This window comes from Nuphar pumila, chromosome 2, assembly GCF_984573655.1.
Source record: "Nuphar pumila chromosome 2, dmNupPumi1.hap1.1, whole genome shotgun sequence".
NCBI classification, from domain to species: domain Eukaryota; kingdom Viridiplantae; phylum Streptophyta; class Magnoliopsida; order Nymphaeales; family Nymphaeaceae; genus Nuphar; species Nuphar pumila.
Window position 1 is genome coordinate 85348793 of NC_143250.1, and position 60948 is coordinate 85409740.

Below are 60948 nucleotides of genomic sequence, written 5' to 3' on the forward strand. Positions count from 1 at the left end.
TAAGTTCGCATAAAATATTTGTAAAACTTACATTCCTGATTATCGCAAATATTTTATGCATACTCTCGCATCATCACAAATATTTTATGCAAAATTTTGCATAAACTTGACATTCCTCATTGTCAAAAATATTTGTCGATTGCCGCATAAAATATTTGCGATAATGCGGCATGCCGCATAAAATATTTACGATAATGAGGAATGTAAGTTTCATAAATATTTTATGAAGACTTATTCATTCCACATAAAATATTTGTGATGATGCAACATGCCACATAAAATATTTGTGAAAGTCAAAATTTCCAAATTATGTGGGCTTCCTTATTGCACTAATTATTTGCATAAATTTAATAGCATTCATTTATTGAAAACAAACTTGCTCGTACATGCTCATTCATTCATGTTCATACATATATTCATTTATACATGTGTGTAGGTGCATGTGCAAAACATAAAAAACTAAATCTAAACAATATAAACAACAAGAGTGTCCACAATTCATATGTGTGTGTGCATTTACATCCATAGTGTTTGAGATTTACAATACAAATTTACAATGAACCCATAATTGTCTATAGCTCAACTATCAGGACAGAGTCATCCGGCACCTCACTGACTAATGTTTCCTCAACCTTCGCATTTTCATTGACCTTTGTATCCTTGAAAGCCCTATTCTTCATGTGATTATAGAAGTTGTTCATATGATTCTTTATATCTGTGGCATGTTGCTGAAAGAAAGGTTATTAATAAACAACTAACTACAATGAACATCACAAAAAACTAAACAACTGACATATAAACACATACATGTGTGAAGTTCAATCCCTAGTTTATGCCCTAGTACTGCATATACACTATGACAAATATACTACAATCATACCTATAACAATCATATATCATGTCAAAAACATATACATGTACAAATTAAATTAACAAATAAATGCAAAGTAATTGCTCATTCTCTTGTTGAGGAATACACTCCATGGTTTGTGTTGTCCAATCTTTATAACAATTGAACCCAAATTGTACTAAAAAAATGAACCTGCAACACATATGCAAGAAAACAAGATGACAAACATACACAATAAAACAAGTATATTATTGAATATGTTATGTTATTATACTATTTGTTTGAGATTTTTATGTGCTAAATATGTATTTTACGTGAAATTGTATAGCCTGAAGTCTCTTTTCTTCATATCCATTTCCCAAAGAACCCAATGCTCATTGCTCCAGTTGAAAGAAATTAAGAGCAGTCAGGTTTCCTTTCTTTTTCTTCCTCATTAACCTGTTCTTAACAATAAAATAAATTATATGCAATTCACATAATATATAATATGACAAATATACACACATGACTCAATATATTGATTATACCTTATGCACCATGATTTGTTTCTTGCTCTTCGAAACTCAGGGCAGTCTGGTTTCCTTTCTGCCACGGCAACCTCTACGACTATACATAATGATCTACCTAAGATATACGTAGAAGACATTAGACATTTGAGTAATTCATTAAAAAATATTACATATACACACAAAGAAGCAATTCATTAAACAACAATAAACAAATCCTATATTTTACAAAGCATATGTACTATAACATACTGTTATTCGTGCTTCTGCCTGTTGTGATCAATCTCACTATAAACATTGTACTTGTATGTCACAACATCCTTGTATTTTATTTTTTATCTGTTAACCTTAGGTCACCCTGCTTTACGAATCTCTTTTAGTGGATAGACAACTATAAGAGTAGATAGAGTGATGTGTGAAATATTATCCACCACAAGAAAGAATGAATATTGATTATATGAAGCTCAAGACGATTCAATTGTGAAGAACTTATTAGAGTAATCCTTTGTTAGATTTTCATCATATAAAATGCATGTGATCGCATGTTCGCAAAAAATCCTTCTAACTTGACACTCTTCACAAGAGCATAAGTGTTTCTGAAGATCAACAATATAATCGTGAGATCAGTCACGAGCTTGGTACTGATGTCAGAGTTAGTACACTACTTGCACACATATTTATTGTACCTTTTTCTTTAATTTCTCTAGCTTTTCTTTTATCTTTGTCACCACAACACCTATCATATGATGCCCGACATTCTTTTATTTCTAAAAATATCTTATCATCATGAGATGAAGCTTTTCAATAATAAGAATTAGGAGCTTATCACGTATGGCGAGAATTTATGAATTAAAGCTTTCGGCAATATTAGATGTTAAGCACCCATATATTTTTGTTGAAAAGTAATCGCTAGCCAAATATTTTGGTTCCACGTCAGTGACAACATAATTGTATGCGTCTTTGTTTTGTTTGTCAATTTTTTCAAAAAAATAAGTGCATTGTTCTCTCCTGATCGCTTGAGCTATATTTCACCAAAGTGCACTAAGTGGTAAACCAAATTTCTTGAAAAAGTTTTCTATCAAATGCTTCATGCAAAATTCAACATGACATATAGGCTATGTGTTGCATGAGGATATCATATTTTAAACCTTTATGCCTATATGAGATAACTAGGGATGACAGTGGACCGAGGGAAAATGAAGCCTGACCCCGCCTTTCCTCATTTGGACCAGAGATGAAGGGCATGAAACAGGGATGGAGGTTAAAATCCATCCTCGTGTGGGGATGGAGGGGGGGATGGACTTACGTTTTCCCCCGCCTTGCCCCGCCCCATCTCCAATTCTTTTAAGGGATAACAATAGACCAAGAGGAAACGGGGCCTCGCCTCGCCTCCGTTTGGACCAGGGATAGAGGACATGAAATGAGAATAAAGGTGGGGGTGAAGGCTAAAATTCATTCCCGTGAGGGGATGGAGGTTCAGATTTTGAGATGGGGAGGGGGTGGAGACCTTGTTCCCCGCCCCCACCCCAGTCCACTGCCATCCATAGAGATAATTGTCAATACTCGTCTCTCTCTCTCAAAACACATCGAAGTATATCAATTTATGCTTTAAACGCTCTAAAAACCATACCCATGACTCATTAGACTCTTATCAACAATTTCAAATGCTACCAAAAACATCTCACTATAAGGATTAATATTATGGGCCAATAATAATATACTCGCATATTTTTCTTTTAGGAACATGCCATCTACCATAAGAACTAGAGGAAATCCTTTAAAAAACTCATCAATGTTTGGACAAAAGAATAAAAATAGGTATTGAAATCCATCTTTGTGATCGGTCTGAATGTACCATTAGCCTTTATAAGATGATTTAAATAGGCATGAAGCATCTTGAAGGACTCTTCAAATGAACCATATAGTGCCTCCTTAGTCTATTCTTGTCGACACCATGCTTATTTGTAAGTAACCTCCACACCTTCCTCGTGATTGATGCCATTCATGATTTCTCTTAGAGTCATATTTGTGTTATCGTGCACGCATTTGTGAATAACATATAAAATCCACTTGGAAGATACTTTCTCTACTACAAGGTTGCTCAGTGATCTACCATATATATGCTTGCTTTGATACTTTACTTGAAAAAACCTTGTTCTACGTACCTTTGTGTAATGGATCTTTCAGGGATAATCAACCATCATTTGCGAGTTCTTCCTTGTGTATACGACAATAACTCTATTATTGCAGCTCTTTAAGAATTCTGTTTTATAGTTATTCTTGATCACATGATCTTTCAAAAACTCATGATAGTGATGAAAATTATTAAACCTTTTGCTGAAAGCAATTTCTTGATCATTTGAGTATGTTGTTAGCTACTAGAATTGTTCACAATCATTGAGCTTTTCGTTATACAATTGGTCATACAAATGAGCTGTCTTCGCTTCAATGATTTTCAATTTCTCCTCATTGTATGAGAATCCATTAAACGAGAACCTATTTAACCACATCTCATTATTATAAAAATATAAACAAGTTATATTGCCCAACAAATGTTTATATAATTATACAACATACTAAGGGTTCGACTTCTTAAATATCATTGGTGCATCACTTCCACCCGCCATTATTTGTCTCATGTCATCATTGTCCTCTCCTATCAACATTGTATACTCATCATCATCTATATCATTTTGTTCTTCACTATCAATATGATCGTTGCTACCGCTAATTGACTATTTGTTGCATAAACTAAATCAAAATTCATCATATTCATCGCTTCATTTGCTTCCATACATGCAACATTCATGCATTTCTAATATTCAAGATTAACCATCAAAATATCACATTCATGATCACACCTACATCACAACCATAAATTACATCAAAATTATAACTTGTACTTAGCTTTGTTGTATGCCTGAGAAGACTACATGTTATTTAAATTACTATGATGAAGATCACCAACACTGATTTATCCACGTGGTTTCACATAATTTGTAGTGATCTTTTGATTATGTACAATATCAATAACATTCACTGTTTGGGACAATTGGATGATCGATAAAGGACTCAACTCGATAGATGGTGCTTGAGATTGATACACATTCTCCACTTCTTCTTTATCTTTGAGTGCAACTAAGTAAACATCATCACAAAATAACATCGATTTCATATCATCATTGTTCAATACAACCATCCATATATGTTGAATATCTAGGTTCAGAGAAAAACTGTATCAGAGGATCATTGACTCTTTCACATATCTAATTTTACGAGACATCAAAGCCATAAATTTTATATAGCTATTATTTTTTGAGACGATTATAGATCATCAAGTAGAGTAATAAGTGTTACGGTGATGTACTGTAACCATTTCAGAGTCTATCATTAACTACTTATACTAACCACACAACATATCATTCATCTAATGAAATTAGCATGTGAGATCTAATGAAATGCATTCTTAAAATCAATGTAGATGTGAAAAGAATATACTTATGAGATTTCTCAAAGTTCATATGAAGTGATGAAAGACAATTAAGGAAAAAGAAAAATTTTAAAATTTGTACAATCATGATCAAACCATGGAAAAATGTCTAAGTAATTTGGGCGATTTGAAATTAGATTTTTGAAATTGGATTCATTCAAGAACTAAGGAAATTCAGATGATTTTTCAATAGCAATTAGATTTTTGACATTCAGATTTAGTCTAAGATTTAAACTAATTCGAATGATTTTGATTCAATGAAATTAGAATCATTCAAGATCTAAGGAAATTTGGATGATTTTTCAATAGGAATTAGTTTTTTGAAATTTGGATTCACTCTAAGTTTTGAAGTAATTTGAATGATTTTGATTCAATGAAATTAGATTTTTGAAATTGAATTCATTCAAGATCTAAGAAAATTCTAATGATTTTTCAATAGCAATTAGATTTTTGGAATTTGAATTCACTCTAAGATTTAAAGTAATTCAGATGATTTTGATTCAATGAAATTAGATTTTTGAAATATGGATTCATTTAAGATTTAAAGCAATTCGGATGATTTTTTATTCAATGACAATTTTATTTTTAAAATTCGAATTCACACAAAGATTTTATACAATTTGTATGATTTTGATTCAACAACCATTAGAATTTTTGAAACTCGGATTCACTTAAGATTTGAAGAAGTTAGGATGACTGCAATCCTATAAAAAAACAAATTTTGTTTTATTCAATAGATTTGAAAAACTCGAATGAATTATATATCTCTCAAGGAAGAATAAAACTTGGAAATTTGTTTTCTTAAAAAATAACTACTCAAATTCCAAACTTCTTCACTAAACGGAAACCAATAATTGAATCTTGAGAAAACATCAAAAATATTCTACCAAAGGAATTCTTTTCAAAGCTTGAGTCCTATGTAACTTTTTTGAAATAGTCCAATGCAAAACCCATACACTTTAAGATTAAGATGTTCAAAGGGGCGATACTATAAAGAGGTTCACACCTGATACCCAATTCGAAATGGTTTCAATCATTATGTGATTCATGAATGTTGTTGCCTTAGAAAAGGCTAGATATGTCTATACTTAGACCTTAGTCAAACATGACATGAAAGGAGTTCACAAAGATATGTGCATGCAAAAAGCAATCAAAACTCTACGAAGCTCATAACAAGGGTTAGGCGACAATACGACAAAATTACATATGAAAATCATATACATGTGCTTGTAAAGATGTCAAATATGCATTGACTTAGACTAACAAACTTATGCTTAATACATATTTGTCTATGCGTAGGCCAAATGTCATATTGATGTATACAACACTCATGTGATAGTGTGTTATATTGCCTACAAAGTGAAAGGTTAGACAAAGAAAGTTTGCAGTGTGTTTTTTGGAAAACGCTTTTTAAAATAATATTTTTAAATAAAATCAAGTGAAAGCCAGACACCAAAATTAATAAAAACCAGCTTGCACAAGTGGTGAAGTCTCGGTCGATCTCAGGGAATGTGAAATACTTTGTATTCAAGCACATAATTAAACTACGCTTTATTGCCAAAAAGAAAAATCAATTAATTAAGTAAATAAGGAGAGAGTGCAGCCATCTGCGGAGGACTTTAAACAATAAAATAATGGCCTTATTACAAATCCAAATTAATTGAATAAAATAAACCTTAATCTAAAAATAAAGAAAAGTCTTCAGTGCTTCGAGTCCTTTGTCCCTTCTTTGCTTCTTTATTCACTTTTGTATGCGTTTGATTAAGGGCTCTCTGAGGGGACCTTTTCAGGACCTCGGAGGGCTCTTCTAGGGTATGAAACATGCTCTTCGCACGTTTGATCGTTCTCCTACAAAAAGCAAAAACTAAAACAAAGCAGAAACAAATTGAACTAAACAAAATCTAACAGTTAATGAACTAAAAATCAGCAAGAAAAGAAGATCTAAACTATATTAGAGGATAAAATAGCCTAGCTAACTTAACAAACAAGTAACAAATTTTGAAACTGACTAAGCAAAGAATAACTAATTAACACAAATATTGAACTACTAACTCTAGCACAATAAAAACGTGTAAGAGGATCAATCTATTGAATCTAATCAAATAGCCTAATGAAAACAAATGCTCTAGCTACACAATCTAAAAACAAACTATTTAATTGAAAACAAGAAAAAATTACTAATCGGTAAAACGTAACATGAATCTAAATAATGAAGGACGGCCTAACGAATGAAGTAATCGACTAAGACATGTAAGAACTAACTACATCAAATGATAGCTAATGAAGTAAGTCATGTCTAATAAAATAAATAAAACAAGTAATAGCTAATGAAATCATAACTAATGCTGAACAAATAATAACTACTGTTGAATAACTAAACCACATAATGGCTAATGAAATTAACATCTAACAAATAATGATTAATGCAACTAACGTCTGATGCTGGAATCAATGAAAACAATTAGCTAATACAGAAGATAACGAATGAACTCAATGCAGCTAATGACTAATGTAGTAAATAACTAGAGAAATAACATCTAACTAATATACCCCTTGAGCATCCAGCATCATTCCCACTGTGACTAAAAAAAATGTTGAAGCTAAAAAAATGCTTAATAGATCACTAAAACAAATAACGTCGATTCAATCAATAACTAAACACTAAACGTTTAATGCAATAAACTAAAACAAATAATTAAGTATTGAATCATGGCTAACTAAAACAAATAACTAAAACATATAATTAATGAAATAACTAAACGTCTAATGCTAATGAAATAAGTAAAACAACTAACTAACGTCTAATACATTTAACCCATTGAATTCACGCAAGACCTAAAACACTTATTGTATTAATATGCTAATGAAACACTAAGGGAATAAAGTAGATGTTGTAGATTCTGATAAAAAAAGTAAAACTAATAACACTTGCCGTGAATTAACACTAAGAACGAACTAAAAAAATATTAATCTAATGATCTACATGCAAATCAAGAAAATCGGCTAAAATAGATTAAGCTATATAATTTTTTTCTTTTCTTTTTTCAGATGCTAAATTTAAACTAATCTAGGCTAAATATGCAGGATGTACAATGATCAAATAAAACTACATGCAATGCTATCATTTTTGAGATGTGAAAACTAAAAACTATGATGAAACGGGGGAGAAGAAGCAAACTGTAGGATTCACCTCCGATGAAAGGGTTAAGAAGAAGTGATTTTTCTCTCTGAGCTACATGTATTTCTGTTGGCCAAGGCAAGAAGAACTGGTGATAAAAAAAATGTTAAAAGCAAGATGAATCAAAGAGAGAAAGGAAGAGTTCGAGGGAAAACCAGTTGGGAATGAAGAGGAGGAGCAAGAGAAGAGAAGAGGGAGAAGAGGCCTGCATTTTCTCAGAAGGGAAAAAATATGTTCCATGGCTGGAACAAAGCTATTTATAAACAAAAATTAGGTTAAAACACATTTTCTATGGAAGTCTAAAATATTTTCAAAATTTCCAAAATAGGTCTTCCTCAAAAACATAGTTTTCAAAAGAGGTTTTTCTAAACTAATTAAAATTAGTAAATATACTCCTAACCTAATTAGTCTATGAATTAGAAAAATTCTAAACTAGCTAAAACATTGAAAAATGCAGGGTCGAACTAGAAAGTGTGATTTTTCCTGAGAATTCAATTTAAAGCAATTCCTCAAAGGCAACAATAAAAAATAGGTTTTTAATGCAATTTTATCATGGATCATGCATAAATAGATATGAATAAAATGCAAATATTATGCATGATCGGATTGTATGACAAATACATACATAAGTGGCACATGTTGCATATAGGCCAGTGATATTGATGTTCATACTTTGATACATGATGCCTTTGTATAATAGAATATTGTTGCACTTAATTATTGATGCATTAATGCATGATGAACATTTTATATGTGTGTGGAATGAGCTAACAACAAAAAAGGCATTAAGTGCTCTATTGAGAGTTGGGTAGTCGCACCCCATGAGAAGAAGTCTTATTACTTGTACTAACTCCCACACATTTAAATCTGATATTTACATCGTCACTAGAAAGGTGTCTTTCGAAGGGGCACATGATTTAGGTTGTACATAGACTTTGTCATGACATACTGCCCTATGTGGAGTATGGGACTATTGAGCCTTAATACCTCATCTCACATGAGAGCATGACTACTAACATACCCATAATGAAGATGGAGCCGCCCATGTCATCCATTTATAAACTAGTTCACCAAGAAAGGATGGATTGTAAGTTTTTATAACTATATGTCATAACAACTTGAAAAATGAGGAGCAAGGCATCCTGAGACCTCCGTCTCTCAGAGTCAGGGAGGTCCAGGTCATCAGACATAAGGTAGACCTTAGTTGCTCCAATGATAAGAATTGCAATTTAGATTTACCCATGCACTAATCATCTCCCGGTCCTTTAGAGGCCGTGACTTGTATTGGAGATTTGGGCAGCAGAGACCACAACAAATATACCCATTGCATAATAAACACTGTAGTATCTCTCATTGTTGTGATGACCACCTCTGCGCACCCAGAGGAGTAAGACTATCGAAACTTAATACTAACCTTCATAACACAATGATATAGTTAGTTGCAATTTATTTGAGATTATATTGTTATTTTTGAGATTATGTTATTCTTATTGACATCTCATTATTGTGATCATGCTATTAATGATGTTATCAAGCTTATGAACATATCATTTCATAATTCTAGCATGTTAGTCACATTGATATTTGCATATAGGAAAATATGGTAGAGATTTTGATTTCTTATCATAATGCATAATGCTTAAGTTTGTTTACCTGCTTGAAAGAGTTTGACTCCATTGTTATGGGGTGCAAGTAATGATGAATGATGTAATGCATGAGTTCAATGCGTGGTGGTACCCTGATCCAAACATCCCTAACTATGTTCCGATCTTGGAACCAACTATTACTTGTCTCATTCTAGTGAGATACTTTATTAAGCTTTTGATGATGTATAAACTTTGATAACTTGGTTTATTTATAATGCATGAAATGGTTTTCCTTTCTTATGGTTGAAACTCTATATATTTTTCATCTCTATAACTCGTTGAAATCGTTAGACTCTTTCAAAATCCAAACTATTTTTGCTATATTATTTCAAAAAAAAGGGTTAAAATTCTAAGTTTTTAAGTTGAAAATTTCAGAGTGTGACAACATTTGTATCAATATAAAGTTAGGAAAATTGGTTTAAGGTTCGCCGACATCAGCAATTGCACTATAAGTATCCCTAGCTAGATTCTAAGTCTTAGTGATTATTGCATTATATGTTAAATGAAACTTGTAGAAAACTCAATATCATGATATGTTTAGATGTCGTGAGAAGACAATGTCAAATTATGATAGGGTCTATGCATGACCTGGCACAAAAAGTCGATCAACTGAATCAAGCCATCACCACTGTGACTTATAGCACACAATTGATGTTACAAGAAACCCAAATTTGTAAACGATACAACATGTCATACATGACAGATATGTCATCGTGAATTATATGACTGCATCTATTATGGAATGAGAGGGCATTTCATAGATGAATGTCAACTGAAGCAAGAACATTAGAAGTGGCAGGAAAATGTTGAGTTGTAAGTGAACGTACTATCACAAAGTGACCCTATGCCATTTCCACTGATTGTAGAAGACCCAAACCCAATGTTATAGAAACCAGAGCCAGATCCACTGATCTATACACCGACATTCCCTGAGTATACCCCTAGGGTAATCAACACATCCCCTGAGTCTTTATAGTACACACTGGCATCACCTCCTCAAGCACACGTGCCCAAGAAAAGGCACACTAGAAGCTGGGTGAAATGTTGCAAGCACTATGCAAGCCATCCCTAGATGTGGTAGCATCTGACAGGTTAGGAATTAGCAACTTTTAAATTTTTATAGGCATTATGTGGCCAAGCAGTGACAAATACCTCAATATTTTCTTTTTCCTTGTATTGTTCCAGCTATCGGCTAAAAGTCAATATATATGACTACTTCTATGTATCATTGGTGTGAATAACTAACACTGATAAGTGCAACTTTACCCCAATAATACGATACCAAGATGAAAAGACCAAACCTTACTTAACATAGAACTTTCTTGCATAGATGGCATGACAAGTAAGGTGTAACACGATTATGGACATACAAACCAACCTCGTCAGGGTTGTAGAAAAACAAGTGGAAGCGATGATAACTATGGGCGATAATTTTTAACAAGTTACACACAATCATTCTGTAATTGTACCTTTTCTATAAACAAAACTTTGTATAAGAGGTTAATGGATATGAATCCTCCTTCTTTTACTAGAAAATCTGACCCAGAAGCGACAGAAAACTAGGTACAAGAGATTGAATGAATCTTTAAAGTCCTATGATTCCCTGAGGATAGTAAGGTAGACTTTAGAACCTACCAATTAAGAGAGAATATGGAAAGATGGTAGGCTACCATCTTGAAAGTTAAGTTCCACAATGGACTGGTGCTATGGGAATAATTTATCGAAGTATTCTATTCAGCATATTCCCCAAAGCATAAGAAGAGAAGAAAAATACAAGAATTTCTAGATCTTCAACAAGAAGGATCTACCCTCACAGAGTACACCACCAGATTCTGAGGATTAGAGAGATATTGTTCAAACGTCTATAATACCGAAGAAGTGTATGCCATAAAGTTTGTATGAGGGCTCAAACAAATCTTAAGGACGAAGGTTTATACATGTAGATCTAAAACTTTGGATGAAACCATAGAACTTGCTACTCTCTTGAAGCAAGATTGGAATGATTTTCAGAGAACCCAAAATAATTGAGGGGTTCTACAATCATCAGGTCAGAAGAGCTGGCCTAAAAAATGATTCTTCAATAAACAACCAAATGGTAGAAAATTCATACCACCAAAGAAGAGATCGAGATAGTAAGGGGGCATGAGGCCTCAATAGAAACATCAACAACGACAACAAGGGCAAATACAACCTTGTCTTCATTATAAGAATTACCATCCAGAGTGACTCTACTATGTGAAGGAATGTCGTGCAAAGATAATTGATGAATGGAGAAGCAGAACAGGAATATTGCAAAAACTAGCACAATAACCACCACAGCAACAACAATATTAACAACAATAAAAGTCAGTTGGTCAGAAAGTAGTGGCAGAATGAGTCTATGCCACCATTGTGGAACAACTAACCAAGGGCAAGTTGGTGCAAGGTATGATACTAATCGTTGGGCGAGCAATCCTTATTTTATTTGATTATGGTGCCACTCACTCTTTTATCTCAGAGAAATTCGTGAAACAATTAGATATACCTGTCAAAACCCTAAGCTACCCATTGGAGGTACATACTCTAACTAGTGAACATTCCTTGTACATCATCTATATACCGAATGTAGAGGTACTGATAACAGAAAAGAACTTGCTTGCTGCTGATGTAATCTACTTGATATGACTGACTTTGATGTTATATTGAGAATGAACTAGTTGTTCGACTACCATGCACAAGTTAAATGTCCGAAAGAAAAGGTCATTTTGACAAGACTAGATTGTTCGACTGTAGAATTTAAACTATCTAGGCCCACACTGGTGGGCAAAGTTATATCATCCTTGAAAGATTAAAGATATATTCAAAAGGGATGTATTGCTTTTCTTATTAGTATCAATCTAGTTGAGCCTAGAATTGCATCGATAGAAGAGTTAAACGTAGTAAGAGAAGTATTCCTAGAGGAATTACTTGGACTTCCACCATAGTGATAAGTAGAATTCAACATTGAGTTACTGCTTGGAACAACATCAATTTCCAAAACACCATACCGAATGATGCCAGCAGAATTTGAGGAGTTAAAGAAACAATTAAAGGAGCTTATAGATCGAGGATTCATTTGATCAAGTGCATCATCTTAGAGTGCACAAATATTATTTGTGAAGAAAAAGGATGGAATGATGAGATTGTGCATCGACTATATGATGCTCAATCAAGTTACCATCAAGATTAAGTATTCATTATCCCGTATTTAGGATATGATCGATCCATTACAAATGGCAAAAATATTTTCTAAAATTGACCTTAGAATTGGGTATCACCAATTAAAGATTAAGGACAAAGATATCCCAAAGACGGCCTTTTGGACAAGGTATAGACATTATGAGTTCGTAGTGATGTCATTCAGACTCACTAATATGCCAACAACCTTTATGAATCTCATGAACGGAGCATTCTGACCTTATGTGGATATATTCATGATTGTATTCATAGATGACATTTTAATCTACCCAGAAAGTATGAAGCAATATTGAGAACACTTAAAGATCATATTAGGAGTCCTTAGAGAACATCAATTGTTTGCTAAATTTTTTAAATGTGAATTTTGGCTAAAATAAGTGATATTTTTGGGTCACGTGATATTTGAGAATGGAATATCCGTGGATCCTACCTAGGTAGAGGCTATACTGGATTGTAAACAGCCGAAAAATATCAATGATATTAAGAGTTTCCTTGGATTAGCAGGTTAGTATCGACGATTCATTCAAGACTTTTTTAGAATTGCCTTGTCTATGACCAAACTCCTACGTAAAAGAATCAAATTCGAATGGACAGAAAATGCGAAGAAAGTTTTTAAATTTTGAAGACAAAGCTCACGATGGCTTGTGTCTTAGCTTTGCTTCTGGTTGAGGAGGATTTTTGGTACACACAAATGCCTCTGAAACTAGCTTGAGTTGTGTGCAGATGCATAATGATAAAGTCATAGCCTATGCATCAAGACAATTAAAGATTCATGAACAAAACTATCAAACCCACAATTTAAAACTTACAATAATGGTGTTTACACTAAAGCTTTGACAACACTACTTATATAGAGACAAATTTAAAATCTTCGCGGATCACAAAAGTCTCAAGTATTCCTTCTCTAAAAAAGAATTGAGACAATGATGTTGGTTAGAATTCAATAAGAATTATGAATTTACCTTATCCTGTTACCCATAAAAGGCAAATGTCATAGCAGATGCACTTAGTCGCAAGTCTGGTAACATCCTATCTAGTCTTGAGAATAGCTGGAGGCTTGTGGAAGATTTTATCGCATGAAAACCATTTCTAAGTGATCATGGGATCATTCAATTATCGAGTCTAACCATAAAATCAGATGTCATCTTTTCAAACACAGATCCACGTAGCCTTAGTGATGTCATCACCCACAATGTCCTAGAATGAATGATAGAAATATGCTAGGAACCTATCAAGTCCCAGAGCTTTATCACCATCCATTTGTAATATAGCCACCCTAACCTCCTCTCAGGACACATGTTGGCACATATCGTCGATCCTTTGAAAGCAAGTCATGAAAGAATTCTTCCTCGCAAAATGAACAAAGAGTCTCTCCTTCGTAATCGATGGACTGAATAGTATTATGGACCCTCCTACCACGAACACACACATGGAAAAAAAGGTTGTTTGCAGAAATGAGTTTGACCCCTTTTATATGGTTAGACAATGTGAATTTCTTATGAGGGTCCGCAATCTCAATGAGACCCTCACACAAAATGAATTTATAAATTGAAGACACGAGCTGTGTAATGGAGGTCCACCTGTTTTGTCCAGACTGCTATGCATAGCATTGGAGTCCCCTAGAATCAATGCAGGTTGTTGTACGTAAGAGATTTGCGTCAGAAGGACGGGAAGGGCCTCACGAGGCATGTAGACACCAAAAGCTACAAAATTGGACGTCATGCAAAACATTGATTTGAATATGGTAATCAAACTTGTCGACTTTAATCATATGTACAGAATTAGGATTAGGATTCCACTAGAAAATGCGAGCCTCACCTTTAGTGTCTGCATAGGCGGAGCCCAGTCCTGCCTCTTGAAACAGTTAAATTTTTTTTTTAAAAGCCCAGTCCTAGCTCAGCCCTGATTCCATATGAAATAGATTTTTATCCATTTTTGTAGCCCAGCCCTGACTGCAGCAAATAGTTTGATTTGTCCATATGAAATAGATTTTTATTAATAATTGTAGCCATTTTTTATTTTATCTCAAAAAAAAAATATTCGGGGGCGCTGCCACGGAACCCTCGACTATCAAACCAGGTTTTTTTTTCCTACACCCACCCCCTCACATGAATCCTAGCTACGCCACTGCTTATACTCACATTGGCAGCTCATGCAGTGGAGCAGTTTGAATAAACAAATGGAATGAGGAAAGATGGTGATAATGATTTCACTGTTCCAATTCTACCAAAAGAAAAAAAAATGGTGCAGAGTGTTCACCACGAAATCCAATTCTTCCAGCAAAGGATAACTTTTAAGCAATCTAACGAGGAGTTTCGCCCGCTGTTTCTCATCCAGAAGCAGTTGCACAGTCAACATATTAATATTATAAAAGGTACTGGATAAGCACTTGGTAAGTTTCCTGCGCTCAAGCACCGACAGAACAGAAAGGGAACCCAATTATTTGCAATGGTTGCGTTTGTCCTCAATTGTACTGGTAGGGAAGAGGAAATGAATCAAATTTTCATAATTTCGTAAACTGGAGATGAAGCTAATTAATAAAGGATGTCTCAGCAATCAAACTTAGCAATATTGGAAATCAATCTAACTCGGCTGACCCCTAAACCACGATCAAACGGTACTCTGGTGAACTGATCGAGTCCGCAACTCCCACCAAACAGTCCAATTCTACAGTAGAATTGTCCCTGAACTTTGGAATTAGCCATGGTAGCATGTATTGTGTCACATCCAAGATTTAAGCAGAGCCTTCAAAACTGTTACGCCAAATCCAGCCCTTAAACTCAAAAATACTCAGATTCAGATTACTAACGTGAGTCACATTGTTGATGATCATACTCAAGCACCGTCCTGTCTTCTCTATCGTTTCATTCCCACAGCAATCAGTCTGTGAGTGACGATAGGTAGATGCACAAAATGTAACGACCCGATCCGGGGCCTCTCAAGCCCGGGTTCGTGGACGTTAGTTCTCAGAGGGAAATTACTCAATAATCTCAAAAACAGCTCAAAATCATGCTAGAATTTTTTTTCTTTTATTCAATACTTGAAGGTCCATACATTCATTTACAATATCATAACAATCCAAAGACAAAAGTAGAATAAAAAGTAAAGGGAATTCATACTTCTGATGTGGATGATGTGACAGAGTCGTACTAAGTCCTGTGAGTGATGACAGCAGTCCCTGAACCTACAGTTGCAACCAAAAGAAGGGGGTGAGTCTACAACCCAGTAAAATTCCATTTACAAATAGACACGACCGTTGCAACTGTAGTGAGTTCTAAGCTCTTAGTCTTAGTTCAGTTTGCTACTTATGCACACATGTTAGTTATGAGTTTTACCCTCTTTACCGCATCTCTATTATCATTTTCAAATACCTCTTCTACTCTTATCGGCTATTCCGGACATAGCCTCTTCGGGCGTAGCAACCCATGTAGACAACTCAGAGTCTACAATGTTGGCCAGACTTATGAACCACTCACAAACAACGTAGTCCAAACCGGCCTAGACTACAGACACAGGTGTTGCAGCAGCTCGCCGGTTGCAAGCCGGGAGCGAAAGGACTCAAACAGTAGCTAGCCGAAGAGCCAGTGTGGCTATACCTGCCCCCAAGGTGTCTCAATGAGCTATACCTACCCTCAAGGTGTCTCAAGGAGCTATACCTGCCCCCAAGGTTTTGTGGTTCATGCTACGTTCTACATGTGTCTAGTGGGCAATGTTTTAACCCCTAAGGGTCACCTAGAAATGTTTGAGATATTCCCAGGTTACTCACGAGGTACACACCTCAACATTACCCTAGACCATGCCTCCTAGTAGAGTTCTCATCACACACCAGGTGGTCATCCTATAGACAACTTTTACTCAACATTCACATCTTGAATTTAGTGTGTTATACAATCCTCAATGTATATCTACTAATTACTTTTAACACATGTTTACATGTCTGAACTGTTAAGGATAATGACCCACCACAGATTAATTCATGACCCTTACAATGCCCCTCCCAAGGCATAAGCGTGACATTTCCCAAGGTAATACCTACCCTGAGACTCTCAAACTCTACCCTCAATTTTCACATAACACATCAATCTCATGCATGCAATCATGTCATGCCACTTTTATTTCCTAACTCAGAAAATATGCATGATCAGGTTTAAGCATCACACTTGAACTTTATAGATTCCTAGGCATGCAAAACAGTTTCTCTTTACAATAAACAAAACTAACATACTTGAAGCACATGGAATCATATATAAAGATGCCTAAACTAATTAGCATGTGTTTTAATCAACTAAGAAGGAATTTGCAAATGTTCACTTACCTGGAACGCTTAAATTCCAATTGCAACCCTTAATCTGAAAACAATGAATACCTCGTATCATCAAAATTACCAAAACACCCTTCAACTTAATTGTCAAACTCTGACTCCATTCTTTCAGAGTTTGTTCACACATCCCCTACTAATAGACTCTACCCAAGCAGTAGAATCCATGGCTTCAAAAATCACATGGATCTGACTTCGGGGCACTTAGTTATGCCTTGTAGGCGTATCAAGGAAAAATGGTCTTTTTGCTCTTTCAATGACCTCTATGTCATCTATACTTCATGTTACTTTAAGATCCACACACATAATAAAATTTGACCACTCAGGTCCTCAACTCAACTATGATCTGGATCATGGATTCAGTATTCTTAATCCAAACCTGCTTGAAAAGGATTTGTCTGGATCTAAACCAGGTCTTCTAATCGAATCCATTTGAGTTTTGGGTCCAAACCGAGATCCAAACCTTAATCCAAATTGTAATGGAAAAATTAAGTCTTGGTTGCTTCGATTTTTCCACTGTACTCGATGAATCAATCGCACACGCATCCGATTTGTCTCGGTCTAGACTTAGTCGGTCTGACCCATATTGGATCCACCTTTGGTTTGGACCGAATCGATCCCCCATTACAAACCCGACTCTGTCTGCTTACTAATCAAGACCCGACTTGATCCGAATAGACTGAGACGGTCTGTCACGGTATATAGACCTGACTCGGTTCGTTAAGACCGATTTGATCTGTCAGAGTACTCAGATCCTGGCTCAGTTTGCGTTGATCTGGCTCGATTCGGTCATGCTCAAACTGAGCAATATGGTCGACTCAGTCTGCAGAAAATGCAGACTGATTCTGCCCTGTATTAATTCTGCAATAGTTCTGGCAACACCATTGTTGTCGAACTATTGCAGCTTTTGCATATGGGTCGGTGCATGTGGTGATGAGGGCGGCGATTGGACATACTGCCTCCTTGCGACAGTTGATTCTCCCCTCCCCATTTCTGTCACCAACGAGAGGCAACAACAGAGGGGAAACCCCTCTGTCGTTCTTCTTATATTGCAAGGCAGGGACAGGGTTCTTCCTGTCCCTGTTTTGTTGCAACTCACCGGCAACTGTGAGGTTGTCGGCGACCCCTGTATTTAGACAACCAACGAGAGGGAGAGGCTTACCTGACGGCGACCGGCGACGGCTGCAACACCTCCTCCCGATTCTCCCTTCACGCTCCTTCTTTGCTCCTCTGGTGATCGAATGGGGAAATGAGAGGAGGCCCCCTCATGGCTTTTATAGCCATGGGGGTTCGTTGGTTACCCCCTCCCTCCTTCTGCATTAACTGGGGGCAGCCCGCTTCCTCTCCCACGATCTGCTTCGTGGGAGAGGAAGGGGTGTCGTCCCCATCTCCTTCTGTAACCCCCCCACGATGGGGGGTGCATTACAATTTCACCCTTCTTACAAAAAGATTCATCCCGAATCTTTCTCGAAAATAATTAGAGAAATTGTGCTTGCATATCTGCCTCATTCTCCCATGTAGCTTCATCTTTACTGTGATGCTTCCATCTCACTAGGACCATTGGAACAACCTTGTTTTTGAGCTTGTGCTTCTTAAATTCAATTACCTCAATTGGTTCTTCCCGAATGCTTAAATCTTCTTGGATGTCTAACACCGACTCTACTGTATCCAGTATATGTGAAGGATCTAGCACGTACTTTCTTAACATGGATACATGAAATACGTTATGTATTCTGGAAAGCGATTGGGGTAATGCCAACTGATAGGTTGTAGAACCTATTCTTTTCAAAATCTTGAATGGGCTGATATATCTTGGACTTAGTTTGCCCTTCTTTCCAAACCTCATTACCCCTTTAAACGGTGATATCTTTAAGAAGACGTGATCACCTAACTCAAACTCCAACTCACGTCGCCTCTTATCTGCATAACTTTTCTGACGACTTTGGGCTGCTTGGAGTCTTTCACGAATGAATTTGATTTGCTCCTTCATTTGCTGAACCAATTCAGGTCCTAAGGTTTTTCTTTCACCAACTTGGTCCCAGCATAGCGGCGTCCTACAACGTCTTCCATATAAGGCTTCATAGGGAGCCATCCCAATACTAGCTTGGAAGCTATTATTATAGGCAAATTCAATTAGCGGAAGAATATCATGCCATGAGTTGCGATACTCTAGTGTACAGGCTCTCAACATATCTTCTAATATCTGGATGGTCATTTCTGACTGCCCATCCGTCGGCGGGTGGAAAGCTGTGCTCATTTTCAACTGAGTTCCCATTGCTTCTTGAAAGCTTTGCCAAAACTTGGAGGTAAATTTCGAATCTCTATCAGAAACAATGGATTCTGGCACTCCGTGCAATCTCACTATCTCTTTTATAAAAAGACGAGTTAATTGTTCAAAGGAACACGTTGTCTTGCATGCGAGAAAATGTGCAGACTTGGTCAATTTATCAACTATTACCCAAATTGCATTCATTCTCTCTCTCGTCTTAGGAAATCCTATAACAAAATCCATCGTTATATCTACCTGATCATGCATATAATTCAGGGTTAATTAACATTAAAATATGCATGATTTTATAAAATAATGTTTCAAAAACCCAATTTTATGTTAGTTTTCGAGTAAATGTGCTAAAATGATTTAAAAATTGAAAATACAAGAAAAATAGTTTTATTCTACATTTTTATGCCTATTTTAGTTTTTGTTATAGTCATAGTAGTTTAGTTTTAGTTTTTATTAAAAATAAAAATAAAAAAATAAAAAAATGGAGAAAAATAGTTTCATATTCATTTTAAGTATTTGTTTTTTTAAAAAAAAAATATATAGTTAGAATAGTTTTAGAGTTTCTTTATAAAAAAAAATTGTTTTTAACTTTTTGAAAAAAAATTCTAATAAACCGGTTTACACGGTTTTTGATTTTTAACTAAAAAAAAATCTGTTTTGAACCGGTTCAAGCCGGTTTTGTTTGTTTTTTTTTAAACTGAATAATAAAACAAAACAGCAACAAACCGGTTTCAAACCGGTTTGTTTGTTTTTAAAACCCAAAAAATGAAATCTCAAAGGCGTCTTCCCCTGTGCGCCAGACTCTTCTTTTTCCCCCTCTTTTCCCTCTCTTTCTTCCCTCTACCACCGGCCATTCTCCCCTCCTTCTTCCTCTTCTCCCTATTTCTCTGTTCTTTCACGCCGGTGGAGGTCTCGCAGTCGGATGAAGGCATACAGGAGGACGCCGACTTCTTTTCTAACCCTTCCAGGTGTGATTCACGGTAAGCAATTAATCTCTTCTTCTTCTTCTTCTTCTTCTTCTTCTTCTTCTTCTTCTTCTTCTTCTTCTTCTTCTTCTTCTTCTTTTTCTTCTTCTTCTTCTTCCGATTTCTCATTTTTCTGATCTTCTTCTTCTTCTTCCGATTTCTCATTTTTCTGATCTTCTTCTTCTTCTCCTTCTTCTTCTTCTTCTTCTTCTTCTGTTCTTTTTCCACATTTATCATTTTCTTCTGGTTTAATGAATTCAGGTTGTCGTTTTTTGTGAAACTCATGTTGTGTTCTGTGTAAAGCAAAACAGAAAGAAAAAAAATTGATCGTCGATTGTTGTTCCTGAATTTTTTTCCGATCTTCAATTCTGAAAGTGATTCTTTAGTTAGATGAATATTAACTCTAAATTCCAGTTTACATTCTGAAATCCATAGTTCATTTGATTTAAAAATCTGTCATCGAATTCCCATATAATCTGGTACTGATCAGAGCTGTAGATTTGCAGTGAATAGCTGATAGGAATCCCTTGTGTTAGCCACAAATTTCATAATCAGCGTGAAGATTTCTACACAGTTGTTATTTCTGATGGAGGATTTCTATTATGAATTGAAAATTCTATCGAATCTATGATCAGTAATTCTTGTTAATTTCTGAACACTTTCATTGATTGTTAATGTACAATTGATATCCGGTGGACATTGTATGATTGTTGTGCTACAGTGAAGCCCATAAGATCTGGATTGTGTTTTCACTGAATGTTGCTGGAAATGGTTGGCATTCCACTGTTCATTACTGGAAATCAGTGAAAATCACTCTTCATTATTATCTAAATTCCGGCAAGAGCTATTGACAGATTGGATTAAATTGAAAGTGGAAATTGTTGTTGATTATCTTTAGAATTCAAGTTGATGAATGTCTAGAATTCTAATTAGCATGATTTGAAATGTAACTAAGTCTTTTAATGAAATGTTATAAAGTGTAGTTGTTGTTAGGTTAGTTGTTAATTAAGTTCTTAGTTGCTTAGTTACATAGATAATTCAGCTGATAAGTGTGTTGTAATGAGTTTAAGTAATTTATAGCATTAGTGTGATTCGGTAACTATTAGTCATTTAATTGCGTATTAGTTAATTAGAAATTAGTTTTACTTAGTTAAGATAATGTAGTAAACTAGTTTTTTATTTTAAATTTAGTTCTTAAAAGTGTTAGTGAATTGTTTCGTTATAGTATTTTAGCATTTACTTTGCTTAGTGTAGTCACTATTAGTATCGTTGGTACTGCTCGTGTTCATTTGAATTGTGCAGGATTGCACAGGAGTAGAGCGGAAGTGATTATGTGACACGAAGTGCAAGAGTAGAAGTTTCTTTTTACTTGTCAGTTTAGAATTAGGAATTTAATTGGGTTTGTAAATATTGCACTTTACGCCCTCTGCGAAGGGTATTCATTTGTTGTAATAGTTAGTTGTTTTTAATTTTCTCGTACATTTTACATTTCATAATACGGCAATAAAGATTAGTTTAGATTTGTGTGTTTGAATACGAAATATTCTCATTCCCTGAGTTCGACCCGATCTCATCCACTAGTGAGAACCAATTTTTATAATTTGATGTCTGGTTTTCACATGTTTTTCATTTAAAAAAAAAATCAAAATTACAACGATTTAAAAGAAGACATCAAATTTTTGGCGCCGTTGTCGGGGAACGGCGTAATATTAGTATTCACTTTATTGCCTAGTGTTTGTGATGCATTTAGGTTTAGAACCACGTATGTGCATATCTTAGAGACGAGCTTACTTTTCTGCACAGCCTACCTACTAGGATCCCCTTAGAGGTAACTGTGTACGATTGGTACCGTACACATAGATGTTAGATTTCTTTGCATAATCTCTGTTATGTGTAACTGCGTGGTGTTTGTTTAGTTTTTGTTGTTTTTAGTTTATTCGCTTTGTGGTTTGCGTGGTTTGGCAGCTTAGTGCGTTAGTTAGGTAGAAAACCCAAAATTAGGATGGGTGTTACACCGGTCTACTTCAAGGTGTATGCACAGGCAACGATCACTCGACCCGAGCTAATTGAGTCCCGAGTTTCTTGTTAGGAGAACTCCTCATCTTATCACCATGGTCGAAAATCGGTCGTTGTTCCGTACCCTTAAGGAGTACTTCATGCCCACCATATACACTCCCACCTCCTGCATCACGAGACCTGATGTAGGAGCCAATCAATTTGAAATAAAGGCCAGTATCATTCAAATGTTACCATCATTTCATGGCCTAAGCAACGAAGACCCATATAGTCATATTGATGATTTTCTGGAGATCTGCTCGACAGTGCGGATCAACAACTTTGGAGATGACTCATTGAGGTTGACGTTGTTTCCGTTCTCTCTCAAAGATAAAGCTAAACATTGGCTAAAGGCTCTCGATACGGTTCAGATTACCACTTGGGAAGGAATGCAGCGCGAATTTCTTAAAAAGTACTTCCCAATTGGTAAGACGAACAGTTTCGTAAAGCCATAATCAGTTTCTCGCAGATTGAGGGAGAACAATTCCACAAGACTTGGGAGAGGATGAAACATCTTCTCCGCAAGTGTCCCCACCACCAGGTGCCTCGTTGGCAACTGGTGCAGTATTTTTACGATGGCCTGACAGAGAAGGACAGGCAAATAGTGGATTCATCATGTGGGGGCACTTTTATGCTAAAAAGTGAGGATGAAGCGTGGTCGCTTTTTGAGACATTGAGCAAAAATTCGATGCACCATGCGACAACTTCACGGTTCGATAGGGCTGCACCTGCACAGGATAGTACTAAGAAGGCAGGTATTTTTGAAATAGGGATAAACCTTGAGTTAAGCAACAAGGTAGACCAACTGTCCCAGAAATTAGATCAGTTTTTGTTGGGTCCCTCTCCTGCCATGCAGGTGTGCGCGTTGTGTGCGAGTCCTGCACACCATATTTTTCAGTGCCCAGTTGAGCCACAGTACCCTGAGTTTGTCCAAGAGCAAGCTCAGATGGCTAAAAACTTCGCTATGCCCGCACCCAATCCATTTTCCAACACTTATAACCCGGGCTGGCGAAACCATCCCAATTTTTCATGGCGCAACTCATAGATCCAACCCCCTAACCCTTCCCAGAGTCAACCCAGTCAAGGCGGTTATGTGCCTAGATTTCAGAGATCCAGTTATTCCCCAGCCCAACCTGTTTATACCCATCCCCAGTCTCATGAGCCTTTGCATAGTCAGTCCTTCGAGGACAAGATGCTACAAGCATTTTCTGATATTAAAGCGAATTTGAGCTCGCATAATCAGTCTATTGCAAAATTAGAGACTCAAATGGGGCAGCTCGCCGAGGCGCTTAGCAGGCGAAGTGAGGGGACACTGCCTAGCCAGCCTATTGTCAACCCTAAGGGAAAGGAACCCATGCGTAGCTTGCATATGACTGATGCACATAAAGAGCAAGCTCAAGTCGTAACCCTTAGGAGTGGGAAGCAGTACCAAGCGAGGGAGGTTGCAGAAGAACGAGATAAGATAAGTGAGAAGCAGTCTGTCCCTAAGGTTTTACCTCAGGAAAGCGAGAAGGTTCTTCTATCGGAGCCTTCACCATCCTACATTCCCAAAGCCCCCTTTCCTGAGGCGTTAGAAAGGCCGAGAGCATTAGGTAAGTCCGGAGTGAACATGCAAGAGATGCTTGAGATATTCAAGCACGTTCAGATAAACCTCCCCTTACTAGATGCTATTCAACAGGTCCCTGCATATGCAAAGTTCCTTAAAGAACTTTGTACGCAGAAAAGGAAGTCGATGTCCCATGTGCAGAAAAAGATTTATTTAACCGGGCAGGTGAGCGCAGTATTGCAACATCAAACCCCACCTAAGCTCAAAGACCCAGGGACTCCTATCATCTCATGTGTCATAGCTAACATCACTGGTGGGCGTGCATTGCTCGACCTTGGGGCAAGTGTTAACATCTTGCCGGGTTTCTTTTATGACCAATTTGGATTAAAAGAGATGAAACCTACACCTATGACTCTTCAGCTTGCTGATAGATCGATTAAGATCCCAAGAGGGATACTTGAAGACGTTTTAGTCAAGGTGGAGGATTGTTATTTCCCTGTCGACTTCGTGATATTAGATATGGAGGGAGTTGATAACCCACAACAGACTCCTATTATTCTCGGTCGCCCCTTCCTAGCTACCGCCAACGCGTGCATTAATTGCCGCACTGGTGCGATGGATGTGTCATTCGGAAATAGGAAGATGCGGCTGAACATTTTTCATGCTGCTATGGGGCCTGCTGTTGAGGAGGCTTCTTTCGAGGTTGATGTCATTCAAGACCTCGTAGAAGCAGAATATGCTTGGTTATTGAGTGATCCACCTCTTGAGAAGGATAAGGAATCACTAGACGAGGATCACCTAGAATTACTTGAGAATCAGATAGGTGATTTGAATTGGATCGGGCACTTCGAGCCATTCAGAGGTAGACAGGATGGGAACACACTGCGCAGTGTCACAAATGACACTATTTTTCATAGAGAGCCTGATTGAGCCTGACTTCATGTCCATTGATCTCATGGACGATGAAGGATTTTTCTAGGGATCCGTCTGGCTGGGGACGTGAAACTTAGCGCTTTATGGGAGGCAACCCATATCTTGTATATTATTAGATTTGCTTAGAATTTATAGATTTTATTTTGTTTTTACTTTTTCGTGAGTTTTTCATGTTCTTTTTGTTTCATTCATGGTTTTCATGTATGTCATGTATACATTGCATTCATTAGATTCATAGAACGTGTATTTTTATTTCATGTCAGGTCGTTCTACTCTTTTCCCTCATTTATTTTCTCTCATGTGCATTCACTTAGTTTCATATAAGCATGGGGGAGTGCCACTGGGACAGTGTCATTCAAGCATGGGGGAGGGTGTAGTTTGCACACCTTGATATTTCTGTTTACGTTCTTGCACATGTTTACATATATCTCATGAAAAGTAGGTTTTTAAAGAAAAAGTTTGAACTTATATGAATGTTATTTCAAATCTGATGTTTTTAGAGGATTTTTAAGCCCCACGGAAAAAAAAATTCTGACATAGATCTAAAAATTATGGTTGTTTATGCGGATTTCGAAAAAATGATGATAGATACATGTTAGAATTTATTTTGAATCATAAATATGAATATGCACAGTTCTATTTTTTGAAAAACTAAGCAAATGAACAAAAGCGTAAAAATGAGCTCAAAAGAGAAAAAAAGAAGCATGCGTTAGGTTGTTTGGATAATTCCACAATCCTTAGTAGATGGAACTTAGATGTAAGTTGAAACTTTTAATTCCATTTCGAAAAGGAGAGTGGAAAACTTCGTGATCCTAAGTAACTGAGAACATATACAAGTTGAAATGTTTGACTCTCATGTTATAAAGGTGAATGAAGGAAGTCACTTTTATGTCTTAGTTGATATCTTTTGGTATGTATTGAAAAAGTATAGAAGGTATTGACATTGCACAAGGCATAAAAGCAGACCGCACGCAAGCTATAAGAGAAGAATGAATACGCAAAAAGAAAAAGCGTGAAAAAATGAAAAAATTGAGAAAAGAGCTGAAAAAGAAAGAAAAGTTCAGTGCTTAGAAGTCTGATTGAGAAAACCTGTGCAGAAAACATATTAGTGAGGATAAGTAAATAATAATATGTTTTTATTGGATTTTCTAAGAATAAAACATAAATAATTTTGATATTTAGAAAAGTGAAAGAAATTCTTTTTCTGTGGTGGTTATAAAAGACTCTAATTATGTTTTGATTTTTTTTGTAACATGAAATATTTGTTAAAACAAAGTCTTTAATTACCTACTACTTATGAGGATGTGTAATATTTTGCATACATGACAGAGATGTTTGTGGGTAGCATCACTGCAAACCCTCACGAGACCTTACTCGTCCACTGGGGTAACCCAGGGGTTGAAAGGGCTTGTTGCAAGAGCTAAATGCAACCGTGATTCCTACGAAAGTGAGTTAGGTGATAGTTTGATTTCTTGCATTTTTCGAGTTTACTCGAGGACTAGGAAAACATAAGCATGGGGGTATTTGATCATGCATATAATTCAGGGTTAATTAACATTAAAATATGCATGATTTTATAAAATAATGTTTCAAAAACCCAATTTTATGTTAGTTTTCAAGTAAATGTGCTAAAATGATTTAAAAATAGAAAATGCATGAAAAATAGTTTTATTCTACATTTTTATGCCTATTTTAGTTTTTGTTATAGTCATAGTAGTTTAGTTTTAGTTTTTAATAAAAATAAAAATAAAAAAATAAAAAAATGGAGAAAAATAGTTTTATATTCATTTTAAGTGTTTGTTTTTTAGAAAAGAAAAAAAATATAGTTAGAATAGTTTTTGAGTTTCTTTATAAAAAAATTTTTGTTTGTAACTTTTTGAAAAATTTTTCTAATAAACCGGTTTACACGGTTTTTTATTTTTACCTAAAAAAAAATTTCTGTTTTGAATCGGTTCAAGCCGGTTTTGTTTGTTTTTTTTTTAAACTGAATAATAAAACAAAACAGCAACAAACCGGTTTCAAACCGGTTTGTTTGTTTTTAAAACCCAAAAAATGAAATCTCAAAGGCATCTTCCCCTGTGCGCCAGACTCTTCTTTTTCCCCCTCTTTTCCCTCTCTTTCTTCCCTTTACCACCGGCCATTCTCCCCTCCTTCTTCCTCTTCTCCCTATTTCTCTGTTCTTTCACGTCGGTGGAGGTCTCGCAGTCGGATGAAGGCATACAGGAGGAGGCCGACTTCTTTTCTAACCCTTCCAGGTGTGATTCACGGTAAGCAATTAATCTTCTCTTCTTCTTCTTCTTCTTCTTCTTCTTCTTCTTCTTCTTCTTCTTCTTCTTCTTCTTCTTCTTCTTCTTCTTCTTCTTCTTCTTCTTCTTCTTCTTCCGATTTCTCATTTTTCTGATCTTCTTCTTCTTCCGATTTCCTTTTATTCTTCTTCTTCTTCTTCTTCTTCTTCTTCTTCTTCTTCTTCTTCTTCTTCTTCTGTTCTTTTTCCACATTTATCATTTTCTTCTGGTTTAATGAATTCAGGTTGTCGTCTTTTGTGAAACTCATGTTGTGTTCTGTGTAAAGCAAAACAGAAAGAAAAAAAAATTGATCGTCGATTGCTGTTCCAGAATTTTTTTCCGATCTTCAATTCTGAAAGTGATTCTTTAGTTAGATGAATATTAACTCTAAATTCCAGTTTACATTCTAAAATCCATAGTTCATTTGATTTAAAAATCTGTCATCGGATTCGCATATAATCTGGTACTGATCAGAGCTGTAGATTTGCATTGAATAGCTGATAGGAATCCCTTGTGTTAGTCACAAATTTCATAATCAGCGTGAAGATTTCTACACAGTTGTTATTTCTAATGGAGGATTTCTATTATGAATTGAAAATTCCATCGAATCTATGATCAGTAATTCTTGTTAATTTCTGAACACTTTCATTGATTGTTAATGCACAATTGATATCCGGTGAACATTGTATGATTGTTGTGCTATAGTGAAGCCCATAAGATCTGGATTGTGTTTTCACTGAATGTTGTTGGAAATGGTTGGCATTCCACTGTTCATTACTGGAAATCAGTGAAAATCACTCTTCATTATTATCTAAATTCCGGCAAGAGCTATTGACAAATTGGATTAAATTGAAAGTGGAAATTGTTGTTGATTATCTTTAGAATTCAAGTTGATGAATGTCTGGAATTCTAATTAGCATGATTTGAAATGTAACTAAGTCTTTTAATAAAATGTTATAAAGTGTAGTTGTTGTTAGGTTAGTTGTTAATTAAGTTCTTAGTTGCTTAGTTACATAGATAATTCAGCTGATAAGTGTGTTGTAATGAGTTTAAGTAATTTATAGCATTAGTGTGATTCGGTAACTATTAGTCATTTAATTGCGTATTAGTTAATTAGAACTTAGTTTTACTTAGTTAAGATAATGTAGTAAACTAGTTTTTGATTTTAAATTTAGTTCTTAAAAGTGTTAGTGAATTGTTTCGTTATAGTATTTTAGCATTTACTTTGCTTAGTGTAGTCACTATTAGTATCGTTGGTACTGCTCGTGTTCATTTGAATTGTGCAGGATTGCACAGGAGTAGAGCGGAAGTGATTATGTGACACGAAGTGCAAGAGTAGAAGTTTCTTTTTACTTGTCAGTTTAGAATTAGGAATTTAATTGGGTTTGTAAATATTGCACTTTACGCCCTCTGCGAAGGGTATTCATTTGTTGTAATAGTTAGTTGTTTTTAATTTTCTCGTACATTTTACATTTCATAATACGGCAATAAAGATTAGTTTAGATTTGTGTGTTTTAATACGAAATATTCTCGTTCCCTGAGTTCGACCCGGTCTCATCCACTAGTGAGAACCGGTTTTTATAATTTGATGTCTGGTTTTCACATGTTTTTCATTTAAAAATCTTTTCAAAATTACAACGATTTAAAAGAAGACATCACTACCCACTTCCATATAGGAATAGGTAGTGGTTGCAATAGGTCACCCGACCTCTGATGTTCAATCTTTACTTGCTGACATATTAGACACTTACTAACATACTCAACAATATCTCTCTTCATTCCATTCCACCAGAAATTATTCTTCAAATCCCTGTACATCTTTGTACTCCAAGGGTGAATGGAATACTTTGAATGATGTGCCTCTGCAAGCAATTGTTTCCTAAGTTCCTCATCCTTAGAGATACATACCCGCTCTCGAAATCTCAGCATGCCTTGATCGTCTACTTTGAATTTTGGATCTTTACCATTAATTGCTATTGACCTGATTCCTTCTAACTCTTGATCTAAGTGTTGCTTTTCTCTGATTTTGTCCCAAATTTCTGACCCTAAAGTCGTCTGGACAAACATCAATCGACTCGGCAGACATTGCACTTCTGTTTTTTGTTCTACAATGCTTACCAGCAGACTTGATATAGATAGTCTCGTGGTTGATTCTGCTTTTCGACTGAGTGCGTCAGCTACTGCATTAGCTTTCCCTGAGTGATACTTTAGCTCGAAATCATAATCTTTTAATAATTCTAGCCATCGCAGTTGTCTCATATTCAGTTTCTTTTGAGAGAACAAATATTTTAAACTTTGATGATCAGTGAATACCTCAAATTGTTCTTCATATAAGTAATGTCGCCATATTTTGAGTGTGAATACTACTGCAACCAATTCTAGGTCATGAGTTGGATAATTTATCTCATGCACCTTTAGTTGTCTTGAGGCATATGTGATAACCCTGCCATGTTGCATCAGAACGCAACCCAATCATTTATGTGATGCATCGCTATAAACGGTAAAACCTTCAGTGCCAGAAGGCAAAACTAACACTGGTGCAGTGGTCAATTGCTTCTTGATTTCTTGAAAGCTTTTCTCGCACTTCTCATTCCACTCGAACTTCATTTCTTTCTTTGTCAGCTTAGTCATGGGAGCTGCCAATATAGAAAATCCTTCTACAAAGCGTCTGTAGTAACCAGCTAACCCAAGAAAACTTTGAATTTTTGTGGCATTCTTGGGTGTAGGCTAGTTGGTTACCGCTTCAACTTTTGTTGGGTCCACCATCACTCCCTCTTTATTGATAATATGTCCAAAAAATGACACCTGATCAAGCCAGAACGCACACTTAGAGAACTTAGCATATAGCTTCTGATCTCTAAGTATTTGCAAAACGATTCTCAAATGTTCTGCGTGTTGTTCCTTACTGACCGAATATATGAGGATGTCATCCACGAACACCACTACGAACTTATCCAAGAATGGTTTGAATACTTTGTTCATTAAATCCATGAATGCAGCTGGTGCATTCGTCAGCCCAAAAGGCATGACTAGGAATTCATGATGACCATATCTTGAACGAAACGTTATCTTGGCAACATCTTCTTCCCGAATCTTTAGCTGATGATATCCAAAACGTAGATCCAACTTAGAAAAATAGGCTGCACCTTGAAGTTGATCAATTAGATTATCTATCCTTGGCAGAGGATACTTGTTCTTTATTGTCACCACATTTAATTTTTTGTAGTCGATACACATACGCAATGACCCATCTTTCTTTTTCACGAACAAGATCGGTGCGCCCCATGGTGATATCGATGGTCGGATAAATCCGATATCCAACCATTTCTGCAGTTGATCCTTGAGTTCTTTGAGTTCGGCATGTCCCATCCTATATGGAGGAATAGAAATGGGCGTTGTACCTGGAGCTAGATCTATCTGAAATTCGACTTCCCTATCCAGTGGAAGTCCTGGAAGTTCTTCAGGAAAAACATCCACAAATTCCCATACAATCTCTACCTCTGTGACTGAAAGTTTATCGTCATCCTCAGTCTTCATATAAGTCAAGTATCCAATCCAGCCCTTTTGTAGATACCGGTTGGCTTGAAGACATGAGATGATTGTCGGTTTTGCAAGTTTTCTAATGCCTTGAAAGGTGATAGTTGAGGTTTCAGGGTGTTGAAAACTGACACTTTTTCCTCGACAATTAATCATTGCATGATGGTTAGATAACCAATTCATGCCCAAGATAACGTCCACTCCCTTAAAGTCTAGTATTAGAAGGTCTACCAACAATAGACGTTCTTCGACTTGTACCATACATCCTTGGATGACTTCAACTATATACACTGACTTTCTTACTGGTGTCTCTACTTGATACTTTATTTTTAAAGGTACCGGTGAAACAGGTAATAGTGCAGCAAAAATAGGGGTGATGAAACTATGTGTAGCACCTGAATCAAATAGAACATGCGCACTAACACCAGAAATTTGGAGTGTACCTTCCACCACATCAGGGCTAGTTAAAGCTTCCTGCAGAGTCGTTGCATAAACTCGTCCTGGAGCAACTGGTTTCTCCCTGGGTTTTGCTCCTTCTCCCTGTACTGGTTGGGGACATTTCCTTGCAATGTGTCCCATTTGACCACAATTGTAGCATTTAATATTCTTTTTATCGCAACGACCTATATGCTTGAAGCCGCAAGTCCTATAGTTGTTGCCCTTGGAAAGCGCTCCTCGGTATCGAGGTTTCTTAGCTTCTGGTTGTTCAGGCTTCTTCCCCTGCTGCTTATTGTTGTTTTATGCATTGCTTCCCTTCTGTGGCTTCAAATATCTGTCGTTGTCTTGCCTCTTCTTGAAAAACCTTCGGGATGACGAACTAGTTTGTCCTTGTTGTACTTGCTTAGGTTTCTCATGTATCTCCGGTTTTGTTGTTCAAGCATCCCAAAACTCGTATCGAGATGTCATCTCCACCAACCTGTCGAACCTCTGAATTTTCAGAGGTCCCACCATCCTCAGAATTTCATGTTTTAATCTGCGCTCATATAGCTTGCATTTTTGCTTCTCAGTAGATACTAAAGCCTTCGCAAATCTGGATAATGAATTGAACTTTGCGGTGTAGGCTGCTACACTCATACTTCCCTATTTGAGCTTTCTAAATTCTTTTTCTTTCTCCATCCTCTCGATCCTGGGAAAGAATTGTCTGTAGAACTTGTTCCTAAAGGTAATCCAGGAAACAAACTCTCCACTTCCTAGGACATCTCTGATGGATCGTCACCAGTACTCAGCATCCCCAATTAAGTTTGATGTCGCAACCCATGTTTTTTAGTCCTCTGAGCACTGTATCGCATCCAGTGCTTTTTCTGCTTGCATCATCCATTTCTCTATTGCTACTCCTCTAAGAGTTCCGTCAAATGTGGGCACTCTCATATTCTTGAACTTCTCAGCCCAAGAATTGCTTTCTGACGCTACTTGGTTTTGACTTTGATGCAGTGAATTTTGTAATAGCTCATACAAAATTCTTTCTGTGATATAGCCGGAAGGCACACCACTACCAACTGTAGCACGTTCGTGTCGAGGTGAAACTGGTGAAGCACCTCCACCTTCTACTCCCATGCTCCTTGGAGATAGACTATCTGATGCGTGTGGAGACACAGGACCAATGGGGCTTGCAACACTTCTCCTTGCAGAGCCCTCACTCACATGCCTTGCTTGAGAAGGGCTTGCTTGTCTCTTTCTTACTTGAGAACCTCTTGATTGATATGATGTTCCTTGACGAGTCCTCATACTGTAATATGAATAAAGTGATTACTAGAGTTTACGTTTGCTTCCACACAGGTTTGCACATTTGTCGTAAGAATTTACTATTTATTAATAAAAACAATGTTTTTACAACTTTTCACGGGTTCTTCCGTAATACAACCTGTTACTTACTGCTATCACTAGGCAACCATAGGCCTTTATTACATGATTTAAACAAAAACAAACACTAAGGTGTCGGGGTACGAGGGGTGTAAGTAGGTTCTTCTTCTTCCTCGAAGTCTGAAGGAACCCTAACTGGTGTTGGCACTGCCATGTTGTTAAGAGCACGTAAGTATGCATGCTTATTCATATGTCCCCTGCCTCTCCTCAGTAAGGTCATTCCTCGAAGAGGTTGCACTGATTATCTTATTTGTTCATTCTCTATGACATTAGTGTCTCTACCTTGTTGCACCATCGACCCTTGAACACCCTCATGACCAGATGCACCGGGTTGCTTCTGACTTCTCCCGCTACTAGTAGCATTGCTCGGTCCTGCCCTATATTGGCCGAAATGAGATCTGCCGCAGCCTGAGCAACATGCTGCAGCTCCCCTACCACCTCGATTTGCCAGTGAACCTCTCCGGACGTGCCTATATGGAGGACGTCCTCGTGACCCTGGCGATTCACCAACGGATGGTTGGGGTGGTGTTACCTCTTCCTCTCGATCATTGTACCCCCAGTTGTTGATTATGACTGAAACTGAGGCTGAAAAAAGAACGAGACGTGTCATACTCCTCATTGTCCTAGTGACATCAATCATGGTCGTCATGAAGAGCGAAAGGACGGCAACCATCTGATTCATCTGGATCACTTCAGGATGCCTCTGCCTCCCATAGCTCCTACTGCCTCTATGGTCGCTCTCGTTGCCACTATTATTGTTAGTATTCATTCCTGCTAACAAGAGACACTCATAAGTTCAGGACCTTCCTATGATTCTTTTGCCATATATTCCTTTGGATGATTGTAATTATCATTCTTTTAGGACCTTCAACTTATTTCAAATTCAAACAAAATTCTACTTTTATAATCCAACTTTTTTTATTGAAACCTGGCTCTGATACCACTTGTAATGATCCGATTCGGAGCCTTTCGAGCCCGGGTTCATGGACGTTAGTTCCCAAAGGGAAATTACTCAATAATCTCAAAAACAGCTCAAAATCATGCTAGAAATTTTTTTCTTTTATTCAATACTTGAAGGTCCATACATCCATTTACAATATCATAACCATCCAAAGATAAAAGCAGAATAAAAAGTAAAAGAAATTCATACTTCTGATGTGGATGATGTGGCAGAGTCGTACTAAGTCCTGTGAGTGATGGCAGCAGTCCCTAAACCTACAGTTGCAACCAAAAGAAGGGGGTGAGTCTACAACCCAGTAAGATTCTATTTACAAATAGATACGACCGTTGCAACTGTAGTGAGTTCTAAGCTCTTAGTCTTAGTTTAGTTTGTTACTTATGCACACATGTTAGTTATGAGTTTTACCCTCTTTACCGCATCTCTATTATCATTTTCAAACACCTCTTCTACTCTTATCGGCTATTCCGAACATAGCCTCCTCGGGCGTAGCAACCCATGTAGACAACTCAGAGTCTACAATGTTGGCCAGACTTATGAACCACTCACAAACAACGTAGTCCAAACCGGCCTAGACTACAGACACAGGTGTTGCAGCAGCTCGCCGGTTGCAAGCCGGGAGCGAAGGGACTCAAACAGTAGCTAGCCGAAGAGCCAGGGTGGCTATACCTGCCCCCAAGGTGTCTCAAGGAGCTATACCTACCCTCACGGTGTCTCAAGGAGCTATACCTGCCCCCAAGGTTTTGTGGTTCATGCTTCGTCCTACATGTGTCTAGTGGGCAATGTTTTAACCCCTAAAGGTCACCTAGAAACGTCTGAAATATTCTCAGGTTACTCACGAAGTACACACCTCAACATTACCCTAGACCATGCCTCCTAGTAGAGTTCTCATCACACACCAGGTGGTCATCCTATAGACAACTTTTACTCAACATTCTTATACAATCCTAAATGTATGGATACTAATTACTTTTAACACATGTTTACATGTCTGAACTGTTAAGGATGACGACCCACCACAGATTAAGTCATGACCCTTACAATGCCTCTCCCAAGGCATAAGTGTGACATTTCTCAAGGTAATACCTACCCTGAGACTCTGGAACTCTACCCTCAATTTTCACATAACACATCAATCTCATACATGCAATCATGTCATGCCACTTTTATTTCCTAACTCAGAAAATATGCATGATCAAGTTTAAGCATCACACTTGAACTTTATAGATTCCTAGGCATGCAAAACAGTTTCTCTTTACAATAAACAAAACTAACATACTTGAAGCACATGGAATCATATATAAAGATGCCTAAACTAATTAGTATGTGTTTTAATCAACTAAGGAGGAATTTGCAAACGTTCACTTACCTGGAATGCTTAAATTCCAATTGCAACCCTTGATCTGAAAACAACGAATACCTTGTATCATCAAAATTACCAAAACACCCTTCAACTTAATTGTCAAACTCTGACTTCATTCTTTCAGAGTTTGTTCACACATTCCCTACTAATAGACTCTACTCAAGCAGTAGAATCCATGGCTTCAAGAATCACATGGATCTGACTTCGGGGCACTTAGTTATGCCTTGTAGGCGTATCAAGGGCAAAATGGTTTTTTTGCTCTTTCAATGACCTCTATGTCATCTATACTTCATGTTACTTTAAGATCCGCACACATAATAAAATTTGACCACTCAGGTCCTCAACTCAACTATGATCTGGATCATGGATTCGGTATTCTTGATCCAAACCTGCTTGAAAAGGGTTTGTCTGGATCTAAACCAGGTCGTCTAATCGAATCCATTTGAGTTTTGGGTCCAAACCAAGAGCCAAACCTTAATCCAATTTGTAATGGAAAAATTGAGTCTTCGCTACTTCGATTTTTCCACCGTACTCGATGAATCAATCGCACACGCATCCGATTTGTCTCGGTCTAGACTTAGTCGGTCTGACCCATATTGGGTCCACCTTTGGTTTGGACCGAATCGATCCCCCATTACAAACCCGACTCCATCTCCTTACTAATCAGGACCCAACTTGATCCGAATAGACTGAGACGGTTTGTCACGGTATATAGATCTGACTCGGTTCGTTAAGATCGAGTCGGTCTGTCAGAGTACTCAGACCCTGGCTCGGTTTGCGTTGATCTGGCTCGATCCAGTCATGCTCAAACCGAGCAATATGGCCGACTCATTCTGCAAAAAATACAGATTGATTCTGCCCTGTATTAATTCTACAATAGTTCTGGCAACACCATTGTTGCTGAACTGTTGCAGCTTCTGCAGATGGGCTGGTGCATGTGGTGATGAGGGCGGCGATTGGACATACTGCCTCCTTGCGACAGCCGATCCTCCCCTCCCTATTTTTGTCACCAACGAGAGGCAACAACAGAGGGGAAACCCCTCTGTCGTTCTCCTTCTTATATTGCAAGGCAGGGACAGGGTTCTCCCTGTCCCTGTTTTGTTGAACTCGCCAGCAACTGTGAGGTTGCTGGCGACCCCCGTATTTAGACAACCAATGAGAGGGAGAGGCTTATCTGACGGCGATCGGCGACGGCTGCAACACCTCCTTCTGATTCTCCCTTCACGCTCCCTCTCTGCTCCTCTGGTGATCGAATAGGGAAATGAGAGGAGGCCCCCCATGGCTTTTATAGCCGTGGGGGTTCGTCAGTTACCCCCTCCCTCCTTCTGCATTAACTGGGGGCAGCCCGCTTCCTCTCCCACAATCTGCTTCATGGGAGAGGAAAGGGTGTCGTCCCCATCTCCTTCTGTAACCCCCCCCCCCCACACACACACACACACACGATGCGGGGGAGCGTTACACAAAACGAATTCAAATTCTCTGCGGAGATAACGAATTCCTGTAATTCATCCCCGGAGCTCATCACCAGATCCGAAAGCTTGGGGGGCTCGGCAGCCATCCTGGTCACTCCATTCAAACCTACCATGCTGAACTGAACAAGGTTGGGGCTCCGAATCCCTAGGCACAAATTCCCCCAACAATGATCCAATGCCAAATCCTTCAAACACCCACATTCCAGCACCAACCTCTTGTTTGTCTCGTCATCGATCTTGATGCTCTGGAGCATTATCGATCGCAAATTGGTGCATCTAGTGAACTCGAAATTGCGTCTGAATGTGCATCCCTTGAGCTTCAAATTCTTCAGTGACCCGCAGCGAAACAGACAAGGGTGAACAGGGTAAGCAAAATTGTCGTAGTTAAGGAACTCGAGCATCTGGATTCCCTTCTGAACAAGGATTTCGATGATGGAATCATGGTGGTCGAAGCTCTTGGCATCGTGAGAAGAGGCCGGGATGACCCAGCAATTATCGATGAAGCCGCGATGGGACAAAAGGATTCGGTGGGCGGTTTACTCCCATCTCGATCTTGTTTCCGTCGAGACAAGAGGCCAAAAATCGAGGTCGGAATTGGGGACGAGGTGGTGGTCGAGATCGAGGTGGAGGGTGCAACCCCAGGAGCGAGAGAGGGCGGACGGCCTCTTTGGTGGAGAGGAACGAGAGAATGTGGCTTAGGATGGGCTCTGCGTTGTGCCTTGTTTCTGGTTGATGCTCTATCTTCCATGGTGTGTGTGTGTGTGTATATATATATATATATATATATATATATATATATATATATATGTATATATATATATGTATATATATATGTATATATATATATATAGAGAGAGAGAGAGAGCCCAAACAAGATCAACATTATCACTAGTGAAAATCAACAAAATGTTAACCCATGAACCGAACAAAATAGAAAACAAAACTAAAATATAGAAAAACAAAAGCTAAAGAAAAAGAAACTACGGACAGCTAGCAACAAACAACAAAGCCAAGATCCGCTGGATTAGAAGAAACCACCGATGAGTGAACGTTATTCAAACAGAAGGAGAGGTCTTTAAGATGCATACGTAGAATCGCATATACATCAACCAGGATTTTATGGACAAGATTATTAAGGATGACCGAAATTTGACGAAAAGTAGCATCATTGCGTGCCATCCAAACAAACCACCAAGTAGTAAGCAACCATGTCTTCCAGATCAGTCTCCACGGCTTGCATTGTCTAATTTCAATAGGGCCCAAGAGCAGATCAAGCGCAAAAGACTCCTCTTTGACAATTACGTCTGAAGATCTCCACGTCCTATTAAATAGGGCCACAAAGATTGGGCAAGACCAGAATAAATGAAAAGTAGTTTATTCAGCAACTTGACAAAGCACACATCAACTTGGAAACTGAAATCCCAACCTCTTTAAATAAATGTGAGTCTGAACCCTATCATGCAAAATTAACCAAGCTAAGACCTGAGATCTTGGGGAAGGGCCCTTACCCCATAACACACACTCAGGGAACCAATCTGCCCCTGGGGGGAGCAACGATCTATACACTTTGTGGGTGTGAAACGCACCATTTGGTGCAATCGCCCATTGCAACCACTGATCATAATTTCCCGTATCTCCATTTTGATCTCTGAAGGACAATAAGGCTCTCAGCCACATGCTTCGCAAGTGCGAGATCGCCAACTTCCGGGTTCCATGACGAAAATGAGATAAATCAGAAGCATCATACTTAGCATGAAGCAAACGAGCACATGGAGAACCTGGTTGATGGGCCATCCAACATTGCTTGGCCACAAGAGCAATACTCCTCTGTTTTGGAGCAAAAACACTTAAGTCAGCCATACGCCTAGGTAACACCACCGTTCGCCAACAAACCAAATGGCGCTTATTCTTAAGTTGACACCCAGACCAAAGAAAATCCATCATTAAACGACAAATCTGCTTCTCCATGCCCACAAGCCTCACGAACATTGACATGAAAAATCCAGGGATAGAAGAAAGAACATGTCTGATTAAAGTCAGACGGCCAACGATGGAGAGATCAGACGCCTGTCATGAACAAAGCTTGTTTTTCACTTTTTGAATAGTTGGAGCCCAAGCAGCAGCGGAAGAGAGGTGCTTCACTTGTAACGGCAGACCCAAATACGTCATCGGCAACTCAAAAATTACTCAATTAAAAATTCGTTGACCTGCTGCAAGCATAGGAGACTGAACATTGAACATAGTAAGAGAGCATTTGCTATCATTTAGGGAAAGCCCAGAAAGAGAAAGAAAGAAAGAACCGGGGCGGGGGCGGGGGACAAGGTCTCCACCCCCGCCCCATTTCAAAAACTTAACCTTCATCCCCGTGGCGGGGGACACTTTGGACCTCCACCCCCGCCCCGTCTCAAAATAATAATCTCTATCCCCACCCCCACCCCCCGCCACGCCCCCATCCTCGTCCCCATCCCCGTCCACATGAAGATTGCATTTTTCTTGCCATTTTTAATAAAAAAATATGCAATGTCTAAAAATATTTGCTTCTCTGTTTGATCAAGTCCATCATAACTTATTTTTAAACTCTGATGAATATCTTTATGTTGATTCTTTAAGGTCTTCAAGATGCTTTCCCATTCCTCTATATTGTTTTTATCAAAAAACAGTGAGCCTAATATTTCAAGTGTTAATGATAGCCCGCCGGTACTCTGCACAACTTTCTTAGATAATTTTTTCAAACAAATTGAGTTTAGTTTTAATCAAACGCTACAATATTTGCTAATTGAGAGTAGAAAACAAATTTTAAATAATGTGATCATGACTTTATGAAAGCTTTTTAAGATTTTCAGTGAAAAACAACCTACAAAATACCAGAATTTCATTACTTGAAAATTTGTATATTTATGTCAAGAAAAAGATGATCTAACAAACTATGCAAATTTGATTGAAACAATTAACGGGAAAAGAAAAACTGTAGTCGTTTCACCATAATCTGAACATAGAACAGATAAAAATCAGATCCCAAAAAAAAAAGATTTTTTATGTGCAACCTCAACCAAAAGATGGTGAATGGTTAATGAATAATCATTGTCACGCTCATTCACAAAATTCGATATCATCATTGATTACACCAACATAAAAAATCAGACAAGAAAACTTTAGGTCGCAGTTGGTTGCACACATTTATCGTACCAACAAATAGAAATCTTGATCCAATGCAATTTTAAAGAAAATGGGCGCACCCAGATAGACCCTTCAAAATCCCACAGAAGCAACAAAAACAAATTAACGGAGAGAGAGAGAGAGAGAGAGAGATCAGATGGTAGTGCATGTTATAGATTCATCACTCTGTTACAAATTTGATTGGGTTTAACCATCATCACGTCTCCCCAATTTAGTACCCCAAATTGAAAAAAGATGTAACGTACAAAATGAAGAAACTCGCACAAGGAAATAGAAAAGGGCGAAACAAAAAAAGACTGAGATATGGTAATCCTTTCAAATGTACAGAACTCAGGGTTAGATTTTCTACTTCTACATAATAAAAAGGGCTTCTGACTGCAGCTTCTCAAAGATGGTATAAAAGAAGAAAATGAAAATTTACCTTCTCTCTCTCCTTTGGGCGGCAACGGTGAGTAGGGATGATACAGTATTTTGTCTAATAAGATTTAGGGTTAGTAAGTTAGTAGTATATATAAACATGGTTGTTTTGTAATTTTATTACTTAACTTAGGGTATTTTAGTAATATTATTAATGGGGGCGGGGCTGGAGAAAGTGTAAGTCCATCCCCTCCTCCATCCCCGCACGGGGATGAATTTTAACCTTCATCCCCGCCTCCATCCCCGTTTCATTCCCTTCATCCCCGGTCCAAACGGGGCGAGGCGGGGCGGAGCCCCATTGTCCACCGGTCCACTGCCATCCCTACTTGCGAGGGAAAGACAAATTAAAATCAGGGTTTTATTTATTTATTTGTTTGCTGGTTATCAGAAAAATGTGTGTTGGGACCTGGGCCCACTCGGTCCGGTGTGTTGTTTCTGGCCGTTGAGTTTAGGGCTGAGTGACAAACTTTTATATGTTTGAAAATATCGGGATGTTTTCAAATTTTTTTTGGTTTTTTCTTTCTTTTTATTAGCAAAAGATGAACAAATTAAGAAATACAAATATAAGAGAACAAAAGCGTTAAATATTATGTACTAAAAAGATAATCGATCTTTGACTAGATTATTATGTCGACATAAATATAAGAACAACAAAAGATAATCGATATTTGAATATATATTATTATGTCAAAATAAATGTAAGTATCACAATAAAACCCTGATTTTTTTTGTATCTAACTATGATGATGCGATATTTTGGCTGTTTAAAATGGTGGATAAAATATCTCAATTTTTCACGATGTTTTCAAAACATCGCAATGTTTACCACGCACTAGTTATAAGTAGTGATGTTCATACTCTACTCAGTTAAGTATGTAAATGGTTCGGACAAAGTTGGATATGGATATGTATCGATTCTTACATAAACAGACTAGATAAACATCGGTGACCTTGAAAATAGTGTGAGCGTATCTTGATATTTTTAAATGCCCACATAATGCTGAAGAACACAACTTTAAACTATCACCTATCTGAAATACTACCTTCTTATCATGATCTTAACAGTAACACAAATAATTTGTAATATTTTTATAATGTTTATGTTTTTCAGTATTTTTTATAATGTTTTATTTTCTAAGAAAAATCACAATTTCCAAAGTATCACAAGGTTTTTTCTCCACCAAGATTTATCGGAGGATGAAATTTATGATAATGTCACCTAGAATACGCGAAAACAAAAGGAAATCTTACATACTAATCCTGAAAAACTTTAAAAACTTTAAAAAGAATAGAGAAAATTTCTCAAAAACACACTTTCATGGCTAATTAAAAAGAAGCTAAAGTTTACTTTCATCAAAATTGCTGTTAAGTTTGTGCTGCAATTATCATTTTGACCTCAAAAAAGGGCTTTAGAAGCAAAGAAAAATTGAGGGTAAATAGTAATTTTATCTCAAAATTCAACTTGGATTTTCGATCGAAGTGAAAATAACAAAAATGAATGTTTGATTGAGGGATCATAAGTTTAGGCGTGTTTTTTAACAGTTTTGAAATCTTATGTATCTTTTTTTTTTAGCTTGACTGCGTTTTTAAAATTTCCCAAAGGAAATCAGATTCTCAAAAATATTCCAAAGATTTGTACAATTGACAGTAGAACAAAGATGAAGACTTTTGAAATAAGTTGCATGGTGTTTAACACGTTTATTTTTCTGGCCCAGCAATGCCTTGTAAACTTTTGGTTTCAATCTCTATCCTTTTTTATTCGACTATGATTTCTTCCAGCTTGCTTTTGCTTTGAGGTATCTTCCAGTTTGCTGTTCATTATTCCATAACATATCAGCCCCGATTTGGATTGCATACATTTTCATTACGTAATAAGAAAGGTTCATTCCAATGCATGTAAATAGATACAGATATTGAGTCTTGGGAAGTTACATCCCATTTAAGATTAGAAAGAGGCTAATGGAACTTGCATTTTATATATCTATCATCATTTGTGGTGCCATACTTGTTTCGGCTTGTATTGAATGAAAAAATAAGTTTGATCGTGCATCCTTTGTACCTCTGTCTCATGAGAATCCGACACACGATTTTAAGTGCTTGCAAACCTGCCCTTAGATTTGTATGCCAAACATTGCAGAATAAGAAATTGTGTTTTGAATCATTGGAAGCCGTTTTCAGAAAGTGAACATGCTTATACAACGCACAAGAGAGGTTTTGGGACCTCTTTAGTTTTATTTTTTTCGACAGAGAAAGCTGGGTTAGGCAGAGACCCCCTACCAGTTATACAACCATACCATTTGGGGTTCGAACTTTCGACGCCCAACACAAGGTGACGTGCAATAACTGCTCCTGCCAGACAAGCGGAGACCCCATTGGTACCTCTTTAGTTGGTCCAACACAAAATGCTAAATGCAGGAACCCTTTCTATATTCTTTAAACTTTATCGCATTCCACCGTTACTGCTAGCTCCATTACATCATACAGCAAAGGCATCACATCTTTTTATTATGTAAATTACAAGACCGCAACTAAAAACTGAAGCACACATCTGAAACAATGCACATGGTACTTGAACTCTATTTATCTGGAACTGCCTATTAGATGTATTTGGTATTTTAACTCTACCAATCTGGAAACTGATTATTAGATGGATTGCTCGAGTGAGAAAGGCTATCTGTTCAGGCAACCCATAATGTTTTCATTTAAACTACAGAGAATACTCATGCAAAGGGGTGCTATTACAGTTTCCACAGTCTGCTTCCACAGAGCGAACACTCACCAACTCTAACAAGAAGAGATTGTTATTGCGAGTAAGAACAGGTCGAGCATAAATAAGTGGTGGTGATGAGGATGGTCCTTATAAAGCAATGCTGGGCATGATAAAATAAGAGACACATCGCATAGATAGAGATATCACTTCAGAATCAGGAAAATTAAGATATGATGTTTGCAACTTGAAATGTTATTCATACATGCATAACAAAAGCCTTAAAACAAGCATATGCGGATAAATTCTCTCCCTAGTTAAATCTTAAGAATGAGCAGAACTTTTGCTCAAAGTGCAATATGCAGCTCAGCATGCCATTTCAAAGACAATAGAGACTAACAGGACATCTTTCCACTAGAATGGCATGTCAAAAACAATAAATTACGTCTTTTTCTTTGTTCACGTACTTTGTCTTCTCTCTAGAGCTACCTAAAGTTAGGTGGTCTGTTAACAAAGTGACAAGGCTACTCTTGCTTAAAAAATAACATAAAGTTGGAATTCCTCCAAAACATGCATGGAGTAACAGAAGATAAGAGAGGTAAATAATCCTTGAATTGATAAACAGAATCACAAGGAGAGGCAGCAGGCCAAGGAACATAGTAGCTTTAATCCACTAATTAGCCTGTGCAGCAAATTGCATTTTTTTCTTCTCAACCCTTGGACTGGCGTTCCAATCTCTTCATATCAGCTTTTTTACTTAACACTGAAGCATAGCAGAAATTTAGTTGATTAGGTGCTGGTGACTCTGCCCCAAAGGGGTTTGGCGTAGTGGGATGGGACCTAGGCCACTAAGCAGGTGGTCTAGGTTCAAATCCCATGGGCGTCACTCCTTGGGCAAGCCGAAGCATGAAACTCCCTGGGGGCAAGGAGTAAGCCCACAGAGTTTTATGCTGCCAGGACAGTGACCATAAGGCAGACAGAGCCAGCACAGCTAGGTCTCTGATCCTGGGGGTGGTTTCTCCTTGTAAATATAAAAAAAAATGTGCTGTTGACTGATATCTTAGAATAAGATCAAAGTGTAGCAGGAATTCACAACCGTGGGCATCAGTGTGCAGGTTTCCCCTTTCGTCAACAAATATTTTAACTGCTATGTTTAATGTAACACAAGTAGGAATACTTTCACAATGCCTTTTGAATTCGTTTAAATATAACAAGGATACATTGGGAATCATCTTATTAAGTCAAAATAAAGATGAGTTGTTTTGTCATTCGCCATTTAGCCTTTGGATATCCATGTAAGATAAGTGACAAGATTTGGCAAACTACTAGAATAATCCTAGCAACCTTAACCATGGGTCGGATATCCTTTGTTTGACTAAAAGTCGCAAATCAGGGATCTGATTCATGATCAAGTATTCTGGCAATAGGCTTACATGATAGTCGCAAAAATACTAGAGAATTGAGTTCACATAAAAAGATAACTAAGTTGATGGCAAAAGAGTTTCAAGTTTTCATGATTTGCATGGCCACATTCTGGTTATTCCTCTAAAAAATACTTCACAAAATAAAATTATGTAATTGAACCTCTAATGCCTCTGTTATGTTAACAAAAAAGAGTAACAAAATGAACCAATATGAAAACTTCAAACTCTTGACTAACATTTTGAACCAGTTCAGACTAGAACAATAATGGAGGTTTCCAGACAACGCTGAAGCATGCAATGTAAGCAGACAAGACCAAGAGCATAGGAAAGCTACCTTGTAGCCAAGCACACCAAGACTTCAAAGGTGTCACAAAAGGACGACAAAGCTGTAACTTAGATATAGTTGGAGACAGGATGACTTACCATAGTTATACTAGTAGTGTGTTGACAACTCAGACAGCCAACTCTCATACCACCAGTTACAGAAAACAACAAGGACTTGGAGAATTTGTTGGAAGACTTGGTTGAGTCAAATGAAGTGTACAAAATGATAAATGCAATGAAACAAAATTTCAATAGGTCATGGTAAAGTCTAAACAGATAACCAAATGACCAATAAGAAAAACAAGGTTAGGACAAGTTCAAATTACACATAATGTAGTGAATAACAAAAAGGTCATGGGGAGGTTGACTTTTGTCATGTCAAGTGACATAAATTTGAAATCAACTTATCATTCCCTTTCATATGACAATAAGACATGAAGCAGATGATGAGTCAATATCACAAACTAATCCGATATGGCGCGAGGATGATCGGAAAAAACATTTCTTTCTGAGGACAGCAACTAAAAATATTGAGCAAAGATCAAACATTGAGTAATGCATACAACAAACAGCTCAGAACGGATCCTGTGCTGCATTTGCTTCAGATATTTCATTCAAAATAAACAGCTCAGAGCAGATCCTGTGCTTCAATTGTTTCAGATATTCAAAAGTCGAATCCGATGAAATGCAAGTCTTGAAAGTCATGCTCATCAAGCATAAAATTATAATGAAGTAAATTAGACATTAATGACATAAACAACATCTAGTGATCTCCCCAGCCTAATTTTCCATATATGGGTTATGACAGATATCCAAACGATGGCCTTTTACACATCTTCTTCGGCTTTGAAGTCCTTGTTATATGGATTGCTGCAGAAAACATTTTGAACCATCCTCTTGGTGGACAATGTCAACACAAAGAACGTTTGAAAAACATTTATATCTCATGCCTTTCTACAACCTCTATGGCTGCACAATTACCATAGTAAATCAATAAACACATCATATCATTACTGCAGTTTGTGATAAATATCCCACAACTTGAGTTCTCTCATTTTTCATGCAAGCATTATCTCCAAATGCATTTCTTCTAACCATGATATGTCATTGTGTCAACTTTGATCTAACAGATGACATTTTCAATGCACACCATCATCCTTACATCAACTGTAACTTTTATGCTGATGATCACCAGAAAAAGGACCAAATAAACTATTTGAGAAGAAAGTAAAATGAATAGGCTATTCAATCCAGAAAATTCAGAAAACCCAGATATATCAATTCTTGGAATCAGAAGCCAAGACATCAGCAAAACCCAATAAGTGCTTTCTAGAACTTTTGTTGGCATATTAGGAAATGTATTTTCCATTATAGCAATTAGCAACAGCAAGATGGGATTACCTACATGCCAAACAATTTGATCTAAACAATTAATTTTTGCAATTATGTAAAACACCAAAAGTGACCATGATGACAGACAGACATGGCAAGATTAAACCTCTAAATAAGCTATTGTTATTGTCCAGAATCGGGCCCGGTTTGTCAGGATGTTCTTTTTTTTCGGGGGGACTTGATGTTTCATTTTTTGGTTCGAGGTGTAGTGGGTCTTTGGGATGGGATATTAGGTTCCTTCATTTTTGAAGAATTGGGTTGGGACTATACGGGTAAGGATCCAAGAGTTGTTAGAACTTGTAATATGGCTCATATTGTGAAAGACGCCCCAGGGCTCATGCTCCAAACACAGCTTGTGTGGGGTCCAGTATGCTGATGTGCAAGTTTATGTGGTTGAGGATAGAGTGAAAAGTCAAAGGACACATCTTTTTTCTATTCAAGCAAGGGAGGAGGCTACGGGTCCCACAGGGAGGACACATGGCACATCAGGAGAGCTCCCTACAAGAGGAGGAACATCTCTAATCTATAAGGACACATGGCACCAAGGAGAAGGAGGAAAATGAAGGTGACTTCATGGAAGGAGGCTCAAAGTCAACATGGTGGGGGCCACCCCCATGTGAAGAAGAAAGGAAAGAAAGAAAGGAAAGGAAAAGGGGGGTGTCCCCTACTTTCCTAAATCTTGGGTTGATTTTTTTCCCCTCTCTTCTATTTACTATTTTGCCTAAGGATGATATTTTCTCCCTCTTACTTGCTATTTTGTGTGTTAGGGTCCACCATTAGTATTTGCTTATTGTTTTGAGTAACTAAATAGAAACGGGCTAAGGACTCCTCTTCCTAGTCTAGTTTTGACTGTCAGTTAGGATTTATTTTATTTTGGCAGATAGAAGGTTCTTTGGGTTTATGGGTCAGTATTTGCTTTTTGGATCAGAGATGGACCCCAAACCTAGGTCACACCCTATATAAGGTGGTCCAAGGTTCCCATTTACATTTTATGGAATTATTGATTTGGTCTCTCTCTCTCTCTCTCTCTCTCTCTCTCTCTCTCTCTCTCTCTCTTATCTTTCTTATTTCTCCCTCTCCTCTCTCCCCCTCTCACCTCTATGATCTCCCTCTTATTCATGTAAGGACCAGACCCCCAAGGGTTGGTCGTTTATTCTCGTAAGAAGGCCCAAGTTTTTCCGACATCCCGACCGTGCGGTCTTGCTTTCCGTCGATCCAATCGGCATTGCTGAATTGCAGGTCATGTGTCAGAGCTGCAGAACATGAGAGATATCATCCCAACCTGCTACAGACCTCCAAGGTACCACTAGGATCCTTCTATAACCTTATATCAGCTTCTACCTAATTTCTGAAACATAAAAACTAAAATTGCACCTTATTGTGTACCTTATTTGCATAAACTGAGTCCTCTGAACCTACTGCAACCTTCTCTTCTACCCAAAAACTATACCAGGCCTTTCAACACGTTCCTAGACCTCCCTAGAGATTCTAGACCAGGTCCTACACGTTCTGGACCTTAAGCCATATCAAATTCCCCAACCAAGCCCAAACCGCATTAGTTGTTTAGCCTTGTTTTCACCTGTACCGCCTCGTTCGCAACAATGAGGAACCTCCGGCCTCTCCCTCACCATGTCAACCAGGGTACAGACCCTACTAAGCCTTCTTCCGATCTCAACGTCGGCTCGTCTAGCATGAGCCTAAAAATTTTTATGGGCACAACAGATTGGTATCAAAGCAAACATCAAGATAACATGGAGGGACCTCATTCTTCCCATGCGGAGAAAAATAAGGAGATTCGGCAGCATGCCGAACACACTTTTGTGATTGTCGAGCAAACTCAAGTCGAGCTTTTTCAGCAATGTCAAGAGAGCATGAAATGTTTGGAGCACATCGAGAAGGTCGTAGCAGCCTTGGTTGCCCTCCTCAATGCCATCCCGCTCAACACTCATTGCAATTGAAACTTCACGTTTGTCGAAGGCCACATGAAGGACATAAATGGCTCGATTCTAGGGGAGCCGCTACACGATCATACACGAGGTATGGGTCAGAAACACCGATTTGAAGTTCCTCATTTTTCTGGTGAGAACATGTGTGAGTGGGTTTTAAACTCAAGCACTTCTTCACATGCCATAATGTGCCAGAGGAAGCACATGTTGCCAAAGCGATCGCTTACGTAGAGGGTGGCGCCCTTTGTTGGTACGAGTCGTTGGACATTGTACATGGCAAGCCCACATGAACTGAATTCGTAGAGCATGTTATGTAGATGCTTGGGCCCACGATGCTGGTTAACCATCACGTGGAGCTCAAAAACCTCAAGCAACGAGGTAGCTTGGATGATTACCAAACCAATTTTGGAAATCTTGCTCCTTGTTGACGAGGAGACCTTGCTTGGGTCTTATATTAGTGGTATGTGAGAGGACCTTCGTATTGAGGTCCTAGCTACAGCCGTGAGGAGTCCGGAGGAGGCCTATAGGGTGGCTAAGCTCCATGATGAAAAGCAACAACAACTCCAAGCGACGTGGAAGTCGAATCGGCCAACCGATCTCCGCATATGCTCTTCGAGTGACACGCCCAAGCCGGATCCGTTCAAGAGAGCCATGTCAACCCCTAAAGTAGAGTCAATCACGCGTACACAACGTGAAGAGCGGATCAAGAAAGGCCTATGTTTCAACTGCAACAAAAAGTTGTTCAAGGGTCATACATGTAAACCCTACCACATCTTCCAAGTGGTGGGATTTGATTTCAAAGAAGATGAGTCGTCGAACGAGAGAGCGAGCAAAGAGGAGCCTTGCCATGACATGCACTCTCGGGCACCTATACGCCTAACTCTATGCGGATTCATGGCCGCATAAGCTATCAGAAGGTAAAAGTTGTTTACACCGGAAGCATTCACAACTTAATCTATGAGAGTGTTGTTCGAAAAATTGGGTGTAAATTCAAGGACCACCCCACTTTCGATGTTATGCTTAGGAATGGGACTAACCTCATGTGTTCGGAGGTCTATCCTAATGTCTGTATACAGCTCCAAGGAACTGAGTTCGTAGCGGATCTATACATCCTACCTATCCAAGGTGTGGACGTGGTCCTAGATATGCATTGGCTACGGACGTTAGGAAAAGTAGTCGAGGACTTCTCTGCCATGAAAATGTTTTTTCTCAAAGATGGAGGAGAGTTCAAACTTGTTGCAATCAGACCTCCAATAAGAGAGGGAGTGCAGCCCAAAGAGGCCTTGAAGTTGTTACATGGTACCCCATGTGCCTACATGATCACAGCCCAAGCAGTGGAGCCAAAAAACGTCCTGATTCCCATGGAATTTCCCACTGATTTGGCTAGGTTGATCGCTGAATTTTCTGACGCATTTGATAAGCCACATGGGTTGCCACCTGGATGGTTCCAAGAACCATACGATAATACCCTTGGTGGTAGACATGGGTCCCGGTACGTTTCCTGACCAAGGAACCCAAATTGATCTGGACCAGTGTTGTGAAAAGTGTTAAGGCGTAGCGAGGCGCTCCACCAAAATCTGAGGCGAGGCGTAAAGCGTAAGGCTCAAAGTTTTTTTTAAAAAACTTTAAAAAACTATAAAAAAATATCTAAAATTATAAAAAAATAAAAAAAATCTTTATTGATGAAGCAACAACCAACAGGAAATAAAAAATCTCAAATAAATACTGAAAAAAATATGAGATTAACATGTAAAAGTAACATTAATGCAACAACTTGATCTATGTAAGTATCTAAAAAATAAAACATGGGCATTCATTAAATTAAAAATCGTTTCACTTTCTACAGTTGCATGCTTTCTTGAATTAAAAAAAATAGAAAATTTTAAAAAAAGATAAACATCGTACATCTGCGCAAGAACTGCAGCATAGAATATCAGTAAGCATCCTTGTGGACAAAAAACAAACGAATTATTCTTTTCTAAAAAGAATCAAAACTGTCCTGGAACTTAACACATAGATCACTTTCTGTCAATGTGCTTAATACAGAAATTCAAAACTGTCATTAGGCTTAATACATCTATATCCTGTTATGGAACTTAACATAAATAAATTTCTGTTAATATCTTTAATACAAAAAATCATCAAAACCGAAAACATGTAATCAATCAAATAAATCTAAGTTGAAAAATGAAATCCTATGTAATCAACATAGAGCACTTTGTTCGCTGGAACCCAAGAATGCCAAATATAAGAATGCACGAGAACTGTTTGTTGAAGTGTGCAACTCTTGGTTCTTTCTTATACCAGGTCTTTCTGACCCAGTTTAAACAAATTGAAATATTATGAACTGTATTTTGCAGTTGTTGTTACTTCAGAAATAAGTCTGACACATTAGAGAAAGCTGAGAGAGCAAGGCTGGAGACATATTGTGAGAGAGCAGATGTAAAAGATGGGTAGACAATTCTGGATATTGGGTGTGGCTGGGGATCTCTTTCTATATACATTGCTCAGAAATACAACAATACCTATGTCACTGGAATTTGTAATTCTGAATTGATGCAGGCCTTCATTTGGTATGGTGTTACTGAAGCCAGGAAAGGCAGATAGTTGAATGAGCACTAGTCACCTCCCCAATAGACAGAGGTGGACTAGGCATCACCAGGTTAGATGTCTTGAACAGAGCCCTGCTGGCAGACTGGGGGTGGGTGTGATGCACTAAAGACAAGATCTGGATGTGATGCACTGAAGACAAGATCTAGCATGGAGTGGTTTCTAAACATGCCTTATTAAGTGCTGAGACTTCCCCTAGAGCTCGCATGTTTTTATGATTGGTCTCTCTTGACAACCCAGTTTAACCTTAAAAAGAGAGACATTCATGTGGCCAGCAAATGCATTATGTGTGAACACGAGGAAGAAGACTATACAGAGATCCTACCTTAACCGGCGTTTGGAGTTGCTGTTGTTGCGAGAAGGAGGTCGGCGGCGGCGGTGGTCCTGCTCTCGCGCATAAAAACGAGAGGGAGATGAGAGGCAGAGGGAGATAGGAGGTGAGAAAAAAACTAAAAACACATAAAGGGGTCGGTAGGGCTTTGTTTAAGCCCTAATTTTTTGGTCGAATGAGGGTTTTGACCCTCATTTGACCAAATAAATCAAGGCATGTGCGCCTCAGTCCGAGGCACGCCTCGCCTCAAGGCGTGCGCCTCAAGGGTATTGCGCTTGATACCTGCACCTCAAGGCACAAAGGCCCTCGCCTTGAGGCGAGGCGCGCTTTTTGCGCCTTGAGGCGAGGTGCGCTTTTTGCGCCTTGAGGTGCGTTTTTAATAACACTGATCCAGACAAAAGCAAGGCTATGTGCCAAATTTCTATCATTGCCTTGTTGAATCTTTCTATGGTTTTCGTAATGGGGATGAATGCATGTGATAGTGGGATTGGTGTTGTCCTCTCCCAAGAAGGATGCTCCACTGTGTACATGGCTAAGAAGGACTACCCTTCCTAGTCTAGTTTTGACTGCCAATTATAATCTATTTTATTTTGGTAGTTAGAAGGTGTTTTGGGTTTATGGGTTAGTATTTGCTTTTTAAATTAGAGTTGGACCCCAAACCCAGGGTCACACCCTATATAAGGTGGCCTAGGGTTCCCATTTATATGTTATCGAATTATTGATTTGGTCACTCTCCCTCTTCCTCTCCCTAACGTTTTTCTTTGTCTCCTCTTTCTCTTTTCGATCCCTTCTCTCTCCCTCTCTCCTTTCTCCCCCTCTTACCTCTATGATCTCTCTCTAGTTCACATGAGAACTAGACCTCTAAGGATTGATCGTTCATTCCCGTCGGAAGGCCCCAGCTTTCCTGACATCCTGACCGTGTGATCTTGCTTCTCGTTGATCCAGTCGGCACTGCAGTGTTACAGATCAGTTGTCAAAGTTGTAGAACGTGGGAGACACCATCTCAACCTGCTACAGACCTCCAAAGTACCCCTAGGATCCTTCTATAGCCTTATATCAACTTTTCCCTAATTTCTGGAACCTGAAAATAGAAACCACACCTTACCGGGTACTTGATTTGCCTAAACCGAGTTCCTCGGACCTACTGCAACATTCTCCTCAGCCCAGCAATTGTACCAGGCCTTCCTACACGACTCTAGACCTCCCTAGAGACCCTAGACCAGGTATTACACGTTCTGGACCTTGAGCCATATCAGATTTCCCAATTGAGCCCAAACCGCATTACCCGATTAGTCGTTTAGCCCTGTTTTTACCCGTACCGCCTCGTTTGCCACAACGAGGAAACTCCGGCCTCTCCCTCACTGTGTCAACCAGGGTACAGACCCTAGGACACTCAACCCATAGGTCCAAAGGCAAAAATACTGCAGGTTTGATCCATTAGAGTTTGTCGGACTCCGGTTAGAGTACCTATCTACCGTAAGTCCCAGATTTCCTATCGGGCCTCTTCCGATCTCAATGCCTGTTCGTCTAGCACAAGCCTTAAAAATTTTGAGTGTATAAGAGCTACCAACAATATGCACACTCATTAAGTTATCATTAATGAAAATGTTGTCAAATTTTGATTAGCCTAATAAAGATACTTCTAAATTCGTGCATCCAAGATGGGCTCCATTACAGGTCATTTTACACGCAGTCAGTGCAGTATAACATTCTTGATGCTTCATATTTAGCAATTGTTCCTCACTTCCTATTCAAACTTGTTTTTACTTTTTACTAAAAGTTTCACTTTGTCTGCTTCTGAAGCAAAATAAGAAAGAATACAACTGTTCTTGAATGATTAAATATAAACATCAAATACACCAAACTAATACAAACAAATAAAAGCAAAAAAAGAGAAAAAAAAAACAATCAGATGAAGAATAAACATATACAAAATCTGAAGATCAAAATATCAGCACCAACAGTGATCCTAGAACAGAAAAATTTATATTTCCATATGAAAACATACAGCACACCCTTAACACATTTTCCAATCTCCGCATAGGTTGAAAATTTTAACTTGATATGAGTATCTGGGAGAATTAGGACATACAGTACCTCTTATAGGAAATTTCCCTTGGATGAAAAGAAAAAAGAAATAAAAAATCTAATAGTGCCGCAACCTTCACATCTGAAAACTGTGGGAGATGCAATCCACACTGAAAATTTTCATTGAACATGGTAACCACTTCTACAAACAAGAGAATACTCGTACATAGAAGTAAACAATTGTTAAAAGGGCATTTACAGTTTAGGACCTTAGGTCGATGAGACACACAAAATAAATATATATAAACAACCTTTATTTGGAACTTCCACTTATATACAATTGACAGTCACTTGAACAACACAAACGATCAGGATGAACTACAATTTGAATGCTACATCAGAAAACACCATCATAGAAACACAGAATGCACAATCAGCAATTACTGAATCTTCCAAGATTTCTGTACATGATGAACACATGGATGCATCACCAAACTAAGCCACTAACAGTAAACATGGGCTACAAACGTCTGCACAAACCACATAAGTTACCAATTTTCCTTGACAATCTTTGACTTCTCCAGTATATATTTTCCTTCTTTGTACTTCTGTGTTTCCTCATAAGCCCTTTCATATTTCCATCCCAAAATCTCCCGACATTCACAGCAATAAACATCAGCAACTGTATGTAGTCCAGTCATGAGTTGCCTGTCTTCTTTTGGCCCTATAGCTATATTCATTGCATGAGAAAAGAGAAATGCTCTGCCATTTCTTCCCTAGAACAATTTAAAAAACAATCAATTCAAGTAGCTTTACTTCACTTCTAAAAAACAAACCGGAAAAGAAATGCAACTTTGGAAAAATAGTGACCAATACTTTAATCCAGCAAAACAAAACAGAAGCAATTATGTTGAGCATTTCTAGTCAACCAGGGTTCTCCTAAACCATCAGAATAAAAGAAAGGGTTCTCATAAACACATGCTGAGAAAAAAAAAATCAAAGAACCCAGTTTCATCAAGAAACAAAAAAAAAAACAAGTTCACCTGAAATGCTTTTGAAATGATATCATCATGAAGAGCCACATTATTCCGACAATTGCAGCAACCATACAATCGTGACCCAACCAATTCTGCCATCAGTTCTTTTCCCCCTTACTTAGATCCTTTACTCTGTCAAAACCACTCAGCAACATGTACAGTCAATAAACAAATAAAAGCTAAAACTTAATCTCGCTATTTAACAAGAACAAACCTATCTCAGAATTTACACTTAAGAGCTATGTAACACCGACTCTTCTAACAGGGCACCGCACCCGTGTCGCACCCACACCCATGCAGGTGCAACACTTGGACACGGCTTCCTTTGTGTCAGGTGAAGTCAACCACACTGAGGTCCATTTCTGTCCAAAAGTAGAATCAGTAAACCCTAACCCAGTCCAGTTTTATCTATATTATATATAAATACATAAATGCACACACATACACGTAGTGTTAACTAATATATATATATATATACACACACACACACACTCCCTGCACCCCTGCACCCAAGTTTTTTTAAAGTGCTGCATAACTGTATCCGCACCCGCACCTATGTGACATAGCTTAAGGGACTAATAATTCAAGAGTAAATACTAAGCAATCCAGGATAAGTGCACATCGATAAAATATCAAAAGCCCACCAAAATTACAGAAAGCCGATGTCTAAATTAGACTTGCAAAACTGACCAAATATCCATCAAGACTAAACGATAGTCAAGCAGTTATTTGATGCCAAACACTAACCCGATGCCTGCAAGTACACAACCTGCAAACTAAGTTTGAACATGCACATGAACATAAGACCATACCTTAATTAGACTTTCAAAATTGAGACGAAATATCCATCAAGAAATTGAGACAAAATATCCATCAAGAGATAATTACCATTTATTTGATGCCAAACACTAACTGATTCCTACAAGTACACAAACCTACAAACTAAGTTTGAACATTAGAATAAGCCATATCTTCATAAACTTCAAAATTCACCAAAGAATCCATGACTGTTCGTTCAACTCATACAAGATTTTAAGCCAGATTAAACACCGTTATTAGGTCAAACACACATACAAAACTTGTGAGCTTCAATTTGACAGATACCATAGCTCAGATATTTGCTTAGACAAACATAAATTCATAAACACATTTCAGTCTAACCTTCAATAGAGAGACCCACCCCGCTTTCTAGCTTCTACGAAATTCTCCAACTATCTTCCTTCATCCATAAGTTGCATCAAATGCAGAGTTCCACGGCGCGGCGAGAAAAGACAACCATGAAGGGAGACATGACCCCTCTTATTAGGTAATCATGATAAAGACAGGCCTTGGTAAGAAGAGTAAAGAAACAAGGGAAACACGTAAAAATTACGCAAACGCAAAATATTCATACAAAAATTTGTCTCCACCATGCCATCCATTTCTAAAAGGCCCAAATCCCCAATGGCCCAAATAATTCAATCAATAGGAGAAGGGCTCAAACCAAAGAAAGAAGACGTAAAACGCAAAACCCACGACCATCACGAGATCTCCACCCCATCCCCAAAACCAAAAATCACCCAAAGTCAAACACAAAACGTAAAATTGATGGTAGGCCCTGACCATCCATTTTCTACCTTTTTGTTTCTTCCTCTTTCTTTTGAGAGAGATAGAAAGAGGAAATATAAAACACAAAAACTAAGATAAAAACATAAAAATATCGATACAATACTCAAGAGAAGAAGGAAGCCAACCTGATCTTTTGGTTTGGATTACGCAGAATCACGGGGAACGCAAAACGTCTGTCAGACCGCTACCATATGGGTCATCACCGACCGAGCACGACGGCGGCATTTCCTAGTTGTAATTTTAAGTAACCCATCATCAGATCAGCAAAAATATTTTTATAATTATTCTCGGCTTTGGGAAGTGATCGGGGGCGTTTGAATCACCGTCCGCTGGACTCACTAATCGTGGGCCCCACGCTAGTCCGCCCACCCACATCAACGCAGGATGCAATATTGTTGTGTTCCGCACACGGTTATTTGATATCTGCCGCTGTTCCGTGTCTCTCTCAAACAAAAAAAATCAATTTTGGGGGCGCATGGCACAGGGCAGGACAGTGTGTCCTGTTCTATTTGCTGATGAGCGTGAATGTTCTAGCACATCCTGTCCACGTGTGTTCCCGATTCAAACGTTTCCATAGGCTGGGCTCTCACCTAACTTTGGACTCATCTCTTTAGCCGAAGTCCCAAATTGTGAGATCCACTTGCTCGGCTGTCACCTAACTTGCACCCTCTCATTAGTGTTTAGCTTGAAAAATCTGGATTTGGATTAGCTTGGTGCAGCTGATCCAATCCAAGTTTTAGTATTGAGGCAGTTCGGGTCGGATTAGCTCGACGTATTGACAAGACAAGCAAGAATGTTGGCCACAGAAGCTCAGCGGATTTTATTGGAGCAACTTGTGAATGTCACAATGCTGAAGGGATATCATGACGTTTGGAAGCTATAAAATTGTAGGAAAAGTGATGCAAAATGAAAAATCTATATGAATTTTTTGCCCCCTTCCAAATGAGAGAGACTTTTTTGTTAAGAAAGTTTTTTTAAAAAGTACACTTTTTGATAAAAAATATTCTTTTATGGGAAGATGGAAGAATGTTTCCTATCAAGAGAAAAATTATTTTTACACTTTCCATCATCCATCTCACCACCGCCGCCACCATCCATTATCACACCATCAGCACCACCACCCTCGGCCTCCTCTCTCATTTTTTTCACATTTTTCTACTATTTTTTCTCATGCTACACAAACAAGCGAAAAAGCTTTCTTTTGAAAAACTTCTCATATCAAAAACTCTCATAGGCAAAACTTTCTTTTCCTATGAGAGTTTTTCTCTCTTCCAAACGTGTTCCTTTTCACAAGGCATAAGCTAAGCTTTAGGTTGTTGTCAAAATCGTGTCAACTATTAAATCGTTTGGCCCACGATTCAGGTGAATCCACCTGCTACCGATTCTCAAGTGAATCATTATTAATCAGTTAAAAAATAATTAAAAAATATTTCATGTCAATAAGAACGTGACACTTGTTAAAACTATTAAAATAATATTAAAAAATTAATTTTTAATATTTTTATATTTATTAAAAAATAGCAATTCAGTTTAGTATCGTATTGATTTTTTGCCGATACAATACAAATTGGCCAATTCAGGCAGATTCGCACCGATATTGACAACATTTGGCAAAAACACATGATTTTTTTTTTACCAATGAACTCGCAAATGAGACTAGTTTTTCCCAATTATTCAAAGAAAAAACAAAACATCAGGAAACTTTTCTTTGGGTTTGGCATAGAGATGCAAATAGATCAGATTCGAAACAGCTAAATACGTGAAAGAGTCCAATCCATTTGAATCTGAAACAGCTAAAAACTGCAAAACCTCCATTCTAAATCCGACCCATTTGGGTCCCTAGTTTGGCGAAAAGCGTTGCATAACTTGCGCTCATATAAGATATAAGAGGGTGGAGCTTATAAAATCATATATATATATATGATTGATGATACGATGAATGAATCACTGTGGTCCTGTGGATGAGGGTGACGCCTCATTTTAACTATACAAGTGAGCGTTCATTATTGACCTTGGTGGTTTTTATGCTTGGGTAGTGATGTGGTGCGATTGTGTCCGGTAACTAAATTTTGTCGGCAGACATATGGTCATGAGCTCATGTCTCACGTCCTACCAACTTAAAACTTTGATTCGGTAGTCAGTTATTCGATTTTGGTTTTGGTATTTAATAGTTGAATCGAAGTTTGAATCTGAAATCCTACAAGATCCCACTTTGATCATTTGCAAACTCATATGATTTTTTTTTTAGATAATCCAAGAGAAAAAGCTCCATCACCGACTGCACCTTGGCTGGCCATCGTTTGGTAAAACACTTAAGATTTCCCTGGGGAGTACACCCAGCTTCTACCTTGCAGCAAGGGACGCCACCCGTGGGTTTTGAACTTGTAAGGTCCTGTCAATAGGGATGGCAGTGGGGCGGGGTAGGGGACAATGTCTCCACCCCCGCCCTGCCTCAAGATTAGAACCTCCATCCCCGGCAGGGATGGATTTTAACCTCCACCCCCGCCTTCATCCCCGTTTCATGTCCTCCATCCCCGGTTCAAACAGGGATGAGGCAGGGCAGGGAAAAGTGGCAGGGACGGAGCGGGGCGGGGATCGTGGCGGAGACGGGCAGGGCGGGGAAAAGAGTACTTCCATCCCCGCCTCCATCCCCATTTCATACCCTTCATCCCCGGTCCAAACCGGGCGAGGCGGGGTATGGTATTCCAGTCATCTTGTTCAAAGGCTACCTTGACTCACATGTTGCCTTTCTTGTCTGGATGTGATGCCCTGCTGACATACATATTGTTCTTACATGGTTGTCATTCTGCAGTGAGGCTTCTTTCTACGTGTGATGGTTGGTGACACCCATGCTCTTTTGATTTTCTGTGTTGCAATTCTTGCTTCTCCTACTTTTGTCAACGATTGTTTTTCTTGACTACTTGTCTGATTACCCAAACCACTAGGATCCAAGCCTTTTCTTCCTTCCTTTCTTTCTCACGCCCCCTCAAGTCCAATATGTTCACTGTGTCTGTGTCCACCATGTCCATGTCATCTTCCTTAACAACCGGCATACCCAGTGGGAGTCGAACCTGAGACGAAGTAGTCAGCGTGTCTCCCCAGGCCCACCACCACTCCGGTGCATCCAACTGGTATGCCATGGAAGTTAGTCACCACTTGAGACTTAAGAATGAATTTTTTCAATTCGTGATTAGCTCCATGCTAATACCATATATACCAGTTTGGTTACGTCTTGCAGTCTGGTCTATGACGATGTATTGTTTTTTTTTATGGGGGGTCACAAACATTTAGAAGGTAAGCTTATTAATGGAGATTAGTAGAAAAAATGCTTTCAAAGAAATTGTTTGCCCCTGTTTGTATTGAAGTGCTCCCATAATGGATTTTGAGATTATTGAAAGCAACAACATAGTGAAGCAATACATTATTTGCATTTAGATTATGAATATGGAGCAATTTAACGCAGCGCAAGTCAATTTGATGGACAGAGCCGTACGTAATGTATCTAAGTTCAAGATCCATACATTCGTTTTTTGTGTTTTGGGGTTTTTCTTCATTTTTGAATTTTAGTTAGGATTTCAATCTATCTTATATCCAAATTATATTAGGGTTTGTCTTTTGATATATAAATACTTTGTTTTTTTTTGCTTTGATGATTGATTATTCTAAACTCAGTTGATTATCTTTTCTCTTTCTTTGCAAACCCTTTTCTCTCGTAGTTTTGGTAGCATAGGTGTAGATCATAGCTTGTAGTTTGGTAGATCTTCATGAATCAGGCAACCGATTTGCATCACAATCTTATATATGAATTGGTCAAAAAATAATTAAAAATTATTAAATGTCAATCAGAATGTTACATGTGTTAAAACCATTAAAGTAATATTAAAAATTTAATTTTAAGTTTTTTATTTATTTATTAAAAAATAGCCAATTCAGTTCAGTATTGTATCGATTTTCTATCTATCGACAGTCAAAATAAATATCGACAGTGAAAATTTTCATAAATCTCATGTTTTTTTGTGCAAAATATTGGCAATAAAAACTAAATTAAAAATATAAAAAAAAAATCTTTTATAAGAATATATATATAACAGATTTAAAAACAAAAATCCCAGGGGTTTTCACAATAAATATCTATTAAAAACATAAATATCGTGATATTTGTCATGGTTTGAAAATCTCGTGAGAAATTTCTGTTTTAACCTTTCAGGCAATTTCTTGTGATATTATCATGAAATTTTTATAAATCTTGTGATATTTGTCATTGTAATGACCCCAACTCATACCCAAAAAAAGTGCAGATTTTTTTTTTAACCATTGCGAAAATCTTCCAAGAGACCCGAGGCTTTTACAATTCCAACATAACTAGGAAACTCGACGAACCACAAGGGATCTTACCCATCGTTCAAACCATAGCAAGTCAACTTTATTAATTTAAAAAATAACATAGTCATGAGGCAATTGCATTATATCAGAGTTCATAAAAAAAAATCAAATGAAAAGAAAAGAGTCACGTTGTCCAAAGGTCTGTAAAGGAGCCATATAACCCCCTCGTAGCTCCTCTCATGAGCAAGTCGCCAAACTGGATATCTGAGGCTGCGAAAAATACAAAGTAGGGGTGTCAAAAATTTAAAAAATCTTATGTACGAATCTTTCTAATGAAATAAATAAGCATAAGAAATACAGATAAGATTCATGCAATAATTTAGAGTGATGCAATTATGATAAATTTATAATTTAAACTATTATTTAAGTAACAAGAAATAATTGCAAAGCAAGAGAAAATAATTATTATCAATAAGAAACATTAATTATGCATTAAAACATGTAATCATGCAATAGGAAGCACATATCAAGCAATCACCCATAGGACACAAGTAAGAGAATAATTAAATATACATAATATAATGCATAGCAAGAATATGCATGAATTTTATGCATATGCATGAATAAATTATTATCTTTTGTTAGATTATTCTTTTCATATGCATGTCCCTATTAAATGCAAACAATTTAAGTTTCACTTTTTATTACTTTTGTCCGTTGATACACTAAACGGATATGATTTTTTAAGGTCAAGTAGGATTTTTAGGGTAACTTAGCAAACAAGTTGTATTTTATTACTCGGTTCCAAACTTAGCCCTTGACCGAATCAACATTCACAAGTGTCACTTTCTTATTATACCAAAATAGCAGTTGTGTCTACATACCATCCCTAGGTAAAATGGTGAATTTTCTCTAAACCCATAGTCAGGAGAAAGAACCTCAATATCGGGTTCAAGGGTAACATCAATGCACACAGAGTTTTTGTATCTCACGGTTCTCCAAAACCACACTCTAAAAGTCTCATTCTAATGATGGGATATCTCAGAATGTATATTACATTGTTCTCTTTCTTTATCTTATTATTAATATTTATTCATTAATTTGCAATTCAGCATGCAAAAATCAATACATAAGCTCGCATATCCCCATGTGAGACCCATTATGA

At 37.8% G+C, this 60948-nt stretch overlaps 1 protein-coding gene and 1 non-coding gene across 2 annotated transcripts; both read right to left on the reverse strand.

The window, feature by feature from the left end:
- Nucleotides 1–39762: 39762 nt before the first annotated feature.
- On the reverse strand, nucleotides 39763–39843 carry LOC149845917 (small nucleolar RNA Z195/SNORD33/SNORD32 family). The gene has a single exon (XR_016430674.1). It is a non-coding gene; the product is annotated as a small nucleolar RNA Z195/SNORD33/SNORD32 family (small nucleolar RNA).
- Nucleotides 39844–52958: 13115 nt separating this feature from the next.
- LOC149845918 (protein yippee-like At4g27745) lies at nucleotides 52959–55150 on the reverse strand. The gene is made up of 3 exons (XM_089996078.1): nucleotides 55014–55150; nucleotides 53859–53984; nucleotides 52959–53591 (listed from the first exon to the last, which is right to left on the reverse strand). The coding sequence occupies exons 2-3, from the start codon at nucleotides 53949–53951 to the stop codon at nucleotides 53364–53366; spliced, it is 321 nt and encodes a 106-aa protein (XP_089852204.1). The 5' UTR covers nucleotides 53952–53984; nucleotides 55014–55150; the 3' UTR covers nucleotides 52959–53363.
- Between the last annotated feature and the right edge of the window lie 5798 nt (nucleotides 55151–60948).

Coding starts and splice junctions, on each gene's coding strand:
- LOC149845918 (XM_089996078.1), bottom strand. CDS start 53,951: ATGGCAGAATTGGTTGGGTCACGATTGTATGGTTGCTGCAATTGTCGG. Junction 53,592..53,858: donor TCATTTCAAAAGCATTTCAG/GTGAACTTGTTT, acceptor AAATTGTTCTAG/GGAAGAAATGGCAGAGCATT.